Source organism: Cygnus atratus, chromosome 2, assembly GCF_013377495.2.
Source record: "Cygnus atratus isolate AKBS03 ecotype Queensland, Australia chromosome 2, CAtr_DNAZoo_HiC_assembly, whole genome shotgun sequence".
In the NCBI taxonomy this organism is placed as follows: Eukaryota; Metazoa; Chordata; class Aves; order Anseriformes; family Anatidae; genus Cygnus; species Cygnus atratus.
This window is the reverse complement of record NC_066363.1, coordinates 101,218,085-101,290,173: the sequence shown is the minus strand read 5'-3', so window position 1 is coordinate 101,290,173 and position 72,089 is coordinate 101,218,085. Positions and strand designations below refer to the sequence as shown.

The 72,089-nt window shown below is 35.2% G+C and overlaps 1 protein-coding gene across 1 annotated transcript; it reads right to left on the bottom strand.

Moving 5' to 3' along the window:
* Positions 1-19,844: 19,844 nt before the first annotated feature.
* Positions 19,845-70,111, bottom strand: CD226 (CD226 molecule). Its single transcript, XM_035550604.2, has 7 exons — positions 70,085-70,111; positions 54,122-54,253; positions 53,021-53,353; positions 37,047-37,382; positions 32,172-32,283; positions 31,303-31,363; positions 19,845-30,111 (listed from the first exon to the last, which is right to left on the bottom strand). Exons 2-7 carry the CDS (start codon positions 54,165-54,167, stop codon positions 29,983-29,985), a joined length of 1,017 nt encoding a protein of 338 aa, XP_035406497.2. The 5' UTR covers positions 54,168-54,253; positions 70,085-70,111; the 3' UTR covers positions 19,845-29,982.
* Between the last annotated feature and the right edge of the window lie 1,978 nt (positions 70,112-72,089).

Genomic DNA, 72,089 nt, shown 5'->3' with positions numbered 1-72,089 from the left:
AACCTTTATCATGCTGGAAAGTGCTGGATTGCCCTCTGGTAAATGTAACTTTTCTTTGATTGCACGTTTTATAAAAAATCACAGGGTGAAACCGTTCTTTTAGTTGCTGATTTTTTTTTTGGGGGGGGGAGGGGGGAGGCAGGCGGGGAGAGATGTGTGATATCTTCAAAGAGAATACTGCAGTAGGTCAGATACAAAGCTGATAATCTTTAACTGTTATTTATTCAGTTGCATCACATCGATTTTATATCTTGGCCGTAAAAATACTCGGTTCGAACAGTATTCCTAAACTTGCAAATTTAGTAATTTCTGTGGAGTCTGGAAGAAATCCCTCTGAAAGAGGTGGAATTGCATGGCTGCAGCATCGGTGTCTGATCAGCAAGGACTTCTCTGGAAGTATCAGGGGGAAATCTGAAGACACTGGTTGCTCTACCCAAATGGGGAAATGCATTGGGGGGAAAGTTCATATTAGTGTTACTGACTCAGCTGCCAAGGTGAACTTAGTTTTAAGCATCACAACAAGTTGTTAAGACCTGTTGGTTAATGAGATGTGGAAAAAAAAAAAAAAGCCACTCTGATAACTGGAACAGTGATGGAGATTAGAGCGACACCTGGATGTGCTAAAAGCTGTGTTCTGCTTCAGTGTTGTTTTGTTGATGAAAAAAATAATCCAGCTGATCAAAAGTGTTTGAATCAGAACAGGGATTCGGTCTAGTTGTTTCTCAGCAAAACTCAGCCAGCATAACAGTATTGTGAAATTTAATAAGGTATTGCTTTCTCAGGAAATTAAATATTTGCAGAAAAAAGTTTCCACTTTACAGGTGGGACTAGGTTGTTCTCATCCAGATGTTTTATATAAATGGTACGCTTTTGTGGTGCATGGGGGAAAATAATAATAATAATAAATAAATAAATAAATTTAAAAAACAGAAAAAAATCATTGTAATACAGTTAATTAATATTCACAGTTTTCAGCTGGTGTGCTAACTCCTCACGTGACAGTGGGACATTCTGCTAAGTGCTGTGACATGACAGCAGTTCTGATAAGTATAGCTTAGATATTAAAATATTTTAGGCAGCAATGGTATTCCAGCTGATAAAGCACCAGTTTAAAAAAATGTTTTTATTTAGAGTTTCTAAGGCAGGTAAACAGCCAAAGGAGTCCATCAAGACACACTACGGGTAATAAAATGGTTAACAGTGTGTCACAGCTTGCTATACTTCAATATATTTCTCTTCATTTCATTAAATAATATTTAGTATATAGTATAAAGCATCCTTTTTTATTGAGTCCCCTTTAAATGTATGGTCATTTGAGGACCACATAATAGTGCTCAGTTTTTTTTCACCTCAAACATGATCTGCTTATATGAAATAAAGCCAACTTAGAAAAAAATACTATGAGACAAAATCAGTAAAATAGTAAAACTTAAAATATTCAAAATCTTCTAGAATATTTTTAGGATTCTTAATATTGCATTATACATTTACCATAGATCACTCTTAGTGGAAAGTGTATATGTGTGAGATATTGCTGATAAAGTTAAAAAAACTAGTTGTGGAAGTATGGCAATATTGGATGCAGATGATAATACTAATGGGAGGAAAATAAGAAAAGGCTCTGTTTAAGAAGGTTCTTTCTGTCTCACTAAAAAGACTATACACCATTCCTGTGCCTTACCTCTGACCATCAAGAGTAAGGTAAGTAGCAGAGAGATTGCTATTACTACAGAATAATGAAAACAATGTTTTGCTCTCTGTATGATATTCTAGGAAAAAGATCAGAAACCTGGAAACTTCCTATTCTTGCATCCACTGCATCACAGTTGCATTAAGCAAGGGACAGAATTTTTTTAGTGGTTTGGTTTGGTAGTGCTCGTCATTTGAAAAGGTTTCTATTTGGTAAGTTAAAAAGCACATATATACTAGATTCCTGTTAGGCAAATATAGGGCACTGAAAAAAATAAAAAGGATGGATCTGGTGCAAAATTAGGTGCTTACAGTAGTTTGAAAGAACCTGGTCAAAAGGTGATACTCAGTGAACCAAAAATCACATCTTATTTGTGGAAAAAAAAAAAAAAAAAAAGCTTATGCTTATAGAAGTCCCTCCCCTCCACTCCCCTCCCCGAGGGTAGGAACTGCAAAGTATTGTGATGTGTCTGCTGTTTTTTTCAAGGCAATTTATTTAAAAAATGAAGAATAATATCTGGTAGAAACAGTAATGCTGCCTTGTCGATGTGCTCCTTGCTGCTACTGCTTCCTCATTTTTGCTGTTAAAGTAATAGTTGAGTAGTGGTAGGATGGTGCATCTGTTTTTAAACTTAGTGAAAACTTTTTTTTCTATCCTTTATTTGGTTCAGGTGATATGATGGTTTTGTAATGTAGTATGGTGGTCCAGTTGCCTGAATCATTGCTACTTAACTCTTCCACCAAAGACTTAAAAATTGGATCTCCCCTTGCTCGTTGCCTCTACTGAAATCCCTGAATATCTTCTGGAAAACACATTTATGGGAGCAAAGCATATGTTCTCAAAGCCTTCAACAGCAGGCCTGAATGTCTTCTGAAACTCTGATAGCTCCCCAGTTGTCTTTTAAATTCAGTTCCTGATTATCCTCCAAGGCAAATGGACAGAGAGGTCCTATGCCACATAACAGTTCCTTTTTTAACATATGACTGTTTTCATGAATTTCTTTAAAAAGCAGAAATGTTTGTTTATTTTTGTTTTTCCTTTCAAAGTGAATTAATGAAGCCAGGGATTTTTATACTGGGTATACACTGGCTGACATTTTGAGCTCCTACAACAGTTTCTGAGTTATTTTAGAGGCTTCTATACTCATGCCTTTATTTCATTAAATATTCATCCTAAAGAAACAAAAGTGGAAGTAACTAGCTGTTACCTGGGTCCTGTTCTCACACTTATGAAGAAAGATATGAAATCTTAAAAGAATGTGAAGATTTCATTTTGTGAGAGACAAGGCTCTCCAAAAAAGGATATAATACTCCTTCCTCTGTGAATTAGTTCTCATGTCTGCAGCTGCAAGACTATATAAAGAAAATTATTTTAACTGCAAGCTCTAGCTGTAGGATTTAAATATGGTGATTTTATGATGCAGAATCAATGTCCTGAGTAATCAGGATGGAGGGATGGAGCAGTCATCACCAGTGTAAAGTATAACTTAAAAGATTTTACTTCATGGTCTTCTAATCATATAAATCATTTATATTTTGTTGTTAATAGCATACCTGTTCCATGAGAGTTATCTCACACCTCAGCTGTTGCAGCGTGAGGACTCAGCTAAGAACTCCTCTGTATTGCTTTATTCTATTTAAACAAGTGATGAGTAAAAGTCCTCGCAATTACTGATTTTTGATTATTATTTCTCCAGGGAGGAGAAGGCTATAAAGTGATAAATGGAAAATAACTGGGAAAAAAACATTGGCTTTCCTCTTTATTTTATGAAATTGCTTTGTTAGGTATTTTTTACTACTTTTTTTTTTTTTTCCTTTAAAAATGTCCTCAATATGCTCGTAAAATAGAGGATATATATTTTTAATTTTAGTTTGGCTTTATGCTTGCAACCTAGAGCCAGTACCTTATACAGCACAGTTTTGCAAGCTGCCATTTTGCTTTAATACAAAAGTATGCCATCATGTTTCATCAGATACAGTGCCTTCAGAGTAGTTTCTGCTAAAGTTATGCTTTTTCTTTTTAAATCACAGTTGGTCTCCAGCTCTCTAAATTCCCATTTCTTGTCCTTCTGAAAAACTATTTATATGCTATTATTTTTTCCCCTCCATTTAGAGGTGCAATAATAAACTTAGAATGTTATATGCAAGTTAATATTTTTTGCGGTGTTCATGAAGAAGTAGTGCCGTAACTCAAGAATACCATCTTATATTGTATGCTTCTACATTATATGCTGCTCTGGTGTAATATTAACTGAGAATAGAAATAGCACAAAAAGCAACAAGACAAGGCAATGGAAGGACAGAAGGCAAAGCTGATTTTAGTCTCTTTTGCGTTTGAGTGTATTTGGAGCAGCAATACACAAAAGGCTGCTCTGAATTTCACTTGCCTCTGTTGATGCCAATAGCTGAAAATTACTGGAGTAGTACATGGTCTAGCCATATACAAAAAATTCTAGACATACACATAAATGAAATGGTAAAGTGAAACCCTGAAATCCAGATTTCATTCAGATACTATGAAATAGGTCCTTTATGTTACTTCTCTTCTGCTGCTGATGGCTCCGTGCTGTCTTGCCCTTAGCTAAGCTGCTACCAAATACCAACATCTTTAACACTGAACCGTCATTGTTCACTTTGTTATGCACTACTACAGACACTCACAGTGAACTTGACTTCTGCACTACAGCTCTTTTCTACCAAAGCCAATAGTAAAATTATAATCAGGAAAATGCCTTGGTTTAACATAAGGCATTCTTTTCTCCAAATATCTGTATGAAATATAATTACTTTGTACATGGCATGTTCTGAATATCATTGTTGGTTATTGCCTTGTGCTATGGGCAATTTTTAAAAATAAAATATTTTTTTATTTCCTAGCTTACTTTAATAACATTTAATAAGCACTGAGAGAGGGCATCACTTAAGAGATGATAGCTTTCTGCCCTTTCTATCTTACCTGTGCTTTCAGCAGGTCAATCAACTGATCTGCCAGAATGCACTGTTTTAGTCAGAACTCTCTTCCAGGCTTCTGGGACTAAGGAAAGCTGTTGAAAGCACTGCTGCTGCATGGCTTTTACAGTTTCTGTGACTTGAGTGGTCACAAAAGAAATGCTAGGGAAAAAAAAAAAAAAAAAGGACTAGATATTTGCAGGTTTAGTAATAAATTTCTAGAGAAAGGACAACTGAGTGATAATTCTAGTGTTTGTTATTATTATTGTTGGTTTTGATATTCTATCTATTTAATAGCTTATTGGAATGAAGTAAGTGCCTTGACTTATGTTGTTTCTTCTGTCATCTGAGAGAAAAAAGGAAAAGGGATGACTCCCATCTCTAGACAAAAACAGATCAAGTAGTTTGACATATCTTTTTAAGATTTACCTCAACTCATTTCCTCTAGCTTTACACAAGTTGGATGAAAATGACACAGCTTGTTCACACTGAATCACAGTGAATTCCCTTTCAGGGGGAATGCAAAAGAACATCAGTCGCATCCCTCAATGAATTACAACCATTGTTTTTGATTTCCTAGTGGGTAATTGAAGGCTTTTACAACTAGAAGAAATAATGTATAGAGCCATGAAAAAACGGATTAACTTTTCTGAGTGCTTCATTGATGTTTTAAGGCATCTACTTTGTTCCAATTAAATTTATATAATCTAAAGTGGAGTTTTTAATAGTCATAAATAATTTTAAAAAATATATAATACAATCTTTATTCATGAAAAAAAAATCTGTCTGGACACTGAACACAGCATGGAGATGGTAAGACCATCAATTAAATAACAGTGACTAGAACAGGTCCCTGTTACCATGCCAGCAATAAGCATCATGTCTCTTGAGCTAGCTCAGGATGGGATCCACTAAGACGAGAATTCCAAGCTTGTTCAAGATGCTTAGTTTATACCAATTTGATCTCAAATTATCCTATTCAAGATGAATTTTTATACCATAATAACATTGTGTCTGAGCCCTGAAACATTTTAGATAGGCAAGGTTTTTTTATTTCTATGTGGTGAATCACGCCTGGGTTCACTGTGAAATGTGAGAAAACTGAATTAAATCCTGTGAAACTAAAGGAAGCATTAAGTTGGCATTCTTCAGAAAATAATCAAAAGGTCTGTTTGGGACAGATGAAATACTGATTAAGAAATACCCAAAACTTAGGAGAATTAGAAACAGAAAAATTATCAATTTTTTTCTAGCCAATCTTTTATGTCTCAGCTTAAGTTTCCTCTCTAGAACATAAAATAAATTCATAATCCTAAACTGCAATAGAGAATTGGTAGCCTGCAAAATTCCTTACCAGAAAAGTATAAGTATTAAGTACTTTTTCTAGTAGAACTTTACAACTTCACCTTATAAGCAGGCATTGAACACATAATGATACTATCATATAAACTGAAAAATTCTCTCATAAGCTTAACTTTCTTACTGATCATTTTCAAAACTCTGCTGATTTTTGCCTTCCACAAGTGTATAAGAGGAACTTTTGCTGTAAAGATGACAGGAGAAAGACAGGGAGATTTTAACGCATTTTTTTCTGGTAATTCGGCCATGAGGGAAAAACATTCCCCTCATATGATAATCTTCTAAATTTACAACTAGCTATAATCATGCTTTCATGCAGTTAGCAACAGTGACCTATTTGGTCTAAGAAACATCTTTAACTTGGTGGACTTGGCAGTTCTAGGTTAAAGATTGGACCAGATGGTCTTAGAGGTCTTTTCCAACCTGAATGATTCTGTGATTCTGTAATTGCATGTCATTCAGCAGATTGTCTTTGTTATTTCAGGGGGAAAGTATCAAAGCATTCCTGAATTTGGAGTTACAGTTTTCCAGTAATTTAGTCTATCCTTTTCAGTTGTTCTGGGAAGGTATAGTGAAAGGTGAAGTTTTGTATTAAAGGAACTCAGGAGACCTTACATTTTAGATAAAATGTCTGCAGCCTTGTATCTTATTAGTTAGGTTTAAGGCAAGACTATAATTTCAAATTGCTTTCAAAATAAACCATTGTAATTTCTTCTTTACAACTGCTGGAGAGATTGCATCTTCCTGTCTTCAAGTGTTAGAGGAAACTTCTTAATCATTGCCAGAGATCTAATTAAGCTAATGTAACATTTTCACTTTTATATAGCATCTACTATCACTATCTAGTTCTAGCATGAAATAACTTCAAAGTCCTCTAAAGAATAATTCCAATGACTATTTCATAGAAAGCTTAAATCTGAATAACAAATGGTTCTAGAAATGCTTTCAACACATGAATAAAAAATAGAACATCGTTTAAAAGGTATAAGTTCTAAAAGCTGTGTTTCATCCCTGAATATATTAATGAGATCTATTATCTTTTCTGAAGTTTGTTCATTGGTGACAGCAAAGAAAAAAAATGGAAAATCTGTAGTCAGCTTAAATAACTCATTTTATTAAACTGAGGAGTACATTTTTGCCACCCACAACCCGCCCTCCTCCACTTCCCAGCAAAATACACGTATGCAAGACTAATTCCTATGTTACACATAAATGTAATGTTCCTTGAATGACAGAAGTTTTACCAAGTCCAATATTTTTTTTTCTTTGAAGGATATTATCTACAGCTTGAACAGAATTTGGTCCTCAAATATATATAAGGATGTGCAATAACAGGATGACTCTGAGGTCTGTATCAGAGATAGAAGTATAAACGAAACAGCTGATGACTTTTGCAGCTTTTGTGCAGTGAAGAGCACTAGCACAGCTCAAAGGAGACTGAGGCTGTAGTGCAAAATTTTGGTATAGTAATCTAAGACATATCTGACACCAAAATGCATGGTCCAATTATACTTCATAACCATTTTTAACAGCAAGACATTCCTACCTTTTCTCTGAACAGTCCAGAACTGGAGCATATCTGACTCCACAATGAAAGCCAAGCAGGCATAAAACATGGTTCAGGATTGGATTTTTGATATTTGGTTGGTTTTGTTTTGGTTTTTAAAAGGGTTAGTTTTGTTACCATTTATCTCCTCATTTCCCTAGCTCATCAGGTGTGCAAAGAAACTGGCTGGGAGAGTCGTAGGAAGGGCAGAGCTATACTACCACACTCATCCTGAATGTCATAGACTTCGTGTTTTATATGTGTTTAGCTCTTAAATGATACTCACGTGATAAAATTGTCTGTGAAAAAATAAGAATTTGTACACTAGCTATCTATTTGGAGTGCTGTAAATCCTTCTCTCCCCACCTTTTCCCATGTCAAGCAGTGTAAACTATACTGCTTTCTGTTTGTTTGTTTGTTTTTCTAATCAAAGGTGTATTTTACTTGCACTTAAACATGGTGAAAATCATATACACTTCATCCTGTCAGATCAAATTTGCTCCCTGGCTTCAGACCTCATGTACTGAGTTTCATTTTATGGCAACTTTTTATAGGGTAGTTATAAATCTTTGTGAATGGAGTGTTTATAATGAAAATACGACCCAGTGAGGAAATATTGGCAACATTAAATATCAACAGAACTATAACAGCAAAAAGATTGGACAGTACTAATCAATCAGCCTCCAGCAGCATTCCATTTTCAAAGGCAGTATCCTAACAACATTATATATTTTCGCCAATGAACATTTTTTCCTTCGTATAGCTTTAGATATATTCTAATATGAAATTAGAAATTTGTTATTTCACTTCACCTCTGTAGTATCAATAGATTGCATCAGTTTTTTGTAGTTGGTGGTTTTTTGTTGTTATTTTGTTTTGTTTTGTTTTGTTTTTGAATAGTGTATCCAAGGGGAAATACCAACATGGTTTGAAATGCAGTAAGTATATAACAGTGAGATATTCTACATCATCAAACTGATAAGCAGTATCTAAATTTGCATTTTTGCAAAATTTTTGGAATTTTTATCTTCATGCTAAATCAGTTCCAGATTTAGGGGCTGATTTTTTTTTTTAACATGTTAACTGATAAGACCCATGTTTTGACTGGACATTTAGTTTGGCTTCGATAAAAATGCAATAAAAATATTTTCAGGAAAGGAAAAATTAACAGTGAGCTAACAAATTGGTGAAGTGAGATGATAACACTGCATGTACATCTACCTATCTTAAATTACTCTGGTAGATGTAATTTTCAAGGATGCAAAAGAAAATTATACTTGAAATCTATTTATGTACAGATATCAACAATCAGTTGACTCATATAATGACTTGCTACCCTCTCTACACAGGAACCAAAAGCAAACAAAGACAGCCAAGTGACCAACCAGCTTTGCCTACTTAAATACAGCAGAAAATCATGACATGAGACAAAATAACTGAATCCACACAATTTTAGCTATCATTTGCATTTGTTTCTTATTTCACTACTTTTATATTCTTCCCACTTTTTTGTTATTCCTAGAAAGGTAATTTTTCCCATTGGTTCATTTTGCTGGTTTCTTATGTCCCCATAAGGCAAAGTATTGTAAAGACTAAAATTATTTGATTTTTTTTTTAATTGGAGTTTTCCTTAGCTATTTTTTTAATTTAGCCTTTCCTATATGCAATTAGGATCAGAGCATTTTCTTCTTATTTCTTGCTTTTTTTCCATCATCTTGTCATTTGTCAGCATTCTTAACCAATTCAAATGTTCTTTAAAGTAAAAGAAATAGTCACCTGGAATAAATTTCCCTCTGCCATTTTCTTATTTCCTTAGTATTGCTAACATGGAATGTCTCAGTACTGTGAAGATTCTGTTTAAAAAGCTCATTAGGTTTTGAGCTTGAATAGGCATATGAAATTAGCTGCATTTTGTGCAAATAAAAATGCTTAGTTTCTGTTTACTTCTGTGGTAAATGAAATAATTTTACTTGCGTTTGGACAGACACAGAGTTCAGGAACAAAGTTATTATTCTCTTATTTAATGGTTTATATTAGTTTCTGGTTGACTGAGTCTGTGGCTGAAAGGATGAATTAGGCTGGGATGCTAGCCACCTTGCACAAAGTGTTCAGCCTTTTCAGGAAACTTTGTTAGGACACTCAAAATCATATTTAAGATCAAGATCATATTCAAGATTTCACATTTCACTATTAAACTGCACAGATTTCCTCTTGGAAGCTTTTCTTCAAGGTCATGATACCTGATCTTTCATTATAAAACAAAAGCTCTGTCCATAGTCACTTCTCTACCACACAAAAATTGTATCATGTTTGATCTAGAGAAAATCACAGGTCTCCTAATATAGCATGCTACTTATGAAAAACAGCTGAATGTTTTCTTTGAGTGATTTAAAACAAAGTGGTTTATTTTATCTCAAAAAGCAAAATAGCTGAAAATGAAGTATTGCACCTTATCAAAGTATAATTTGAGTTGGAAGATAGCTCTGGAAGCGATTTCGTTCAATTTCATGACTATCTTAAATCAGGTTTCCCTGATAAATGTTTTATAATTCATAATCAAAGTATCACTGAAAAAAAAAAAAATCACTTTTGCATAGTCTGTGAAAATGCACTCAGAAAACTCTTCTATCTGAGAGTTTTCATCTGGTAAATTCTATTTGTTTTGAAGCAAAGTTGGACCCTAGCCTAATTCTGTGTTAAGTGAGAACATGATTATGCCTCCTTAACTCTGTTGGCATAGTTAAGGAGCTGGACTCAGAACCAAGGGAGGGAAGAGGATTTTCTCATATTGTAACACTAGCAAAGTGCAAAAAAGATGGAAAGATAACATCAATTAAACTCTGTAAAGACCACTGTAGTCTGTATATGGAAGACAACAAGAGAATGCTTAGTATGAGCTTTCTGTCCTTATCTGCATGTTGGCTTAGAGTGCAGGAATAAAAACATTATCACTCTGGTTGGATAACTTCTTTTATTTAATCTCTCTCTGGATCAGGCATGCAGGCATACAAATATATATTACAAACAGAATAGCACAGGAGTCAAATAGATGAAAAATAGATTACTTTCTCCCAAATGCGTGTCATATTTTGGCTACAGGAATAGGGGTAAAAAGGGAAAAGACTATTGGTAATGTGACACATGGTCAAGTAGATGGAGATGTTCAATAGTGGGCATATATATATGACTCCTCCCTTTTTAAACACATGGAGACATGGAAAGCTGGTACTATGAATAAAAAGATGTATTATTAGAAAAAATCCCCAGCGGACAAAGAATAATAGCTAAGTGGAGTTTAAAGGTAAAATACATTTTAAATGCAATAGGAGAGCAAGGTTTTTAAAAGCAATGTTTTGCAACACACAACTATGATTAAACTATGCAGTAACCAATCTGCCTTCTAGTCAATACATCAGTTTTAGTTACATGATTCAACATAGTGTTTTTTAATACTTACTCTTTTAGGTAGGAGTACAGATGAAAGAATGCTCACTTCTTCTGTACATAATGTTTACAGTCAATTAACTTTATTTGTAAGTATTAAAACAAGTACATGCATTTTCTTGGTTTCAAAATATTGGTGTGTAAATGTACTTACCATAAAACACTAGTATTCTTGTGCCAAAATTGCAATGCTGAAACCTTAGTCCTTAAGATGCAACAATTTTGTAAATTTACTGCCAATTCTGCAGTCTTTTCTGAATGCACAAGTAGAATTTCTTCTTTTCTAGAGTGTGACTTGATGACAATGCCAAAAACTTTTAAGATAAATAATGGACTTTTAGTTCTGGAAAGTGGTAGGATTCTGTAAAAGTATGATCTACTCAGATACTGACTGATCTCAATGATAGCCAAAAATAATTATTCATTTCACTTAAAATTCTAACTAAAATTAAAATGCTATTTGAGAATAAAAACAAAATATTTTAAAATATAAGGAAGGTTATTTATTGGATTTTTTTACATTCACTTTCTTAATATATTTCCTATATATTCTAGGATCAATTTAAAATATTTTGATTCAAAATTATTTTTAATTATAAAAAGTAATGTTTAAAAATCTGTTTTAAAAATTGTGTTTCCAAAAACTTATTTTCCCTTAAAATATATATATAATGAAATGAAATACAGAATTGTTTTATAAAGTATTAAAAATGGAGCCCAGCTGTGTTCCCTGGATTTTTAATTCCAATTGCAGTTAAATTCAAGGGAAAATCTGTATGTCTTTATTTGGAATTGAAATAGACCCACGTTTTCACTTTCAATGAGTATATGAAAATCAATATGCTGTAATGTAGTTTATGCTATTTTTCAGTTTCCATCTGCTCCCTTCCGTTGCATCTTTTTGTGAGTGACAGCATAATAATTGCTGTACCAATTAATGCCCTTCCAATCCAACGGCATCGTTACTGCAAAATAAATGTTTTGCTTTGTAGCAGTTTGTCCTGCTATGAAACTTTCCTTTAGTTATTCCAGTCATCTAACAGCAGAAAAGGAAAAGCTGCTTTGTCATCAATAGCTCAATAGAAGACACTGTATATTCAATACAGAGAGTTGGCAGATTTCTAACCAGTATCAATTTATAAATAGGATAACAGCAATCACTTATTTTCTGCCTTAAATGAAAGTATCCTTTTTGATGCAATAATAGCCACTTAACTATTTCAGATTGTAGTAGGGTGGGTTTTTTTTGAGAACCAGAATAAAATGTGGACTCTCTTTGCAACAAAAGCTCTTAGAAGGATAAAAGCTTCCATTGGAAATAAGCAGTCATAGTAATTTAGTTTCTTGCAGTAAGAGTTTCATTTTTCCTAGTGGACTTTCAGTGCATAGCTACAGTGCCTTTCCCATTTTGTCCTGTCTTAACAAAAATGCTACAAAGAATATTAAAGCCTGAACCATTTCAAGACACGCTTCCCCATCAAAACCATATCCTCAGTACAATCTGTGGGCTTCCTCTGGTAAAAATAGGAGCTGTCACTGCTATTGGAAACGTCCTTAGAGAACTTAAATCTAGATTAAAGGCTGGTATTAGTTTTGTGAACTTTTCTGGCTGAAGGACCACATTTACTGCCTGGTGAGATTTGTGTGAGAAAACAACATAGAACTAACTCCTTCTTACTATCATTTCATTCCTGAAACATAATAGCTGATTTGTTTCATTTGGTTTCATTCACCTCCTCACACTGTCCTTTGTAGGTAAAACATCATCTCAGTTTCACTGTTTTCCGGACTGTTTTCTTTATTGTGAGCACCAGAATTTTCCAATGAGTATTTCTAAAAAATAAAAGACTGCTTTACAGTACAGCAAGTGCTTCACCTTTCTTTGGTCAGCTTGCACTGACTGATTCATCAAAATTTCTTTTCAACAACCATGTTTTTCTATAACATTTACAATCGTAGAGCTTTTGTCCTCATGAAGTCTCAGAGGACTCCCAAAACACAATTTTCCAAAATATCTGAATATCCAATTGGCTTTAATTTAGTGACTTCAGTTTAGTGCTCATAATATTGGGAATAGAAATGTCAAGTTTTATTTTGAAAAATAAAGTTTATTATTATTACCTAGAAAAGTAATATGTAGAAAAGTAATGTAGAAGTAATGTAAAAAAAAAAAAAACTACATTGGAAAACATCATTTTGTTTGTAAAGTCATCTGCTCAGGGGTTAGGAAATCCCAGATGAACTCTTGATGTGCAGCTGCAAAATACTGCTTCTTTATTTTACCTAGTGACTGTCTAATGTGAGGTGGTTAAAAGGATCTGCAACAGAAGCTGATACACAGTAGTCTCTGGTCCAATTAACTTTTAATCATTGTAATGTAAGAATGTACGCATACATGAGATCTTATAGTAGAAAAGCTTAGCCACAGGGTTTCTAAAGTGATCCTGCATCAGAGAACTGAGTAGCCTGATGGGAATATAATTTGCTATCATATTTGCTTACATATTGCTCACAGGTCCTCATTCCCCAGACAAATAATCTGGCACTAAAGCCAGTCAGAAAAGTTCTGCCATCTCTTCCCCTTGGTGGCTTGTTTCTGCTCCTCAGCTGTGCCAGTACAACAATTTTTAGGGCTCTCTGGCAAGCCAAATGACCAAAGTGCTTAATTTTACAAAGCAGTCTTTCAGACAGTTGTAGTGGCACAACTGAGGGATGGTGAACAGTGGTGTGGGCAGAGAAGAGGAAGGGAACATTTTCAGCTTATTTTTCCACTACAGACAGTGTAATGACAAACCCTACCCAGAGAGAGCAGAATTTTAAGACAGGACTTGTAGATTATAAATGAGTGCTTTAACCAGAGAATACCAGATGAGATAGTCCCTTGACTTCTTCTATTTGAAAAGAAAGTTGACCTTGTTTGTTTGTTTTAGAAAAGAAAAAGTATTTTGGTTAAGAATTTGAATTCTGAATCCCAGAGAGAGAAACGTCTCCCAGTAAGCAAAGTAGCAGTAAGGGAGTTTTTAAAGCTTATCCCTGGATCTCTCTCTCTCTCTCTCTCTCATTTAGCTGAGTACTGCAAGTTTTCTCTTGGAAGTTGTGATTGATCTACTTATATGTACATCAGTCATTGCTGTTACTAGGAAACCATTGGGTTTTTCCTCTAAAGAATTGTTATAAATAAGCACCATGTCAAGAAATAAGATTCTTGTGTATAGTGCCTCTGCTTCCAATATAATTAAGATAAGGAAAAATCTAATTTTGCTGTAATTTGACAGGTTACATTAAATTATCTTTATGAATCATTCATACTTAATTGCTTGGGACTACAGCTTCATTGCATTCTGTGATCCTGAGAGTAAATTCAAATAAGGGATGAAGTAGACTGAATAATACTTAACAAGGTCCTGTCATAGAACACAAAAAAGACATTGCATAGGTATGCCACAGGAAAAGAACTCCCCCAATTCTGATGGTGTCTTCAGGTTACAAAGTGTGTGGTAATCAAATTCCTCTTATGCTGACTTCAGAACTATAGAGAAGAGTTAGACTTTTATTCTTGAAAATGGCTGTGGTACCAAAGAGATGCAAAATCCACAAAAAAAAAAAAAAAAAAAAAAGAGTTCTCCTTCTTCCCTCTTAATCTTTTAAGACCCCAAAATGATAGAGAAAATATTATTCAACCAAGAAGCTTAGAAAACTGTGGGATTTAAATTCTTTACCACAAAATTCTTACTGCTGACATAAAGCATGACTGTGGAGACTCTCCAGTGGCTAAGGCTCCATGACGTTGATCAGCTCTATCAGTATTAAAATAATCTTTAGTAGGAATGCAAATAAAAGAAATGATTGTGATTCAGAATTTCCAGTGCCAGATGATGATGATGATAATAATAATAATAAATAATAATAATAATAATAATAATAATAATATAAAAGCTGAACAAAATCCTAATTTTGGAAATTTATAGACTTGGAAGTCTTAAGCAAACTTGAAAGCCATTGGACTGTTTCTTTTTTTAACCACCATTATTTTTCATTGATTTTATTTAAATGTTAAAATATGGTTCTTTAAAAAAAAAAAAAAGATGAAAATAAACATTTTGCCATTCTTTCCAAAAGTCAAAAATTCTTTATTATCCATAGCTTTCTTGTTTCATTTGAACTGAGATCTATTCTTTTCATGATTATATCCATACAGTGATGTCTTACTGTTTGACTTGAGCCTAGACCCAGTGTCTTTAATCTTTTGGCTCTGCTGAGTGTGTCTTTTAATCTTTTGGATCTCTGATTGTCTCTATCTCTCACTACATATTGTAGCAGTCAGGGAAGAAGGCACCCTTATTAGCCCTTTTGCTTACAGAATGTCTAATATGAGACCTGTTATGAGATTTAGCAGCTTAAAAATTTCTTTTAAGGAACAGTAAGGAATGTGCAAGCAGCTGAGGCATATGTCTAGGAAATGGAAGAGCTGAATTCAATTTACTTTTTGACCTTAATAAATTCAAATTTATCTTCGTATTCTAAGAGACTGCCTTAATAACTTACCTATAAACTAGTGGGAGCACTCTTCATTACTGTACTAAAGCTGCAATATTCTATGGCAGGGAATTCAAAATTGGCTATATGACAGACAGTGCATGATATAAATAGACCTGAGCTAAGGGAACTCCTTTGGTTAGCAAGTGTCTTTACTCCTGCTCGTTGTCACAGGGCCTGTTTCTGCGTTCTACGCATTTTGGATAAGATAAATGATGAGAATGGAGGAAAATGTCACATTGACATATTTATCTTTACTAGTAAGAAAGGAAACAACAAAGATTACATAGCTAATCACATGGCTGGATTAAAAGTTCCCTATGGCCCTTAAAAATATATGATTCTAATTTCTGAATAAAAAGAAAACAAGACAATACATCCTTAGAAGGAAAAATAACAGATTTGGAACACAAAATTAAAACCTACTACTAAAATCATGCTACTTTATATGTTTAGGTTTGCATGAAACTAAAAAAATAAATAAATAAATAAAAACCAGCAATTTTGTCAAGAATCCCAAACAAAAACTAAAAAAAAAAAAGTATGAAGGTCCTACTTAATATAATGGTTAAAAATTACTTAGAGTACAGCTTTTAAGACTATTCTCAATGTATTATCGGCCTTTTCAGTGCTTTTACTTTGCAGGCCAGACTTCAAAACCACCACACATTTTAATTGTTCAATGCAAAAGCTTCTCAAAGCAGAAAACAGTTAAAAAAAAAAAGCAGAAAACAGTTAAAGTTGGCATCTTTAACTAAAGTTAAAGAAAGTTGTCAAACTAAAGTTGTCAAGTTTTGACAGCCTATGTCAACTTACCCCACTGAATGAACAGTAAAACACACAAAATTCATTCTGCTTGGTCATGCTCTGAAAAGGATTTTATGGCCATTAACATGCCCTTGGGAATTCAGTCTGTAGTTTTATTATTTCCAGTGTCACTGAGATGTACCTTTTATTCTGTTTTTAATTTAGTTTTTATTTCTCTCTTGGTCCTAGTATTGCTCTGATAGATTTGTCTTCAGAGGAACTGTGATTTTTTTTTCATGAAGTAGTCAGTAACATGTTTTAGGCAAACTTTTCATGTTACAACAATTATGACAAAGTTTTAGCAAGTCTGGTAAACAGCATTCTTACTTCCAGTAATACTAGGGCAATCTAGAAAATTGCTAATCATTTTGAAATCTTTCAACATGAGCTGAATTCTTCAGTGTATAAGTGTATATTCTGTTAAAGGTATTCTTTATTAGTACTGTGCTCAACAGAAAAATACTATTTTGTTTTCCTATGTATAATACATGTATTAAAGATTGCTTTAAAAAGCATTTTCCAAAACCATTTTAAAACTAAGCTTCAATATGCATTTCCAAAATCTGTAGAATATACCTTGCATGAAGATACACCCTGCAGTATTTGTTTAGCTACTAATTACGTCTCAATTTCAAGAGGGGATTTTGAGATGGGCAAATGATCAGGGTACAGAATCAAGTTGTGGGAGTCATATTCTAAGTTTTGCCATTGGGTTTTTAATAGCTTTTCACGAATGATTTCCCATCTCCCTGACTGTGAGTGAACAAGACATGATTACGTGAAATTTACAAGACCACCTGAGATCTTATATCCTCTTCCTATTAGTCTTCTGCCAGATTGCCCTATTCCATCTGCAGTTAACTTCTACCAATTAAGTAGGGCATCTGATAAATAAGAAGTGGGTTAGTTCTTCATCAACTCTAAGAAATATAACTGAGACTTACAGAGTATCAAATATATAGACGTAGATTTTGCAATTCAAAAATAAAAAAAATAAATAAATAAATAATAAAAAAAAATATCCAGGCCTAAATAACATACATGTTGGGTCTGGGAATTCTCTCCCTCAGCTGAACGTGTCACATGCTTGTGTCTCAGGTGTAGGCAAAACCCTCCTCTCTAACCACAGAAAGGCACAATGGGGTTGGTCTGGTCCCCGAGCACCCTGGCACTACCAGAAGCAGCAGAAGACCCAGAGAACACCATGACTTCGTGCTGGGGCAGCCCAGTCGTGGCTCACATGGTGCCTTGGACCAGTGTGTTGAACCTCGGTGAGCCTCTCTCACACGTCCCTTTTCTCCCCTGCAGGTCACAGCGTGGGCTCTGCGAAGGTGTCCCGGGCACAGACATTTCCCAGCTACCCCTCAGAGCAGGGCGAGGAGCACCAGCAGTCCCTTTCGCTGGCCAGCAGCTACACCTTCAGCTACAGCTCGGGCCTTGTGCAATGACAGCCGGGGGCAGCCGGCCGAGAGACACAGTCAAGACTGGAACCTGCCACCAGGGCCAGGGAGCAGCGTGCGCCCTCCGCACCCACAACTTGCCATGAAAACTGAAGCCTACCAGCTCCAGCCTGACCACCGTGTAGATGGGAACCTGGAGAGGCGGCTTCCCTGAAGCAGAGGCTAAGTCTTTATTTATTTTGCTGTTCCTTCTGTTAATATGTTTAGGAAGGAGGGGGAGGGGTGGGAGGGCGGGGGGGCAAGCGTTCGTGTTGTAAGACAGTGTTAAATGGAACTGTGTTGGTGTGAAGGTTTCTGCATGACCGGAGAAGGTCCTGTCACAGGGCTCTGTCACAATGACTCATTCAACATTGGGGTCTTCCTACCCATCTCCATCAGCAGGTTGGCCCATCCTCACTGGTGACATGTTTAGGTCCCTGCTGCAGCCCACTGACTCCAGCTGGATTCACTGAAATATTGCCAATGGAACAAGCAGCATAAGCACTGCAGGTGCCTTTAGAGCCAAGCAGGGTTACTAATTGCCATAGAGGGCCTGGTGGTTTTTTGAGTCAGACTCCAATAAAGAGTAGCAAGTTAATGCTGTTTGTTGAGAACAGAATTTGATGTGTTAAGATAAGGTTATTGCCTAGTACATCTCTTAAATTCTTTAAATTCCTGGGGCACAAATTCAGCAATTATTAATATGCACATACCTCTCATGAATGCCCATAGGAGCTGCGAATGTTCACGTGAGCAGCAAAGTCTCATCCTTAGAACTGCCAAGAAGCCTTCTAATTTGCAATTGATTTAAGTATCCATGCTTGCAAGAATAACTTTAAAAAGCAGGAAAACTGTTCTTCAAAATAATAAGCATGGGCTGCATCCCCGGCTGGCAATCTCCTGTTCCATGATTGGACCAGACATGGTCCAGAAGTTGAGCTCTGGTCTTTTTTTCTCTCTGGTCAGCTTTCCTTTGATTTTCTCTGTTTCCTTCTCAGCTTTCTGTTTTAGATGCACATCGTATCTTGTATGATCACGTATCAAGCATCAGTTTACTTTGGAAAGGATGATGAGTACATCTCAATGGAAATTTCTGTCTTTGGAAGACATCTTTCAAAATTGAATTGTTATAGGTGTGTTTGTGATCAGTAACAAGGGAGTAAGTTGGAAGGCATACCAGTAGGTAGGGAACAAGTTTTACCTATCCTGAATATTTGGATTTTTGTAAGTGATATCAAATATTTATGTACGTCTCATGATACCCTGAAATGTCTGAAAATGTGGAGAGAAAAATCTGCTCTTTTGCTATCATACAAGCAGGCCTTGCATTCTGTTCCCAGGATGAAACTGATTGCCATGATTACCAGAGGAATTCTTCTCATTAGTTGTTTCTCAGGACAGGTTGGAAGCATATCAAGGAGGAGACACAGACTCTTTTCCAATTAAACAATCAGTTTTATGTACTATAATTTAACTGAAAAAATGCTGTTGGATTGTTTTATATATACACATATCTATATATATATGTATTAAAAAGTACGGAAGAAACTTCTGCTTTTAATTAAACATTTACTGGTACAGTATGTCCAGCTTTTCTCCAACCATTTTACAGGCTGAGAGACTTTGCAGACTTACAGCTTTCTACACCTCAGTGAACAGCTGCTGAATAAAAAGGCTTTGTGATCCGCTTGAATGAAACACTTCCAGCCCACCACAATCAGCTTTATTTATTTTCCTCCTTTTTTCCTGTCCTATTCACTACCTCTTCTCCTTCTCACAGTGCTGCCATACTCTGGAATAGAATGACTCCCTGTGGAGAATATTTTGATGAGCTAAAATGAAAGCCTGCTCTCCCACGCTGTCAGGGAGCTATACCTGTGGTGCTCTCTGAGCTGAGTTGTACCCATCAAGGAAGTTTCATTCATGGTTTCATTTAAAAAGTAAAAAAATAATTAAAAAAAAAAAAGTTGATATTTTGCTTTGGGAAAAATTCCAGTTTGCAAATGTTATCTGCAAAATGTGATAAAATATATATATATATATATATATATATATATATAATGCTGGTGTAATTCTGTTAATCAAGGGACCTTTTCCAAAGAGCTTTTTTTGAAGAACTTACCCATTATTTTTGTTTCTATGCAACTGAGATTCTTTCACTTGCCTTAAAAATACTTTTTCTCCTTAAAATTCCTTAGATTAAGTTTCCATTATGTTCTGCAGTTTTCTATTGCATGTCCATTTAACTGTTTCCCTCTGTGACTTGAATACTAGTCATTTAATACTTTTATATTCTTCATAGCCCCAAAACAGGCAAAAGGCAAAATAGGAGAATTATCAGAACTGCTCTGAGGACACAGTGTCCATATAGTTTGAGAACCTTTTCAGAATCTAAATCCTAAAGTGAGTGCTTTGGCTGGGTTTAGATAGAAAACATAAGATCTATATAGTGCACTCTTTCCATTATCTGGGGAAAGGCCACTGTCTGTCAAAGAAGGTTTCGTCTTCTTCTGTAGTGCCTAAATATTGTCTAGTTAATGAAAATACAAATGCTATTAAAAAAAAAAAATTTAAACGGATTGGCCATTTAGAATTTTACTAAATATTTTGCTTTTATTATTTAATGCAACTATCTTCTCAATTCATACATTTATAAATACTTGTGAAATTCTATCTTGTAGCAACAGAAAATGAACTCCAGGGCAAAGCTCAAGAATGCTATCAGCAAAAGTGAGCTATTGGGAACTTATGTCTTGCAGACAGTAAATACAAGCACACTGGAAGTTGAAGATAAGGATACATCTTCACAGTGTACTGCAACACTGTCAAAGAAAACTGGGCACCAGAAGCACAAAGGTACTGCGTGTCCAGTGGAGTTTGCCATTTGTGCCACTCCAGAACAGAAGATAATATGGTTGTAAAATTTGTGCATTTGTGTAGCTTCCAAAAATGTTCTTCAGAAAAGCTCCATGAGAACCATGCAGGCACTAGGCAAACAGTTTGCCAGAAAATTGTTTTCATGGAGTTGCTTTGATTCCTGGTGTATGCCTCTCAATAACCTAAATAATTCCCCACTGAGACAACTTTGTACAGCTCCTAGTGGTTCTGCCAGACATAAAACTCTCTTTTGGCGAACGTGGTAGAGCTGCCTGCCTAGAGACTAGAAGGGGCTTTCAATAGGCCCAAGGGTCCCGCTGGTCCCTGTTCAAGTCTCGGCTACCTTCATGTGCAAGGCACACAGGTAATATGTTTACTCCTGACCCAAGAAGAGCTCTCTGATTTCAGCCAATGAGCTGGGAAGAGCAGGAGGGCAACAAAATGTCTTCAGTGGTAACCAGGTGCAACTGGTAAAAAGGGAACTTAGCATTAATACATCATAAAATTGTAAAATTGATGTAAGGCTATTGTTTTAATTTCAGTTCTGAGGAAGTGTGATGAATATATAGCTGTAATATGATCTAATTTTTTTTAAAAAAACAACCCTTGATAAAAATACATTCATTCCTATAAAAAAATAACACACACCATTGCTGATATGGTTACTAATAACTCTTAACTATTATAGATTGATGCATGATGGTACTTTCGATTCTGAAATCACTCGGTGCAGAAAAGGAGAAATTGAAGGAGACTAGTAATAAATCATAATATGGTGCTAAGGTACTTGAGTTATCCCATTTTTTAAATGGCTACATTTTATTATTACTAGTTTGAATCATCTGTGAGTATGCTCCTTTGGAACAAATTTTCTTGCTTATGTAAAGGAAAAAGTAAGAGGAATATCTTATAGCATGGAGTTTGCTGCCTTACTGAATAAATGTTCAGGCTCTACTTTCTGTGGTAGGCTTTGATTCCAGCTGCTCACATGTATTTGGTCCATGCAAAATTCTTTTTTTTGCCTTTTTTTTTTTCCCCTAAAGGTAGCAAGTAAAGCTTAGAAATGTATTGACAAACCAAAGAAGTTTGCTAGACAGCAGCAGTAGCTGCTCACTTTTGTTTTGTCTAAAGTCTGTTTTGGGAATGTCAAAAGTATTTTTGGAAAATACTTCATTTCACAAGTGAATAGAAATCCTGTTGGGGAGTAGCAAACACATTTCTAATCAAATCTTGTTCTAAACTAATAAGACTGTGCTGGAGGAGGAGTTAAAATTAAATATCTGAGGTCAAAAATCTTTTGAAATGCACTTTATAGCAATATTTTATAGCAGGCATACAGCCTGCAATAATGTATAGCTGGCATACAGCCTGCAGGTACACACTTATTTAGGTGTTGCTTAGTGCAGGCAGACTGTGAAAATCCTCACCTGTTCATGGCAAACAGAAAAAAAAAGAGCACTAATCAGACCTCTGTGTTGCATTTATCAGAAAAGGCATGAACTTCATGCTTGTTCAGCTCGATCTCTAGTGTAATAGGCAATACCATGAAGAGTAGTGATTTTTGATCTATTTGATTTCTAGGAACTGACAAAGATCAGCAGCCTGTAGCAAATAAACCTCTACTCAGACTTAGCTCACCAGCCACATTTACTAGTTTTCAGTTGTTAACCTAGAAGCTGCAGGATGGTTTTCCACGACAGAATGTAAGTCTCTTGAATGTCTGTGCTTTCTAGCATGAAATGCAATGTTATTTATTTCTAAAAAGAAAGGAGGAAAGTGTTCCAATTAATCTGTTGTTTGGGGTGGGTGTTGGTTTGTTTTTTGTTGCTTTTTGTTGGTGGTGGTGGTGGTTTTTAGTGTTCAGTATCAGTGCATCCTTTTTATACCTACTGCAAAGAAATAAATGTGGCTTTTATCCACATACAGAGTAGCATGGACGGTGGAGAAAGTGTGAAAAGGGACTTGATTATAGGAACAGATCCAACAGCACTGGAAATTTAATTTTTCCATACATCATCCAAATATTTCTGACTCTTTCCAAATCAACTTGTTACACAATCTGTGTATATTAGAATCTTTTATTTTTCAACGCTGACAGCTGGTCAGGTCTATGTATTGTTAGCAGAAGTTAATGACTGTGCACACCACTGTAGTGACAAAACTTTAAAATTAGAGGGTATAAGGTTTGATATATTAATTCTTGAATTAATTCAAGTCTTGAACTCCATAAAGGGTGTTGTGTTTGTTCTTGATATTCTAAATAAATGCTCTTCAATTTTGATTTTGGATAAAAAGGTGTGTTATACCGGAAACACGTATAGGCATATGGTAAAATAAAAGTCAAAGAATATTGACTAACCTGTTGTAACAAGAAGTCTGTCTCTATTTCCAGACCCTTACAGGACAGTAAAAGGTGACAGGTGAACCTGCTGTGTATTCAGCAACTACTTAAATGGCACTGTGCTTAGAAACCTAAATATTAGAATCCAGAGGTGAACGGGTTCTACTGAAGTAAATGGAAGTTCCACTTTACAAAGATGCATCTAGCATCTTTGCATGCATATGCAACTTAACAGATTTTTATGTAAAAGATTAAAAAAGATATGAAAGTGACTGAGGTTTAAGTATGATTAATTACAATTAAAGTGTTTGAAAATGTCAATATTGTTAAGAATGTTGCAAGTTATAATGGAGAGAAAAATTCTGTTTTAACTAAATAAAAGCTCAAAATCTAATACACATCTCTTTAAGATGGAGTTAATCCTTTTAAATCTCATACTCAGAGTCCCATAAGTCCCATAGAATGGTTAAGATTTTTTTTTCCCTTGAGTACAAAAATCCTAATGAGGTTAAATAGATTTACCTCATGCTCTTCTTACAGTCCTGGGATTGTCAAGAGAATGGATACATTTTACAGTAGACTTTTTTTTTTTTTCTGTAACAGTGTTTGGCATGAGTGAAGTTAAACCTCATTTTTAATGTAGGCTACACATGGTTTTCAATCTTTTTTTCACTGTATGATAGCAAGACACAGAAAATAGCAAAAAATTAGTCAGCTGTCTTGGTAATTTGATACCAATAACAAAACTAAAGGTTGCAGTTAAATATTTATTCTCATCATAGCTCCTACAGCTAAAACAGAATAAATGATATAAAATAAAGCTGTCCTTGTTGATGTTAATTATTGCATTTCCTGACTTTTCTTAGATGACAGGCTGTGATAGGAAATATTTATGTTCTAGAACTGCTGTAAGTTTTACTGATTTAAGATAGTTACAGGGAAGAACAGACAATTCAGAATAAATATATTATGACTTCCTAACAAAGTATGACATATGCTCACCTTTTTTTCACTGTTTTCAGGCCTTTTTTTTCCTTCTTTGAAAAACACCATTATAGAGAGGAAAGTTTTTGAAACCTAATGAAAAGAAAAAGAATAGCATAAGAAAACAACAAAAATAATTTAAAGAAAAAATCTGTAATCTTTAAAAATACTAGGAAAATTTAGAAGACATTTTAGTACATAGCAGTGGTTCATGTTGAGTGCAGAATAGCTTCCCAGAGCATTCAAATTCTGATTTTATCAGGAGCTGGCAACAATATTTTGTGTTTAATGCAACTCACAGCTCTAAGCTGAGGGTTCAGGAGTGCTGGGCCCATTCTCCCTAACATGTCTGGAAGAACCAAGTACCAGCCCAACCAAAGTGCATTATAATCCTCAAAATGCAATTATAATGCAATATAATCCTTGAAAAATAGTATCATATATAATGCATCATAATTGTTATCACACAATTTTGTGAAACTTTCTGCATCCAAATATTGCTAAATATATAATTTAGAGTATTTCAGAGCTGATCAAATTCTGGATAATAAGAGGAGCAGTTGCATTTAAGATGAATAAAAATACATACATGGGTGCTTACATTTACGCTTCCAATTATGAAGTGAGCTGACAAAGCTGCGTGAGAAAGATCCTCCCTTACTACAATTTTTGTGTAAATTATGGAAATTTAAAATTAGTTAATAAATGTCTGCTTCAGACAGTTTTATTTCTGATAAATATGTGATGTTAATCGAGAGTATTTGTAATAACATGTGTAATCAAAACATGTATTTTCCCTCTTCAAATACACAGATAGACATCAACACAAATGGAAAAAGATATTGCAAAAGAAAAAAGGAAAAGTTGCTGTGCATTTTTTGTCTATATCTTAGTGTGATAAGCTATTGATCATTTAAATCATGTTATAAAACATACTGCTTAATACTACAAATGATTTATTTACTTTAACAGTCTAATTGAATAAACTGTTAAGAAAGGTGTTAAATTTCCTTCAGAATCACTGAGACACTTTTTTTCTAAAACTAGAAAGTTATCTTTTTGAGAAAGCATAAGGTAAGAAGAAATATGTCAGCTAATACTAGTAATTTATATTAGTTATTTTATCTAATTCTACTTGCTAACAATGTGGGTAACATGGAGGTAGTAAATAACATTCTCTAGAAAGTTGCCTTGAATAACTTTTGTTATTTCCTTTGTATTTTCTAGCTTGACCATTAAGTTATTAGAAACTTATTATATATTTGTCCTATGGTCACCCAGATGCTCTCCTGGTTCTCATCACTCTTTATGCGTTTGACTGTAAACAGGGATTAGAAAAGAGTAAAACAAGGTGTTACAGGACAAAGCAGAAAGGAGGATACTCTTGCTTGGAGGAGTGCCCTACTAAGCCCTGCAGACCCACTGCTAGCTCTTCTTAGCCCTCAAAACTTGAGCTGTTTCTGTACAGGAAGGAGCCCAGCTGCAAGGGGAAAGGTGGAAAGGGCATGGGGAAAATTGGGTGTGTCTGAAGTTGTCTGCAGGAAGTGAGCCGGGGTCTTCCATTTCCTGGCTGATTTGGTAGGTAGGAAACAGTATGAAACAACTGTGGTAGAAGAAACAGAATTTCATATGCCAATGAAAAGCCTAGTCCAGCTTAATGTTTTGAACACCACTGTGACTCTCTAGCCTCAGGCTGGGATCCTTCATATTGCATGTCAAAGGGAGAGTGGCCACCCTGACCCCACATGCACTAGGATGTCACATCCCAACATGGCATACCAATGGAGATGCATCTAGCCCAAGACAGTTCCACAGGAATGTGTGAATATTTGAAATGTCTTTTGAGTTGTCTTACTTCCACCTTAAATAATGCAGTCTGAGAACTTGATGTATAGTTTCTACTCCTGAGGTCTACAGTTTAAAAGAATTTTTTTAGAATTTTTTTGGAACTAACCCCTAATGTCAGACTTACAGATCTGTTTAGGGGATTAACTTCTACGGAACATTTAGGCTTTAAAGGAAATAAGTCTTCTGCTTATGCTGGGGAATATTCTCTGAGTCAGTGTCAGCAGGTGTAAATAAATACCATGGATTTGAACTTTTACATTGCTCAATATCACAGAAGGTTTAGAGGAACATCCTTGAGTCCCAGATGGTTACAACACCCAGGGGAAAAAAAAAAAAAATCTGATACTGAGATCAGTCCTCTGTTTCTTTGTTTGTTTGTTTTGTTTTGTTTGTTTGTTTTTGTCAGGTTTCTTATTTGAATTTTTCAAGAGTAAGCTACCATCTACTTATGATCAAAATAAGACCTGAATAGCAGGTGGATGGTTTGGTTGTGCATCATAATTAAAACTAGTTATTTCTGAGGGTGATTATAAAACTTTAGGTGCCTGATAGAAAATAGAAAATGTAAAATTCCCTGGGAAAATACCTGGGAATTTTGGACAGGTTGCATCAGAAAGAGTTAAGTGTTGGACCACCCTGCCTAAAGTGGGAGTTTGGAAAAGTCCAGGTTCTTCTATTCCTTGGTGGGTCCAGTCCTTGAAGCAGACTGTTTCCTCCCAGGAACACTGTTTTACCCTAAGATGCACATTCAAGGAAGATGAAAAGATAAGCAGACTAGGCAGTATCATGAACATATTACAGAGTCAGAGACACTCTTTAAGTTATAGGGACATATTTGAGACAAAAGAAAGGTATAGTAACAGGAGGCAGTTTGCAGTATGTTGCTGTTCTAACTTTGACCTTCTTTCATAGACAGTGGGTTTGGTGTTCTCCCTTGTGATCCAGATTCTGGTGACTATGTCTCCCACATTCGGAAGTCCCAGCAAAGACAGATTTCAAATTTTTTTTCTCTGATACAAGTTTAAGCTCTTTTAAGACTTACTATTACTATTAATCAAAACGGTACTAAAAGTACTGAAAATGAAATTTTAACATGGGGCTTAAATAGCTACTTTTTTCACACAGCATAAAACATGAACACAAAACATACATTTTTATTATTAGGGAGGAGAAGACTTGTTTTCCTTTTCTTAAAATTTCATAGGTTCATTTCCCTGTTACACAGAAAGTAGTTATCCAGTGATTCAAGACTCAGTTGTTTAATGAAAACATACTTTATTATGTTTGTTGCCTTTGAGGAAAGTTTCTAAGGCTTTAAAACAACAAAAAAGACAAAACTATCTTACAGTTCAAATAGTATTCTGACCTTGTTGCTGTCCATATTTGTGTCATGTTATTTCCTTGATTTTTTTTCCCTTTTAACTTATTGAGCAGGCAATACAGAATGAAATACCACAGTAACCGTTTAAAATAATATTTCCAAATTATAGTTGATTAAGTTTACACAAAAAGAACTAAAATTTTCCCAAAGAAAATGGGAAATCTATGGAAAATCCTGAAAAGAAACACAAATAAACAATAGTTTTTATTATTTTACACTGGAAAGCCAATTTACATAATCTAAACTGTGTCACAGCAAACATTCTTTTTCTAGGTCCCATTCTGTCAGACTCATAAAACATATAAAGAGTTTTAATATCACATTTCAAATGACACTTTTGGATATTTTCTTTTGTGTGTGTGTGTGCATACTTTACTAAACTGATGAGGTTTAGTTGATTTCTTTCTTTTTGGTTTTCGTTTTTATCAGTCTCATGTTCAGCTGCTGTTCACTGATATTACAATGGTACAAAAATGAAGCTGTTGTTTTGGGTTTGTTTTTTGAAAGAAAAATAATATATTGTTATTATGCTATGTGTGATGTGATTTTCCCTGTGGACTATCTTGGTACAAGTAATATGTCTATGGAATTTGAATTAAACCAGATTAAATACCTGCAAAGATGTGAAGTAGATATTTTTTTTTCTTTCTCAAATCTCAAAAATAATTATTTTTTAAAAAATGCATGCAGACAAGCTAAAAGCAACAGGGGAGGCAAGAAATAAGGACAGTAACAGAAATAATCAAAGCAATCTGGTATTATAGATACTTAACCTCCACCTCTCCCCTCTTTTTACCCTCAGTAAAGTAGGGATGTATTTTGAATGTCTCTACAAGCAGTGAAACAATGCCAACTTCTTGGCTTATGTATATTTCTGTATTAGGATTCCAACTGAGATCTTCAATGTAATCAAATTCATTACATCATCATTTTGGCATTTTAATATAAATGGAATCATCAAATAAACAACCCAATGTTACAGGGTTTTTCTTGTAATGCTGTGCACAACTTAGAATTATCTGATATGACATATGATAACTCAGGAAATAAATCAGCTTATTAATAGTACAGTTCTATGTGTCCTCATCAACTTCACATGCAAGCATTTATATATCTGAAAACCTTCAATAAGTGAAAGCAAAAATATATACCTTGTAATGTGTATGTGTTCTTGTTCAGGAGTACACAAAACCAAAATGACATGTTTTCTAATGATATTGTAATGACATTGTAAAAGAATTTAAATCTTCAATGCCAGGTCGAAGGACTCTTTGGTTTAATTTTTTAGAGTTTTAGCTGAAGCATAGGATAACTGTACAACACTATTGTCACTCAAATAGTTCAGACAAGCCTTGTGTCCTCATTATTGTCCAAAGAACCTAGACTTGTATTTTCCTTTGTGCGTGAGGAAAGCTTTCAATTTGCAGAGAGCTACACAAATGTGCTTTTCACTGTCAGGCTGTTGATGCTCCTTCTTAGCCAACCAAGTAGAACTGGTTTGTAGCAGACTAATAATGCCTTCCCCCAACCCCTTTCTAAATAATAATAATAATAATAATAATAAAATAACAAATAAGTCACTTTTACTAATGCTACAAGAGAAAAGGGGGATCAGACATAGGTGGGCCAGGAGGCATACAGTTTGTAGAACACAGACACATCTGATTATCAGCCGTCATGGTAGCACTTTCATCTACTGGGATTCCATCCTCAGTAATGCAGCAGATTTGTAAAAGGCCATAAGATGCATAGATCTTAATTCTCAGGTCTGCCTTCTAGTGCTGTTTGTTTGAGGATTTTTTGTTTCTTTGTTTGTCTGTTCAGTTTCTGTGTGGTTTATTCTGTAGGTTTCAGCAGAATATATACATATGCACATATAAAACCACACATGTATTGTTTTGTAAATGTTCCCAATCACGCCTTTTCTGCTTTGCATCATTTATTCATGTATCTTACATAATATCATTTATTTTTTGTGCAACTAAAGCTTATAATAAATTATTATTAAATATAACTTGACAGTGACAGAGTCTTCATGTTTTGCTTTCTTCTGGGCATTAGAGAGAGAAAAGAAAAAAAAAAGGTGTGTGTGTGCGTGTGGACTAGGGGCTATATTTCTATTCCATCCCCAAACAGTGAGTGCTGAAATAATTGTGCTACGTGCAAGAAGCCTGTAAAACCACACAGCTGTCAGATAGAAAGCTTCTGTTCGTACTTTTAAATCTAGGTTCAAGGATCCCTGATATATTTGCTTTTGCCAGCTGAATAGTACTGTTTGCCCAGCAGCATGATAACACATCCTTTGCAGAAAATAATGGATATTTATTATTCCATAAAGCTCTCAATTTGATATTTGAAAGTCATGGATACAGAGAAGATAGAGTATATTTTCATTTTCACCTTTTCACATAGATTTTTCAGACATTTATTTCTCAGACCAAATTAATGTTATGGAAACATATTCACCTCTGTTCTGTATGTTAGAGTTGTTCTAAAATTATTATAAGTACACTTACTGGGTAAAAAATAAATAAATAAATTTTAGAAATACAAAAAATCTTCACTTGAACTTATGAATCAAAAGATACATTGATGCTGCAGACTGTCATGTAATACAGATGCATCCAGGCTGGCTCAGGGACCAATGCTGTCCAGCCAGGGCAGCCTGGGCAGTGCTTACTATGGTGACTTGAATTTTCTGCAGCCCACCAGTGCAAAGCAAAGCAAATCCAACATGCAAATTTGTTGCCTGAATTTGGTTATTTCAGCTGTAAGAAGTAAGCTAATGGTCTTTCCTCAGGTTTATGCAGTTGATGTAAATCTCCTCTGTCTGCTTGGGTGATGATTCTTCGCCTCTTCTTCCTATGTTCCATGGGGTATGAAAATTATATTTTTCATAACCATTAACGCTCTAGAAGAACAAAAAAAAAATAAGTTGAAGAACTTTTCTGAAAAAGATGTGACAAAAAAAAAAAAAGAAAAAAGAAATTTATTTTACACTGATTTATTATTGGGAAATATTCAGCCATCAACCTTTTTTTTTTTTTTTTTGGTGGGGGGGTCTCTTGTTTTCTAGGGATAAATTTTAGATTCAAGTCATATAAAAAAAAGAAGTTGTACTTTGAAATTTCACAGCTATTCCACATCAGATGCCTGGTAAAGTATCAGTATCAATGGAATGCCTCCTTCTCTTCATGTGCACACTTCACATACTGAAATAGTTATCTATGTCAGTCTTAAAACATGAATTCTCTATAGATATGGACCATGCTAAGAATTTGTCATGTAATTAATGTGATGGTGCCTTGGTTAATCGTCATTGTTTCGGAAGATGCTTTCTGAAGAAAATGGGTAGTCCCTAAGCTAAGGTTACCCTAGAAAGAGCTTCATTCTGATGTGAACAGTAACCAAAGGGGCAGAATGAGAGAAATTGAAATGTTAGGAGGTCAAAGGGCTTTATGAGTCCATATCTACAGTGGACCTGTATGCAGAGTCATACAGCAGTGCTGTCTGAGGGAAATAGATGGAAAGCTAGAGTCACACCACTGTGAGGAAAGGTCCATTTCCCTAAGGATATTACTACTTCATACCATGACTGAGGGTATGAAGATACAAGGCAGAAGCAGAAGAGTTGGATCCTGCCTTACCACTTGTAAATTTCAGGCCTTGAATAAGATCATTGAGGGAAAAAGAGTCACAGAGCTTCAAGAAATTGATTGTTAAAGTAGAAAAAGAAAGGAGAAACACTCAAACAGTTGTCCCAACAAATTACAATGAAGTTGAATAGGTAAAGACAAAGGGTATGACAGGATTCAATTTTTTGCTTCCATTTTACAAGTAATTACTTGAGAAGAAAAAAAAAAAAAAAAGATACTGCCAATACACAAATAGTATAAAAGATAGCAAAACCAAAAGAGCTACATGGAACACATCTCTTAATATAATTAGATGCGTTTTAAAAAAATGCATTAAGCGTTTAAAAAAATGATAATTAAGGGATATATCCCTTATTTAAAAGTTATATCAAGCATCAGATACTGAAGAGAAAGATGTTAAGAAATATACAAAATACAGAATGTGAGTAAACTCCAGATGATCTTACCTTGGTCTGAGTAGAGTACAAAGGGTTTAATAAGGCCTCTGTTATTCTCTTTCTCTTCTTTCTGGTGGCACACATTTTGTTTATTAGAAACATAATGGAGGGAACTGCACCATGAATGATAGTATAGACCAAACTATCTAATTCCAGCATACAAGAGATAACGGTGGTATAGCTTACTTGTCCACTGAAACCAATAAAATCCAAGTAGCCTTTCCTCTGAACTGCAGACCATAACATGCATGAGACTAGCACTGTTTTGTAAAGGCCTGGACACAGATAAAAAGACCTTCTTATTCAGTGATAACTTGCCAACAAATTCCAGAAACTTGATATATTGTAATGGGGGAAGAAATATATATATATTTTTTTCTACTCGGTATTTCTTTCCATTGGAAGCAGAGATTCTGGATCAGACAACTACTATATATTTGGTATACAGTAGATATAAAATGCTAGAAGATGTAGAAACATCAAGATGTCATATGTTGTTTATGCATAAAACACAAACAGCCTATGCATAAGCCTATGTGATTCTTGACAAATCACCCTTGGCATGATGTTTCAGTTAATACCAATGTAGGCATTTAGCTGACTAAGGAACTTCGGTAAGCTGTAGGGTTTTTTTGATGTTGTTGTTTTATTATTATTTTTTAGTGTGGAAAAAAAAAAAAAAGTCACCTCTTTCATAGGCTGAAGAATTGATTAGTTTTTTTTTTTATTTAAAATTTTAAAAGGAAAATTAAATTTTCAAAACTAGCTTTTTCTTTTATTTTTTTCCCAATAGCCTCTGAAGAAGATAGTAGAGAATGAGCTGTTAACACCTTCATACATTCATGCCTCTGTATCAAGCAAATTGATTTTTTACTCACTTTTTGTCATAAGCAGTGGTGATGCAGAAAATCAGTAGGAAAACTAACAGTAAAACAGCAGCAGATATTCCTCCAGCTATGTAGATAATAAACCATTTGTGATCCCAAGTTGCTAAAATAGAATTGTAATAAATATTATTAGTATTTTGTATAAATCATTATGAAGTTGCCATGACAGAAAAGTTGAAAATCAACAATTATGTAGACACATGGGAGCTCAAGATCAATATTCAGAATTCACAACCATTTTGTCATTTTTAAAATGCCATTGTTATGCTGAGCTAACACAGAAGTTGTGACTGGAACCAAAAGTGAGTGAACACAGCACAGCAGTATGAAAAAAATAAATAAAAAAAAAAATGTTTAACCACAGAACTTCAACAGCTTTTTGCAGCCCACCACAGTGTACAACTTCCTGCTTTTCTGTAGCATCTCTGCACTAGATGTCTTCAGACTTGAGAGTAATAGCACAGAAAGCAAATAATCACAAATAGCATGTAATAGGCACTACTGTATATAGTGTATTTGTGGCTAGCAGTAGCAGCTTCTACAGTACAAATCTTAGCCAGATGGTCTTACCAACTTCTGGCAATCTCAAATGACCCTATGTGATAGCAATGTCTTGATGAGGTAAGCATCAAATGTGACTCTGTTCAGTTACCTACTGAAAAAGAAATATTTCCTGTATATTCTTCAGTTTCTCAACATGTAAGAATAAAACAAAACAAGAGATATAAAAAGATGAGGATGCTCTGGGGTGGAAAAAGAATTAAAAAAAATGGGAACTTCAGTAAAAAGAAGTCATAGAGGTGCCTCTTCTATTACTTACTACAAGTGACAGTGATCTTATCTTACAGCCACAAAGTTGTTTTGTGTGTTTCAGATAAAAAATAGCAATTTATTGGTAGAGCAGGAACTAGAAAATAACCTTAAGCTCATTCCTCTTTAATGTTCTAGACACTTTAGAGAGGAAGATAGTTGCTGAAGATGAAACCACAGCTGCCCCAAAGAGCATTCAGTCTGGATAAACAAGAAAATTATGTGCTCTGTTTATAGGCACATAAAAATAGATAGATAGATAGATAGATAGATAGATAGATAGATAGATAGATAGAAACCAGTATCACTAATAACAATAATCTCAGCTAACCAGCTGATGAGCAATCACAAATTGGCTGTTCTCCTGGATCAAAAAGGTTCACTGCTTCTTATCTGTCTGTCCTGAACACCAGTTAAAACTAGTTCAGGTATGCTTGTTTAATAATTAGTTGCTCATTGGAAAAGATAACAAAAAATACTGATTACAGAAAAGTCTTATCCTTGAATTCTAACATTTTTTTTTGCTGAAAAGTTAAAAGAAAGAAAATTCTCTCAGAAGTTTACAAACTGAAGATACGTGACACAATAGAGAAGGCTGACTGATAACAAACTGATCTTTTGTATTGTAACCACACATAAAGTCACTTTATTCCCAACATGTTTTCAGTTGCTACACCCTTGAAATGACAGGCTAGTGCATGTGGATGTGTCCAACTTTGAAAAAAATATATTATGTATCTTTTCTAAATGTTTGGCTACCCACCACAGATAAGCTTTACCTGTGCCAGTGAGTACTTATAGAAATAGGGAGAAAACACTAAGTAACAACACAGAAATTTTAAAATTTTAGCTACTTTGTTAAAAATTCTGTGTTTAATTATCATCTAGGGTGGGTGAATTTGGATAGTTCTGGACGTCAGCAGCATCCCATCCAGCTGCCTAAGCATTCCAGACCTTATTTTTCTTTTCGTGACATTTCACCTTCAGTTTTATCAGGTCAAGATAATGATCTCTGAGTGAATGAGCTTGAGAGCTGGGATTATCAGCTGTCAGTTAAATTTGGATGAGAAAAATCATTAGTTTTTTTAGAAGCAATAACAACTCAAAGTCCTTTTGCCTTTTCTCATCTGAAGTGAGTAAAGCTTTCCTGAGGCTTTTGTTTTGTTTTGTTTTGTTTTTGTTTGTTTGTTTGTTTTAACTGTACAAAACCTATTGTAATTACTTTCTTTAACATAACATTCAAGATTTTGCAGAAACATGTCAGAGGCTTTTTATGTGTCTCTTCAGTTCTCATGTTCTCATCAAAGGTGATATGCTGAAAGGAGTACAATTTCTATTAAGTATTAGACAATATCCCACCCCCAGCTGCCACACCTAGCTTTGTAGCCTGGCATTTGCTCTGCAAGATTGTGAAACTTTTCTGAGTGAAGGTTTTCAACCTCCAGTGCCCTGACTTTGGTTTTGAGGAGGAAGCATTGATGGGGCAGAGTTACTTGTTCCAACAAGAGATATGAACTGCATTGAAGATCTTCATGTAGCCTGTCACATGCCTTGCTGGTCTGGCATGTAAGCTATGCTAACTAAACATCACTGAAATAATTTTGCCCACAAGTGAAAGGCATTCATGCTTGGAGAAAAGTGCTTCATTGAGAGACCCACAGACACAGATTTATATCTTGCGTTAATACAGGAAGAATTCAGGAAGGAAGAAAGAAGCTAATTTCACTCCTACCTTGATTCTCCTCACACCTTACTTTAGCCTTATTTTGTGTCTGTTTTCTATGGCACAGAAGTATCTCTGACACACTGTGATTGGTCAAGGAGTCCCCTGCTTTTCATCTCATCTGCCACTTTTGTCTGAATGTTGGATTAGTCTTATTCTGTTCTGTTATCTTTGTGATTACTTGGTTCCTGTTCTCTAAAACTGAAAGTATCAGGAGATGGAAAGGTTCCATTACAGCCAAAATAATACTGGAGGCAATTTATCAGTGCTCTGAGACCCAAACAGCTCACTATCACCCATTTTAGATATAAGTTGCATGTTTTGCTTGCTGTTGCGTGTGATTTAGGAAGAAAAATGACAATTTCAAAGGACAGATTTACTATTAGTCAGTTTCCATGTCGTTAAGGAATAACTGGCTCTTATAGGCAGTTACCTAAATTCTGGATGGAGCTCAGCCATGTAATTCCTTTGTGTTTTACAGCTGTTTTCTTGCAGAATAGGTGAATCCAAAAAGATGGTTAATTGTATGAATTTGTATTAACTGAGTATGAAGCTACTGTGAGGCTTAACTGTAATGCTAAGCCAAAGAAAATGAAGTGGCTGGACTGGTAGAACATACACAAAAATATACACATACACATCAAATATAAACGTACACATCAAGTTTCTGCTACCATTCTTTCATTCAAGCCACATCAAGGCAGAGTAAGTAACTCTGAGTTTGTGAGAGACTTCACAGGGTCTGTGGGTGCTGACACCTGGCCTGTCTCTCCTTTATCCTTAATGTTTCTCCATAACCGTCATGGAACTATTAGTCATGTTATGAAACAGCTCCAAACATTAAAGACCAGAAAAATAATTGGGAATCTTTGACACTTCATTTCTTTTGGAATAAGAAGCAAACAAATAAATAAACAAAAATGTGTGATAATGCAGAGGATTTAAAAGGTAGAATTTTTTTTTTTTTTTAATTGTGTTATACTTCATATACTTCAGCTTCTTCAATGGTTTCACACCTTTTTTTTCTCCAACAAACATGCATAACTATGTTCTTATTGTTAAAATCAACAGTGATAAATAGGGTTTCCTTCAAGATCAAAAGAAGCATGTAAACTAAAGTTTTTTGTTTTGTTTTGTTTTTTTAGTAGAAAGAATTTGCATACGTAGGACATTTTTTATTATTATTACCTGGCAACTCATTGTTTGGTTTAGTTTTGGTATGAGAAGCACTGTGTTCAGAGTAAACATTTTCATTGCTCTACAATTTGTATGTGCTTAATTATATGAATGCAGTCAATATTTTGAAATTTGAATGTTTAAAATTTTTGGAAGTGAGAGGAATTATTCACCTGATAATTCTTCTCATCACATTTTGTCGAATTTCATGGACTTTTGTGGTCAAGTATTCAGAGTAAAACAGATCAACATTTTCTTTCTGAGTGCGTTCTCAGTAATGCTATCATAGATCAGGCATATTCTGAAGCTTTATATCTCAAGCCACAGCTCTTAGTGCTGCCAAAGGGATGTCTGCTAACACTCATTTATTACCACTAACAAAGGCAGTATCGAAGACACCAGAGAGCTGGCTTGAATGCTACAACAGAAGAGGAACTGTGGTGGTACAAGAACCATGTTTTCAGAATGCATTCTACAAAGAAGAACTAAAACTGAGCTTTTTCTTTTTGTTGTTGTTGTTGCTGTTGTTGTCATTTTCTCCAGCCATAATAAATAAATAAATAAATAAATAAATGTAGAACTAAAAGGGATTCAGCTCGCATTTTGAGCAATCCTATTTTATGTGTTTACATATGGAGACCTAAGCTTCCATTATAATCAAACTATGACAATATTCACAGCAAAACCTGGAGACATATTCTGCTCCCCCAGAAGAAATTCCTCACATGAATAAGGCAGAGGCCATTTTATATTTTTTTCCATTTTTGGACAAGAGTGTGCTCTTAGCTCTTGTAGAAAGATTGGTCTTTCCCCTGGGACACAGGTATGTACCCCGCAGTGCCCTGTGCTAATGGGGACTGCTCCACATCTTCTTCAGGAGAGCACCCCTTGCAAACTCTGTCAGTCTCTTCTTCTGAAGAGTCTGCTTCCTAGCATCAAACCAGTTTCTCACAAGCTGGTCTGAAGTCCTGTAATGAGATCAGACAACCTTAAAACCAGCTTTCTTCTGTGGAAACAAGATTGGTTGTTAACTTTGCCATCTTTTACACACTGCTCATTTGAATGTGTTATTGAAGTGTTATTTCATATGGGTAAATGCGTTAATACCTCAGAAGGTCGTGTCTGTGGAAACATTTACTACTACCTTCTTTACTTACCAAGCATGGTGAAATTCATCACATAGGTTTTGTTTCTTCCAGTAGCCATGCAGCGGTATGTTGCAAAGTCAGAGGCTGAAACATTTTTAATGACAATCATGGAGCTTGCTTGATCAGAGCAATCCACCAGTGCACGCTTTTTAAAATCTGCACCAAAGCGTTGCCCTCCTAATGAATTACACTGGACAATGGTATCTATGCAATCTGCTTTAATCCTTTCCCACATCACTTGCTGAACTGAATCTCTTCTGTTATAAGGGCAAATAAAAGTGACATTTCCTCCTGGCTTGGTAAACACGGGATTATTTTGTTTCTCAGATATTTCAAAAGAATCAGCTGAAAAACATTTAAAAAAAAAAAGAGAGAGAGAAAGAAAAACTGCAATTAATTAATAAATGGAATTTCTGTATCAACATTTCCTGCATGGCAAAAATATTAATGAAATTGACTTACAGCAGAAAGATAATCATTTGAAATACTGAAAAATAACATTTATACCTCTTTATGAGTTTATTTTTGTGCTTACCTAAACCTAACAGTGTGTGTAGAATTGTGAGGCTTTACTGACATTGCAAGAAGCCTATTTTTACAATTTCTACAAATTTTGAATATATTAATGTTTTATTAACAGTTTCAGCAAATATTCTACAGCATAAATTATGAGGCCAGTCTAATAAAATTTCTGATAGTCTTGTTCTGCTTTCACATTGATTATGAAATGAAAATAGTTTGATGTGACCCTCAGAACATGTATCAGTAATGTTACAGGACATTCCAGCCTATGAACTCTAATTCTCAAATTTTACCACTTTAATAAAAATATTCTTAACAACTCATAGACTATGGAAAAACATGTGTAATAAAAAGGCTATAGTAATAAAGGAGACTTACAGATAAATTCAAGACTTCACTCACAGATATATTGATATCTCAAATAATTTTGATTGAAATTTCTCTGCTTTGAGTTACTGCTTTAAGTAATAGCATTCACCATTTTAAAATCAAGTAAATAACAAAAAATATCTTCAATAGAAAGCTTGTCAGTGTTTCTAATACTCAAAGCATTAAATAGCCGATTGGTTTCTAAAGGCATCCTCGTAATACATATATTTCATAAGTTAGGACTAGCACCGTCATCTTTTTGAAGACTTCGCTGGTGAAAAAGATTAATAATCTGACTGCTATTCCTACGCTGTAAAAGCAGTCTTTCAAGCTGTTCAATAAGGTTCTATTTTCATTATCTGTCGTTATAGCAAAAAATATCACTAGTAGGTACTTCTCATGTGTTTTCCTCTATGTAAGGTAACAAATGCAAGCAGCAAAGGAAAATTTAGGAAATTGCATTTAAAAAAAAAAAGAATGACATTCACTAAATGCACCAAAAACGTTTTTTTTTTTTTTTTTTAAAAAAAGTGTTAAAGTGAAGCTATAGCCAGATGTGGATAGGATGGTTGCAGTAGCAGTCTGGATAGAACATAATAGTGTAGGACTGAGCTAGATTTAGATCCTGCTTGTTATGTTTATTGAAAATCTAAAAGAAAAAAAATGCATGTAAAACATATTGCTTTGAATGCTGGTAGTGCTAGAGCTGTCAAAATCATAGGTACCAGAGAAATCATTGATACAGGGTGACCTAGCTCACACCCTAAGTTAGGTGCAAATAGTAACAGGATTTCATGTGAGCAAGTATACTGTCTTTAATACCCTCACTTAAGAATAAGTGATTCTGTTCATATTGACAGGATGGAAGCTTCACTGTGGCAGTCTGTGACTTCTGACAATTGTCCAGCCTGCATTTTCCACTACAATCATAAAAATTTCTTCTGTCTTTTAATTTATTAGTCAACTCTTTGTGTTATATTTGCCTAAAAATATATCCCAGTTTCCTAATAATATGTAATACTGCAATATATTTTTTTCTGCAACCTATAAATTACAAATCTAAGGTTGCCTTGCAACTTCAGTGAAGAATTTCCAGGATACAAATCTTAATATTTTTTATAATTTGCTGGGTTTACATATAATAAGTAATATGTTAATAGGGACAACTATGTAGGAACAGTAAAATTAAATTAGAAATATTTTTGAGATTCTCAGCCACTATTCGTTCTGTCATTATTTTCACAGACATTCTGACAGATTTTTTTTATTTTTATTTTTTGCTTTACATGTGTAATTTACTTGACAGTATGAAGCAAAATTCAGGCATTTGCACTCCTGATGAAAGATGTAAATCACTTTCATCCTTACAGTATCATACTGTGCACAACTTAAATTGTTATGCAACACACAAGCAGTGGGGAATAAGGCCTGCATATTTCTAATTAAATTTTCCAAGTACACTGAAGTGTTTCAGGCTTTTGTTTTAAGCAATTGTCCCATTTTTATTTTGACACCTACATAAGAACTGTTCTTTCATCCTCCTTCTCCTCTGTTTAACCACTTGCTTTATTTAGCATCTTTCTGAACACAGTTTCTTTGCTTTCAGCCTGGTATGCGTAGGATGAGCACCTCCAGCTCTGAGAAATACTTCTATGGAAGAAAGAAAAAGGCACACCCACATAGCTTCACCCCCGCACACACACATCTCAAGGTGACACACCATGTCAACATTTCAGAAATGCTAAAAAAAATATAACATTGCTTCCGATAAAAATAGACTTCCCCGGCTCTCTGCTCATTCTGGCCACAGCTGCTGCTGCCCGCTCTGCCCCCTGCCATGGCCACATCATCTCTCCTCCTGGAGAGAAAGGAGTAGGAGGTGACAGTACTTAAGGCAGGCACATTTGCCTCTGCTTAGTAAAGAAATGCTCTGCGTTTGGTACCATCCTCACATCTCTTGGCATACTGTTATCACATCATATTTTGCAACTACACATATTTCCATCTGGTTCAGGGCCATTAGACATACAAAGAGAAAAAAAAATAAGCTTTTATATTTTTAAAAGCATAATATTTCAATATATTTCTTGGAAAGTAAATCTCAGATATATAGAGGTATAAATGAGTGCAAACCAGCTTCCTAGGATTTAAAGGATCAAGAAACTGAAAAGAAATTCTGCAACAGAGAAATTGATTTAAGTTCAGGATTCCATTTTGAAGGGAAAATAAAATAATTCTGTTTTTTTTTTTTCCTTATGGCAGGGAACTAAAAATCAAAATAAATGTTACGTAAAAGCCTGGTCTTTGTTCTTTTGGCTAGAATTTTTTTTAATTTTATTTATTTAATTTTTATTTAATTTTATTTAAAATATAATAAATAAATAAATAAATAAATTATATAATTAATAAATAAATAAATATAATAAATAAATAAATAAATTTAAATATAATAAATAAATATTTTATTTAATTTTTATTTAATTTTTATTTTTTAATTTATTTATTTAATTTTTAATTTTAATTACTTAAATATTTAGACTTATTTTCAGCTAGATTATTCATTTTTAAAGTCAGTATATGTGACATTTTAATTACCATTCATTGTGAGTTTCACCAGTTCCAGATTTTAAATCTGACGCAAGGTTCCAGAGTTTCACTCTGGACTACAGAAATATTTTGTAAATTTTTTCTGATTTAAACCCATATTTTAAAAAATAAAAATAAATAAAAAATAAAAAAATCTCACTTCAGCATTTGTACTGCAACATCAGAAAGTCAAAATCCAGCTGAGTAAAATAAAATGTACTGCAGGACTTAGGCATTTTTCTGGCTTTGCATGTTTTTGCCTTTCTGTGGTTAAGCACCACCAGTGGAGGTGCTATACGGAGTTACACTAGCTGCTGCAGGCCAGTGGGCCAGTGTACACAGTGACGAGAAATCAACATGGTGATTTACAGCACACCTTCAACCATCCCAGCACATGGATATTTTCTATGTGCTCCGAGGTACCTCAAAGTCAGGACAAGCTCATACCACTCAGACTGATGATAACAGAACTATCTTCAGAGTAAGCTACCCTTAGGAAGGAATATTATCCATCAGAAATAACAAATGACCTTAACAGATTTTTCAAAACAGCAAAGCTAACTTAGCTCTATGGCAGAGAGAGATTCCCAGGTTTGCTGAAGGTTGGTTTATGTACTAGAACAGTTGTCTTCCTCTGCTAAGAGGAAGTGACAAAATAAATTGCAGATGAAAAAGAGTCTCAAAATTTTCTGAAGATGAACTTTCTCCAGGGCTTTCTAGCACCAAGAAAATCAACTTTCAGATTAGAATATATCTCAAGAGTGACCCTTTCACCCTTTCAGAATAGGCTAGATTTGGAATTGCATTTAGCTCCCAAACCAACATCTTGCGTGCACATACCATGCAATTTTGTTGAGTCTTTAAAAAATGCTTTTGTCTGTTTTTGGATGAAGCAGGGAAATGTGGATACATAGCTATTATATAAGTTGGGCCAATAAATATCTTAATTTCTTATGAGCTACTGGCACCAGTTCTACAATCAGACTCAAAAAACAGCACTAGTAACATGTTTGAAAAGAATTTTTCCAACAGCGAGTTATTCAGGTTGCAGAAGTTAAGAGGAAGGTATTTATAGCCCTATACTTTTAAGACATACTGTTGTGGTTTAGCCCGGCTGGCAGCCAAACACCACACAGCCGTTCGCTCACCCTCCCCCCTCCCTCTCCGGGATGGGGGAGAGAAACGGGAAAGTGAAGCCTGTGAGTTGAGATAAAGACAGTTTATTAAGACAGGGAAAAGAATAACAACAATAATAATAATAATAATAATAATAGTAATAATGTGTACGAAATAAGTGATGCACAATGCAATTGCTCACCACCCGCTGACCGATGCCCAGCCTATCCCCGAGCAGCCGGCCCCCCCTCCACCCCGGCTAGCCACCCCTATATATTGTTCAGCATGACGTCAGATGGTATGGAATACCCCTTTGGCCAGTTTGGTCCTGGGTCTGTCCCCTCCCAGCTCCTGCTGCATCCCTAGCCTGCTCGCTAGCAGGACAGAGCGAGAAGCTGAAAAGTCCTTGGCTTGGTGTAAGCACTGCTCTACAACAATTAAAACATCAGCCTGTTATCAGCGCTCTTCTCATTCTAATCCAAAACATAGCACCCTGCCAGCTACTAGGAGGAAAATTAACTCTGTCCTACCTGAAACCAGGACACATACCTTTAAGTTGTTATATTGTGACAATTTGGTGAATCTGTCTGTACCAATTATTAATTCTGCATGAAGTTATAAACAGCGCATGATTTTAATTCATCTGCCAATTCCAGTTTGTTTGCATATATTGCACCACCATTTGTTGTTATTTTACTCTTTTAAACTGAACTTTAGCTACCTGCAATGCAAAGAAAGGAAGAAGCCAAAGAGAAGGAGAGAGAGAGAGTACAGTAGGTACAAACATTTCTGAGCAAGAAAAAATTTGATTGTTGGGAAATAAATCATATGAAAAGAATATAAAATGCATTATTGTAGGACTTGACTGCAGGAGGTCTTGAAGCTATAAGAGGTCAGAATTTCAGATTTTTGTCTTCTCCAGGAATTTCATCAGTTCAGAATTAAGGGAATTTGCCCACAATAGCAGTTCAATGACTGTCTAGAAATGGCATAGGATACTGTGCTCAGCCTTCACTTATTGTTAATGATCCATATTTTCTCACTGTGGATGAATAGAATTGGGGATTAGTAGCTGGGAAGATGAAGTATTCTTAGCTTATAGAGGCAGGGGAATACTTGAAAAAAAAAAACTTCTAGATTCAATTTCAGGTTGGTTTTCCTTTCCTAATTGCATCCCTGTGTGCTTGGACAATTTTCTAAGGTTCCTGCCATGTTACCTGCCACTGCTTCCGTTTCTTCTATGCTCTTTTCTTATGCTTCAGTTTAGTTGGGATCTTCTTGTTAACCCATGCAGGCCATCTGGCATTTTTGCTCAATTCCTGCTTGTCTGGATGGAATGTTAGAAGAAGCTATACTTAAAAATCAGCAAGATCTCCCCCAGCCCTCTTTTCTCCATCACCCATTGGATTCTTCTAAGCAGATCTCTGAATAGACCAAAGTCTGGTCTTCTGAAGCCCAGAGTTGTGATCCTGCGTTTTTACTTTAACACTTTTAAATGGGATCATGAACTCCACCACCACATGGTCACTGCAGAAAATGTTGCCCTTGATCATCATGACCACAAGTTCATCTTTTTCTGTAAGTCTGAGGTTCAGCAGACTGCCTCCTCTCACCAGCTACTTAATCACCTGTGGGAGGAATTTATCATTAATGTATTCCAGGAACCTCCAGAAATGTTTGTGCTCTTCTGTGTTGCCCCTCCATAGATACCAGGCAGTTTAATACTCCCATGAGGACCAGAAAATGGCAGGATGCAGTTTGAAGGAGGCCTCATCTACTTATTCCTCATAAGGATGTTGGTAGCAGACACCCATTACAGCATCACCCATGCTGGTCTGCCTACTAATCTTGGCCCATTATCTCTCAGATGGCTTGTCATCCACCCTAGACAGAACTTCCTGCATTCCCCATGCTTTCTCACATAAAGGGCAACACCCTCAAACAGAGTGTTAGACTAACCTGGCCTGTACTTCCTAAAGGGCCCATATCCATCCATCGCAGCACTTGAGTCATGTGAGCCATCCCACCACTTCTCTGTGATCCCAATGAAATCTTAGTCCTACAACTGCACACATAGTTCAGATTCCTTGTTTGTTCCCCCTGCTATGTGCACTGGTATACGAACATTTCATACAGTCATTCTGATTTACAGAAAAGTGTGAGTTTCCCCCCAGTGCTGCCCCTCAGCATTTCCTTATTTGTGTGCACACATTTAGGGTAGTCATCCTTCTGCCTTGTCAACCCAGTCCAACGCCTTGCTCATTTGTGGGTTGTCATCTCTCTTTTCTGTCATTCCTGTTAAAGATCCCCTCATCAGTTTGGGGCTGAACAGCCTGTTGGCAAAGATGTTTTTTCCCCACTTGCTCAGTTGGATCCTGTCTCTTCCTAACAGCCCTTGATCCTCAAAAAGGGTCCATGGTGATAAAAGCCAACACCCTGTTGTCAACATCAGGTCCACAGAAAACCTATGCATCAGGTCCTATGCATCAGGTCCACAGAAAACCCTCCCTCCCTCTCAGGGCTTTTCCCTTCATCTGCAGGATCAAGACACCACCTAAGCCATGCATGTCCTTGACCACCACATCCAGCACCATGTAGTCATGCCTGGTCTCTTCTTGCCATGTTGTTGGTGCCTGTGTGGAAGAGCAGCTGGAGGTAGGAGTCTGATGACAGAGAAAGCCTTGGCAATTTCTCTGCAACAACTGAGTCAAGATCTAGCAAACAGTAAACCTCCCCAGACAGCAAGTTTTGTCAGCAGGTGAACAGATAAGAAGTGAGACTCATCCCCGAAGTATCATACAGCAGCAGGTCAGTTAATAACTATAGTATCCAGCCAACATGCAATATATGTTCATTAAAACAATGCTCACAGGAAATGGATAAAACAACTCTTCAAAAGTATCTTATTTTGTTAACAGCACACCACTCCTCATAGGTAATGGATGTTATCATTTTTCTTAAGATTGTACATTCCGATAAAAACATAGTAAGTAAGAGTACTACTACTAGTTTTAAAAAACAACCAGACATTCAAAATGGTAAGGAGAAAGAGGGGAGAGGAGAGGAGAGGAGAGGAGAGGAGAGGAGAGGAGAGGAGAGGAGAGGAGAGGAGAGGAGAGGAGAGGAGAGGAGAGGATATTATAATAATAATAATAATAATAATAATAATAATAATAATAATAATAAACAGTCCTGAGTAAAAGGGTCTGGATGTTATAATTGATTGCTAGCTTGATAGAATCAAAATCAGTTTCCAAAAGCTTATTTTTATCATCTATATAAACCATGCACATATGTAAGACAGAGAAGAAATTATTCTGCTTCATTTAGCAATGTTAAGGCCTTAGATGGAACATTCTAGCTATCTTATTTTAATAAGGTAATATACAAATTGGAGACAATTCTATTCAGCACCAGAGTGGTGAAATTAAGAATCATGATCTAAGTATAACACTTAACTGTTTGTTTAGTACAAAGAGATGACTGAATTCTGACAATAAGAGAGCCTTCCTTTTAGTTTTCAAAGGGAAGGACTACAATGAATGAGCTCAATATTAAACAAGAGATATCTAGGTTAGATGTAATGGGGAAAAAAAAAATCTCACTGCAAGACTGGTTAAGCACTAGAATGACTATGCAAGAATATTATGCATAAATTTCCAGTATGGGAATTGGTTAGAGATTATTCAGATATTCTTCCTCAGAATACAGAGATGGATGAGATGAATGTGCAATGTCTCTTCCAGCCTGAATTTTCCACTGTTCTGTAATTCCTTTCGATCAAAGCTTTTCCTTTGGAAGGGAAGCTTTTCCTTCTACTCTACTCCAAAGAAGTGTTTTTGTGTGTGTGTGTGTGTTTGTTGTTGTTGTTGTTGTTTTGGTTTGTTTTTGTTTGTTTGTTTGTTTGTTTGTTTTTCCTAGCCTTTTTTACTGAAGGGGCATCCAGCCCTTAGTTCTTCACAGAAGATAAAAACAAAGAAAAGCAGTATTTAACAGGTCAATAACCACAGCAGAGGTGTGGAAAACGCAGCTTCCCTTGGCTCTATCCTCTTTCTTTTTAATTAAGTGCTGACAATGTGGTTGACACTGTGTAAAATACAGACAGTTCTTGGTCTGGGGATCTCAGAGTCTAAGAGCTGAGGAATGAAGATCCCTCAGGATTAGTTCTTGTTTCCATGTGCTTTAAAGGGATGATCATTTTTCACTGTAGACCTATGAATCACAATCTAAATTGAGACAGAGATAAATAGAAAGCAAGCTATTTCAGGTGAATAGGGACTTGAAAAAAAAAAATCTGTATAACGTACTGCTTTTGGCAGGCAGAAGAACATTAATATAGAAGTAAGTGCTGAGTGGCATGGATATCACCACGCTAGCTAAGAATAGAAAAGCTGTCTCTGCTGTCACAGAAGAGGTTGATCACTATATTTAAAGTATGGGAGTACTTCATGGTACATCTGGCATTTAAATACTCTATTAATGAACTTCCATTCTTATTCAAAGTTACTAGCAAAACACATCCCCTGAGCAAATGGTCCATTGTCAGTAACTAACTGAAACAAAAATTTACTCATAAATTTAAGAAAAAAAATAATTTCAAACAGTTTAACAATTATGCAACTATGCATAATTAACATTACAAGATGTAAAAGTTACTGTGAATATCAAAAGAATATTTCCCATTAAAGAATAGCATGACTTTTTAAGTCAAACTAGTAATATTTTATCAACTAACTGAAATAAAGCTAATGAGAAAACAAACTTAAGATTCAAAATATTCAGAAATTCTTGTTCAGATTCAACAGATTTGAAAGGAAAATAAACACAGAACAAAAACATTCCAGGTAATTTTAAGTATATCCACTCTTTTTGTAAATTAACATACAACATTGGTCTGACAGTTGTATGGTAGCTTTCATTTTATATATCAATTTTCATTTTATATATCACTTTTTTTCTCATGAAGACTTTTGACTTTCTGTCTAGATGTGTAGCATAGACGTAGTGCATACGAGTGGAAAAATATCAGATTGTCATAGATAGATCAGGGTAGAGGCCCTACAGAGAGCTATTGATAGATTTAGATCTGGGCATTCACCAACCATATGAAATGTAATAAGTGCTGTATCCTGCACCTGGGGTGATGTAGTCCTGGGTGTTCATATAGGTTGGGGAAAAAGTGGCCGGAGTGCAGCCCTGTAGAGGAGGATATAGGGATTTTGGTTGACTCAGTATGATTCAACAATGTCTTCTGGCAGCCAAAGGGCCAACTGTATCCTGGGGTACATTAACTACAGTATAGCTAACCAGTTGAAAGAAGTGATTGTCCTGCCCTACTGTGCGCTGGTACAGCCTCACCTTGAATACTATGTGCAGTTTTGGGCACCAAAATAGAAGTATGTAAAACTATTAAAATTTGTCCAAAGGAAGGCAACAGAGATGGTGAAGGGTCTAGAGAGCATGGCTTATGAGAAGCAGCTGAGGTCACTTGGTTTGTTCAGCTTGGAAAAGAGTGACAAGCTGACATGACAAGCTCTGGTGACAAGAGATAGGACACTAGGGAGTAGTACGAAGCTGCGTCAGGTGAAGTTTAGATTGGGTGTTAGGAAAAGGTTCTTCACTGAGAGTGTGGCTGGGCAATAAAACAGGTTCTTCAGGAAAATGGTCATGATATCAAGCCTGTCAGTGTTCAAGAAACATTTCAACAATGCTCTCAGACACATGGTTTAATTTTCGGGTGCTCCTGTGTGGAGCCAGGAGTTTAACTCAAAGAACCTTTTGGGTCTCTTCCAACTCAGTATATTCTATGATCTCTGATTCTGTTAACTTTAAAATGCACAATATAAATAATAAATAATGGTTATACAATAAATGGAAACTTAAATACCCTCAGTCCAGGGATTGTTACATTTTGATGCAATGGTACCTAGAGGACGAAGTACTAACAAGGCCATGTGGCTTTGAAGGATGTATAAATCACACAAAGCTAGGTGTACTTATTAATATTTCTCAAGGCAGAATGAATCAGAGGATAGTTTGTAGTTGTGTAAGTGTAATCAGTACAGGGTTTTGGTAATGTGGAAAGTATTGCACTGAGCTGCATCCAAAAAAAAATAAAAATAATAATAAAAAAAAAACTCATACTTTCATAATTGTAATACAGAAAAGGGCAAGATTAACATCATTGGCAATGATGGTCCAAAACTATAACCAAGTAGTAATGGCATATTATGGGTCTTCAACAAACATCACAGATTTTGGAGTGCAGTAGGAAAAAAGTTTTAAGTAGCAAGCCTATATTTAACCCAACAGGTTCAACGAAGTATTGTACCTGGACGATGTTTAAATGTAAATTATTGCTAATTTATTTGTCTAGGTTGGGAACAAGACACGAATACACTTCAGCTTTTTAGAATTCTTAAGATCTTGATGTGGAGATACTAAGGAAATAACGTGTTTGAACCAAACAATTATCTATTGATCTTGTCTTAACATTTCCTGTTTATATATCTTCATGATAATGCTCCATGGGGACAATAGCTGAAAAAGAACAGACATAACGAAGAACTTAAAGGCGGATATGCAAGACAGGATGATAGGAGTAGACCTTCATTTCTGTTGAATAAATAACATAAGAGGCCAGAATAATTCCTCAAAATCATTTTCTGTGAATTGATACTTTCATAAAACTTTAAAAAATCCCTTCATAGATGGGTAACTGTTGTACTGATGAATTGAAGAGAGAAGAACCAAAGGACTGAAGACGGGTCTGCCAAAGGATCACCTAAACAAATAGATCAATGTCCCAGGTGTCTGTAGACGAGGAAATATTTGGACAAACCAGGAAAAGACAAAAGATATAGTACAAAGATGGAATTTTGACAACATCTCCTTCAATTCTTTTGTAAATTAAAACTATCCAATTATTAATTCCAAAGTGGCAGAGACTGGAATTGGAAATGTCTCCTTTCTCTGAAAACACCAAAGTTTTATCATTAAAAGAACAAGAAAGAGGGAAGGGGGAAGGAGGAAGGGGGAAGGGGGAAGGGGGAAGAGAGGGGAAGGGAAGGGAAGGGAAGGGAAGGGAAGGGAAGGGAAGGGAAGGGAAGGGAAGGGAAGGGAAGGGAAGGGAAGGGAAGGGAAGGGAAGGGAAGGGAAGGGAAGGGAAGGGAAGGGAAGGGAAGGGAAGGGAAGGGAAGGGAAGGGAAATGGGAAAAAAGGGGGAAAAGGAAAGAAGGAAAGGAAAGAAGGAAATGGAAATGGAAACGGAAACGGAAACGGAAACGGAAACGGGAAAGGGAAAGGGAAAGGGAAAGGGAAAGGGAAAGGGAAAGGAAAAGGAAAAGGAAAAGGAAAAGGAAAAGGAAAAGGAAAAGGAAAAGGAAAAGGAAAAGGAAAAGGAAAAGGAAAAGGAAAAGGAAAAGGAAAAGGAAAAGGAAAAGGAAAAAAGAAAAGAAAGATTTCAGAATTCCTGCTGCCTCTTTCCTACAGTTAGGCACAAGACTGGCAATATTTTATTTTATTTTATTTTATTTTATTTTATTTTATTTATTTTAATTTTGGTCAGCTTGCCAGCTGAGCATTGTGGTATTTAATATGGCCTTCGGAGATCACAGTCAAACATGTAACTCTTTACACACCTGACCAATGGATTAGTAGTGCACACCACTCCCTCAACTTTCTTTTATCTACAAGTAAAATTACAAAAATCATCAGCCTAAATACTTTCTCTTCTGGGCAGTAAACATATGAAGTAACATCATTTTGGTACTCAGCAATCCCTGTATGTCTTCAACTCTAATGTTTCTTCCATTAGTAGTGACTTCACTGCCTATTCCTCACATTATACATGGTACTTAAAATCAGTCTTCAGCCATATATGTCTAAGAGCTATATATAAGGAACTGCGGATTGCCCTTAAACTGTTCATTAAGGTGAAATATTGTGTTTAATGACCATTCCTACACAATCTTTACACCTTTTTAAAAATTGTAGATGGAGTTATCTCTGAAAGTATGGGTTACATTTGTTTATCTTAGGAGTGGCGTGACTCATAAAAATATAGGAATATTAAGAGAAAAAAGCTCTTGAATTCTGTTCTGAAAACCATTGGATGTATGCTTACACTACAGGATAAAAGAAGCACTAGATTCACACAGCTGGCAAATATCTTCCTGTGGGATAACTAGACTATTTTTAGCCAATATATTCATGTGTAGTAGTGGCTGAATGTACTCTCAAGTTCTGTGCAATTATGTTACAGAATTTCAGCATTGCATTTATTTGTAAAAATATCCTGTACCTATATAACATGGGAAGTTGTTATGCCCTAACTAGTATTGCTTTTCTGTCTGTATCTGTGAGTAACTACCAACAAAGAAAGCAAAGACAACATTGTGCAGCCATTTTCCTAATATGTTTGCCAGATTTCTGTATACCAGAGAATATAAAATTCCTTAAAAAAACACCTCATTTTCCAGGACCTTAACTATTTAATAGTGTACATTCATCCAACAAAACATTTATGTCCAGTGCATGTATGAGACAAACACTTAGATTTCTCAACACTCTCTTAAATTCCCTGGTGCAGAATACAAAAACTTTAAAGATGAACAGCAATGCCCTAATTTTACCAACTGGAAGACAGAGAAGAAAAATTATACCTCTAGTGTCAGCAGCAAGCTAAAATACTGGCTGTATGGAAGTGAAATTGAAGTTTACTGTTGATTAAGCCAAAACAAAATCTCATCCAAGGAATTTAAGATATTTATTACTGATGAATAAGTAAGTAAAATGTAGATAAAGTCTGAGTAATAACACTTCACTATAACCACTACATTAAAAAAAAAAAAATAAATCTCCAAGCTCTGTTTTTAATAACATATTTAATTTGCAGTATAGTTGTAATATTTCATCTTCTCTGGTGATACTCTTCATTCTCTTTTGATCAGTGAATGTAAAGATCTTGTTTATGCACATCCGTCGGGAGCTGAACAGGATTGATTGTTCCTGTTCTTAGAAACCTTGATCCTTTAAATGGAAAAGGATTAATTTCTATTCAATGTTATTTTCTTTCTCTGTAGCAGGATTAAATAGACATACTTGAGAAAGGGGAGGTCAGCTTTGTATTTTAAAGTGCTTAACCCAAGAGAGAAATCTTATATACCAAATACTGTATCCTGCATTATCATTTAAAAAAAAAAATGTAACTGATAACAGATCCACTTTTTGTTTCATTTACAGTGTGCTAAAATCCGTAAGTGGATTACCAAATTGAAGTGCTAGACTGAAGGGTAATATCCCACAGGAAACTCACTGCCTTGTTTCTTGAATCCTTTCAGATTAATGCTAGCCTATACATTCAGAAAAAAACAGCTGAGGTCAGTACTGCTTTGACAAGAAAAAAAAAAAAAAGAAAAAAAAGAGCTTTCAGACTTCTACTGCATTTAACTTTTAGGATTCGGTAGTAAATCAATCCAGCACAAAGAAAGGCTCAGCGCTGCCAGAACTCAGGTTGAACAGAGCCTCATAAGGGATCTAGTTTGCCTATTCCTTTTAGTAAATAACAATCTGGATCTCCAGATCTTGGCTTTTTAAAGCAACTAAAAAGTATATGTATCTAATACCCAGAGTTGCACTAATATTGTGCACTAAATGAACTGCCACAGGCACAGAAACTTGGAGATATTACTTCAGTAATGTTATTCCTTTATGTAACAAAAAGTCACCAGAGTGAAGCAAACTTTCAGAGATGTTACCAAAGGAAACACAGTTAAGGAGCTCTGACCTGGATCGCAAGCCTGTACTGAGGGACCCTGCTTAAAACTTTCACAAGATGGACATTTCCTCTATATGTGAATGATTGAATTATATGGGTATGCTAAGTGGGCTATAACAGGGAAAATCATTTCAGTTACCTTATGTAACTATGTAATTCAGAAGAGGTAGAATTTTTTTTTTTTTTTTGAAGTGAGGCCAATAATTTGTGTGTGGCTTAGTTTCTGCTTTGATACATGGCCATTTTTACAGATAGAAAGCTATCATATATAGGAAGACAGATCTGGATTCCCATTCCATCACCAAAATTATTGGCTAAAATCAAGTTTCAGAAGTCCTCAATGTTGAAGGCAGGAACAATCTAGCTTCAAAATTTTTAAAATTAGATTTCTACTACAAGAGTCAAGTCCACCACTTCATTATAACAATGAAATAATACAAGTGCAGGGAAAATAAAGTTGAAAGAAAGACACAGAGGGATCAGGCAAGGAGAATTCTTATTTTTAATCTTCTCGTCTTTCAAATGGTAGGAACTAAATTTCTCTTTCAACTCATTCTTTCCCAGCTGTGAAACACAATAAAATATTGAATGAAGTCTATTTTTATTCTGGAGGATGGGAAAGAGATACAGACTCTTTCTACTTTCACTGTACCAAATCAATAAACCAATAACCAAAATCAGTTGCTTTCTGAAGAGTGTTCTATCATTTGTGTGTAATGATTTTCTAAGGACTTAATGATTACAGTTCAGCTCCTATCATCAGGGAATCTTTGTACCTTACATCAGAGTTGTAAAGTGACTAATACTGAACAGGCATGCATGGAAAAATACTTGAAAAGGGGTTCTTTCTCCCGTTACTCATAGAATTAGAAAGGAAATCAAATAGGATGAGTGGTCAGGTAATTAGAGAGCCTTTGGAAAGTACATGGGCAGCTGCACAGAAAGTACATGGGCATAAGCGGATCTTTTCTTTCCTTCTTCCCTTTTCCACCTTTGAACACTCTCCTTTTGAAGAAAAGGTCATTTTTCTTCATTTAATCTTCCCTACTTCCCTTTCTTTTGTTGCCACACCATTCCTAAATGTTTATTATTATTATTATTATTATTATTATTATATTTTTTATTTTTTCCCTGAAAAAACAACCAGAGAGCAGCTACTAGAAAAAAACAACCCTAGTTTTGAGACAAGGGGTACCCTCACTGTGGAACATGATAAAAATGCATTACCCTCCATGAGCCATAATAAGGTGTAATTTCATCCTCTGAAGAGATCCTATAGCTGACTGAAATGCCAAGAGAACCCTGTTACAATGGAAATATTACTGTTGCAATGACCATTAGTACCTGAAGTCTGGCATGTAACACATGGCTGCTGTAACATCTGTCTGGCTCCTCAAGTTCCACTCCCTACTTCCTACTTCTCCTAAAATGACCTTTTGTCAAAGTAATTTAATTCTTTTCTGACATGTCATTTTCCCCTAAGTTACTCCATTTCTATGTGAAGAATAATTGAAAAGAAAAATACAACACCAGATATGCCCTAAATTGGCATAGATTTCTGTTTTGCATATAACAGAAATTAAAATAAGGAGAGAGAGAGAGAGATTCTTACCTGGCTGAATAATTTCTATTACCTTTTCCCAAGTTCCATCTGGGTAAGATGCAATGGAGCAAAAATAAAGACCAACATCTTCCAAAGTGCTCTTGATGAAAGATAAGGACTTGTCTTCCCTGGAAGCATTTTCAAAATATATTCTTCCTTTGTATTTGTCTTCAATATGTATGCCATAGTTTGCATGCAAGACAGCTATATTTTCTTTATAAGTTACATTATGTTTCATCCAGGATGTCTGGATTATCACAGCTTTTTTTGGATATATGCATTCCAGTTTCATCTTCTCAGAAAGTTTTACAGTTGAATCCACAAACCTTCTTTCTGCATGGGCTAAAACATGCACAGAAGTTCAGTTTCACTATTAACATTGTGGAAAATTGATATTATAATAAAACTCAGAAATTACTTTGACAATGCCAAAAGCAAAACTCTGAAAAAAAAATGCTCACTAAAAATAAAGTCTAACCCCAGAAAGTATAATTTTGTGAAAATTATTGAACGGTTAACATTTGCCCAAACCACACAATAACACATTTGTTAATTATGATCGTATCTGTCATGATGTTGAAAGAAAAAGAAAAAATGAAAAATGAAAAATGAAAAAGGAAAAGGAAAAGGAAAAGGAAAAGGAAAAGGAAAAGGAAAAGGAAAAGGAAAAGGAAAAGGAAAAGGAAAAGGAAAAGAAAAAGAGGAAAAGGGAAAGGGAAAGGGAAAGGGAAAGGGAAAGGGAAAGGGAAAGGGAAAGGGAAAGGGAAAGGGAAAGGGAAAGGGAAAGGGAAAGGGAAAGGGAAAGGGAAAGGGAAAGGGAAAGGGAAAGGGAAAGGGAAAGGGAAAGGGAAAGGGAAAGGAAAGGGAAAAGGAAAGGGAAAAGGAAAGGGAAAAGGGAAAAAGAAAAAGAAAAAGAGAAAGAGAGAAAAAGAAAAAGAAAAAGAAAAAGAAAAAGAAAAAGAAAAAGAAAAAGAAAAAGAAAAAGAAAAAGAAAAAGAAAAAGAAAAAGAAAAAGAAAAAGAAAAAGAAAAAGAAAAAGAAAAAGAAAAAGAAAAAGAAAAAGGAAAAAGTATAAAACTATAAAAGATAAGAATAGGAGAAGGATCTTACTTCCACAGAGCTGAAGAACAACAATAAGGAAAGCTGTGTGGTCCATCTCAAAGAATACTGGAATCAATGACTTCGGCACACATGGTTTTATGCAGTCTCTGCACACCACATTCTCACAGGAAGTTTTTACTTCTGAAACATGAAAAACATCATGAGCTTTTTGCTTTCACATTCTAACACCAACTTTGAGATGTTGATGCAATTGCATCAGAGACTGAATTCATATCAAAATCCACCTCAAATAAAATTTCCCATTACTATTGAATCTCCAGAAATACGCATGAATACTGTAATAAATGATGAAGCAGGGATCTTTAGGCTTGAAAAGAACAAGCAAAACACTTCTGTGTTATTTACTAAAAATCAACATAATTTCTCCATGTTCTGACACTGCAGTTCAACATCTACCTATTATTTGAGGAGCAAGAACTCTGGGAGAAGATAAGACAGTTCCTATAAATTAGAGTTTATAATTCTGTGATTAGTTACAAAAAGTAATGTCTTAAGATCTGAAAATTTACTTGTGACAACACGTCATAAGTTAGTATTTGGGAATCATGATTATGCAGCTTGAAAACCTTTGTTAAAGGTGTAAGAATCCTCAGTATTTGTGACTCATATTGGAAAGTATCAAAACAAGCTACACTCTTACATTTTTACAGATTTTTCTCCAGACAATTGTAAGCATTTTTGCACCTCAGCAGGCCGCACTTTTGCAGAGCTGCTTAAAATTGGAACAATATAATGATTGATTTGAAGTTTGAATCAACAGGCTAAAATTCTCAAATGAATAAACAAATGTAGTTTGAACTAAAGCTGACAATAAAAATAAATATTTTAGGTAATAGCCTGCATGAGATTGAGTAGAAATTAGCATTAGATCTGTTTAAGACTCCTACCACAATGCAACAACCTGTCTGTAAACCAAAACGTGTACGTTTATCTGTATGTATGAAAATAGACGTTTTAGAATAATACAACATTTTGTGTTTTGCATTGTGCCAGTTCCTTGCTAGATCTGTAATTATCCATTGTTGTGGTTGTATTTTTTCTACTCTACCTTGTCAATAAGCAGAATATATTGATTTAACAATGAAGTGATAGAAAAAATGTACTCTATGACAATTTTTAATTCAAAAACATGTACTACCTGAATTAAAGCTTATATTTACTCTTAGGAAACAATAAAAGGTAATATATTTATATTACTATGTTAATAATAATGTGCCTTTGTTAAGCAATTAAAAAAATTATAAAGATTACTTTCCACAATTTCCTAAGCTCATGTAATTTTTGTGTTCTCATTATCTAGAAAAAGTTTCACATACTCCTAGATTGTCAGTAGTCCATCTGATCCTGAGTCTGAAATATAAATAGAAAAAAAAAAAAAGTTGAAGACTGAGTCTTATTGTATTTGTATTACAAATTTATCTCTTCAAACTGATAAAAAATATTAATGGACATTTAGATTGTCTCAGGAAATAGATGCATTGCTGGAAACAACAACAGGAAATTGGAAGCTTCAGAAACCAAACTGCATATTTTGCAGAGGAGAAGAAAGGATTCTGTGAGCTGAAGAGGTCTGGTTCCTGGATGCTGTGGGGCACTGTGGCCTTTAAACCAGCTACACAGGATGTGTTTCTTATATTTAAATCTTTAATAACATCAGTGGCTAGCTGTTCTCAAATTGTAGTTGCAAATGAAGGGGCAAAAAGACAAAGTATCTCTCTACCTTGAAATATTATTTTTTTGTCATACTACAACATATGCATATACAAGTTTACAGATGAGTGATGTTTCGCAAAATCTGCAGTGGAAAGAAAAATATAACCATGTTAATTTTTTTTTTAATTATTATTACAAATGAAACTTCTTACACATCTGTTTTCTTTAATTAAAGGTAAGATAAAGTACTCAGAATATCTCCAAAATAAAGACAAATTCTCTTAAATTAAAATTATTCTTAATTTATCTGTACATATATAAATTACTACTTTATTGCTCTGGATTTCATACTCATTTCTCTGCACATGGAATTAAAAGAAAAACAGAAGTTAAGAAATTAACATCGAACTTCACATGATGATTAAGTATCAATGATATAAAATGTTGTCTAAAGACATTTATTTGTTGTACAATAGACACAGTCACTACAAAAGTCAGTCAGAGATTCTTGGTCAGTTAGTTGGTCCTAAAAACAGGGTCCTTTGTCACACCCGTTAAGAGCAGTAGCCTGTAAACACAGCATCATTGGGTCTCCCCCTACAGACTGAATTTTAAGTCCCCTCTAAACACCTGGGCAACATGCCTGCATTCACAAATTAGAAAACTGTAGGCACTGTGTGTACCACTTACCCTCTGGTATAATTTGGGAGCAAGCAAACAATTTGTGTCATTTTTTCACATAAGATATAACCTATAAAAAGAGAAATAAACACTGCCTCCACCCTGCCCTCCTGGGCTGTGGACAAAACAGAGCAGGTTGCGTAAGGGAAGGTTGATCTTCAGCCTTCCCTCCTACCTACCTTACTTCTAACCTGTGATTCTCCCTATTCTCCCCAGCACCAAAAGGCTGGGAAATCTACATTTCTCTGATCATCTGTGGAGATTTGAGAAGAGACTCACAGGAGCAGCAGCAGCACATCTCATGGTCACCCCATCACCTGAGTGGTTCCTTGGGCTCTTCCCCACTGGTTCTCTGCCATTCCCCATAGCCTCGCTCTTCTTTCCCAATAATCCCACTTTCTCTCTGTCCTGTGAATCCCAAAGCAAAGGAAGCAGAAATTCGCAGAGGCAATCAAGCCATTTTTCACTAATTGTTGGCTAAATGCCAATTACTGTTTGACAGCAAAAACAGCATAGTGGAATTTTCCAGCTGAATGTGTAACTAGGGTGTGGTTTAAAAGAAAAACTAGAAAGAGAAGAGAAAGAAACAATTGTGCAGTAAACATAGTGCAGATCTATGGCTTGGATTTTAATCTTGACTTGAACACACATCTTCTGTGACCCTGGGTGAGTCATTTCATTTCCTGGTGCATTAATTTCCCCAAATCCAATACATAGATAATATACAATGAAGGCCGCTGTTTCAAAGCATGTCACAACAATTTCTGTAATGAGGTTCTCTAATGGAAATTGCTATAAAAGTGTAAAGAATAAGACATACATATAGAGCCAGCACAATGTTAATACCCATTTTAATGATTCATTAGTATTTAAGATGTAACAGATAGGCCTGCAGCAGTAGTGCAGAAAGAGAGGCAAATATACTACTGCTATCTTCAGAATAAGGGCCTTGACTGTGGCAGTGAATTGAAGCAGGAGATAAACAAAAAGGAGATCAGTCCAGGTACCATTTATTTACCTATAAACATGACCAATGGGAAAATGGACAGGACACATGGTCTGTTTAGTTTCAGTGAATCTGCAGTGAAAATAATTAAGAAAATAGGCTGGGAAGAGTGAGTACTTTGCATATTTTGGGCTTGGTCTTATCATCTCTTAAGATTAGCTCTTCCCTCTAGGCACCAGGTTAACCAACCCAGAATGGTAGTTCAGCAACAAATGATATAATTCCCTCTTTCTCCAAAGATAAGGGTTCACTTCTTTACTACCATCAAGGAAATTAGATTTTCTTTCCATTTTTTTAAACAGGAGGGCTGAGTGGTACAGTTGGCAAACAATTCAATTTGCTTTTTCCTATTCTGCATCTAATCTAATTGAACTAATAAAGACCCCCAAACTGGATTAATCTACAAGCATGCCTGAAGCAGTAACATAATGGATAAGATTCTTTAGTATGTACTCATTCACCTCAGAGCAGAAGTTAACACCCAGTATTTCTCCAAAGAAACAGAAAACAAAATAAAAAAAAAATAAAAAAAAATAAAGTTGTGAATTAAATACAATCACATTTTAGGGATAGATATCCAAATGTGATCCAGACAGGGGAAAAAAAAAAAATATATATATATATATATTGAATATAAAGGCCTTCTGCAATGTAGAAAGGTAAAGAAAATATAATTTATAAATTATACTCAAGTTCTTGATAATTTTTTTTTTAAACACACTGGTCACCAGGAGGCTATGCAATATAAGTTATAATTCTATGATGAAATGTTTCAGCCCGAAAAACTGCAAGAGGGAGGTCTTTAGATAAAGATTATGTTCTTACATTTCTGGAACTGGAAAATTATTTGCATTTTTGGAACCAGACCACTAACTGGATATTTATTCTAACATAACACTGAGCACCTAAACAGGTCAGGAAGCTGAAGACTGTTGGTGATAAAACCACAGCTGCAGTATGAAGGCTAGATATCACTAAATGTTGAGATCCAGGAAGTGTAGTTTCACATTTATTTTCGGGGAGATTAATCACAAGTAATCTATGGCATCTGAACATAGAAAAGCTATGCAGAATGACAGAATAAGCTCATGGTAAGATATACTAATAGTAATAGTATAAAGGTCTGGTTAAGGAAGTGGGAGAAATATCACTGAAGAACAAATTTTGAACTAGACACTGTAAAGCAATACAGCTGCTGACTCTTAAGTGAGAGGTGTGTTAGTAAGAGGTAAGAAGCTTTGTGGCATTTCTTAAGTTCACTGTGTAAGTAGTGTTCCTTTGATGTGTTTGTGGCTAGGCTGTCCGCCTGTGACGACTTAACAAACTTCAGAGAAGTTTGCGTGTCTGTTTGTGTGAGGGGAAAATTCTTAAAACAGACACTCAAAGCACTCTTCTGTCCATTTTAATAAAAGTGAAAAATATGACAAAAAAGTGACTTTAAAACAATTATTAAGACAGTTAGAAAAAATGATCTACTTAAAAAATAGAGAGAAAACCTCAACAAATAATCCCAAGAAAATAACCACATAATTCATTTTAGTATTTAATATTTTCTTTATATTTTAATTATATAACTGCTTAATGATAGAGGTTATCACCAAGCCATTTTCATCCACCTAAACATTTTCTTTTATGTGGTAGAATCTGTAAATATTTGTCATTGGTTCAATAAAGAAGTTGAAAATGTCAACAAAAATATTTTTTAAATTCCTCTTTTTGTTTTAAAATAGGAAGATACTATTGGATTTCTATCCACTTTTTTTTTTTTTTTTTTGATAATTGGTCTATGCTACGACCTTGCATTTTTATCTTGTATTAACATGGAAGACAGTATTTGAAAGGCATGAAAGAAACTAACTCACAAAGGAAAGTATTAACTTACATTTGAGGCTCTATGAATTTAATGTACTAACACTTAACTATGTGTGTGGGCTTTTTTAATTCTTGTCTTCTTGTTGAAGTCTCTTAGTTTATTAATTTCCAGAAAATGATATTATTTACAGAAACCTGAAAGTTTCATTTTAATGAAAGAAAAATGGAAGCAGAAGGATTTCAAGGTCCTCAAGCAAATCCATTATTGGGAAGGGACCTTTCCCTTTCAGAACACAGCCATTCTCTCTTATGCACCTGTTATCTTTCCTGAACTATTCTTTTCCTGATTCAACTCTACTTTTTATGTCAATCATGCTGCTAAAAAAACCAAACAAACAAACAAAAAAACTTTACTTTAAAATTGTTAAAAGCCAGTTCAAGGAAATGAATATTGCTGCTTTTCCCTTTTGCTGGCAAAGGTTTACTGAACTGTTTCCTAAACAATATCCTCAAATATAGCCACGATGTGAAACCTTCCTGCAGAGGCAGTTCAGTTAAGGTTGAGGTTACCCTGAATTATATGGTGTTGTCAGCTCAGCCATGTCTCCACTCCAAGGAACATCTGGAACTGATAGAAGGCAAAGAAGCTTACAGCTTTAAAAACGGCCTTCAAAATCCAGGGAGAAAGCTAAAGAGAGAAAAGACTGCATCTTTTTTTATACAGCATCTTTAACCTTTTTTTGTTGATGCATTCAGGACCTGATACAGCCTACCTTTCTAGAAAAATAAATAAATAAATAACTCTCAAGTATCTTCTTTTCTTAAGCCCTTTTTGTGCCCATTTTTGAGAAAAAAATTGATAAAGAGCAAAGTGGCAGATTATTTTTTTATATTGCTCATCTCTTTCCAACAAGATCAAATCAATCTCCCAATACTATCTAAAAGCTTCTTCCCCTACACAAACAAAACCAAAGGATCCCCCTCCCCACCAAACCCCAATATTCTCAAGTTAGCAGTGGTGATGTGTAAAAACAGAAAAACAGATAACTTTGTTAGCTATTTCTAGTTTGAAGACTTTTGCATATTGTTTTTTCTGATTAAAAATAAAAAGGAGGTGGTAGGGTGTCACTGGGCAACAGAGATGGAAGTTGCTTTTGGCCCATGGCTGAGAAAGGACAGGTACAGCCAGGCATTGAGGTGGGGCAGGAAGCCATGTGCCTGCAGCATGGGCCCAGGCTGGAGGAGTCAGGAGCAGATGAGAGGACACTGTGAAGCAGGAGGCAGACAAGACCCGATGCCACCAAGGCAGTGGCCTTGTGAAGCCCTTCACCCAAGTGGCATGGAGAGCCTTTGCAGCAGAACTGAAGGAGAGACCAGCTCCCAGGAGGACACTGAGTTTGGGGGAAAAATTATTTTCAGACTCTTTTATTTAATCTGTCACACCCAGCAGGTTTGAGATCTTAGAGTTACCTTGTTCTGGTTCATTACCTGTGTTCTGATGAAAAGAAACCAAGGGCACCTAAGTTGTACCTTGGTACAGTGGTTTCATGGAAGGCAGTGGTAGTGCCTAACACAAGGTCTTGCTAACTTAGTGATCCCTTAATGGTCACAGAGAAGGTTGTATTCAGATTTCCAGATAGCTAACTTGGCACAAATCCATGGTAGCTTTTCTTTTCCTCTTTTTGTTCTTTGACTGGTTTTAAATGCTGCAGGAGATACCAACCCAAGTATTCAGAGTGCCGCTTGAAAGCAGCATACTTCAGAACAAACAAGCAACCTCTTCCCCTACAAGTATACTGCTAAATGTATTCAGAATAGAAAACTAAAAATATTTGCTAGGATACTTTTGAACAAACAAGGGTCTATATTTCCCCACTCTATAGGGGACAATTATCTTGGGGAGAAAGAATAATAAATAAATAAATAAATAAATGGAAGACCAACAACTACTTCCTAACAAAATTTTAAATATGCAATGAAATGGAAGAAACAACAAACAAAAACAACAACAAAAAAAAGATAAATCTGAAGACAAATTAAAATTTCTGTTCTATTGTAATTAATTACACTGTTGGTTTTGGATTTTGTTTTTACGTCTACACCCTCATATACTGATATGTTGCAATTCTTCAAGCAAAAATCCCATCCTTACTAAAATCAAGAATAGATGTTCAGATGTTTCTTGATAACTATGCTGTTTTACAGTTCATTTGCTCAGGGAAGGCCCAACACAACAGTAAAGCGTTTTCAAGAAAGGTCTCACAGTAAACTGTAAATTAGTGGAACTAAAGAATATCTGCTGCAATCATTTGTTTTAGTAGAAATAGCATAATTGTACCATAACCTCCTGCCTGATTCACTACAACATATTACATCTGTTTTATGCTAATGGAGGTGCAAAGAAATCAATGATATTTATACAGACATAAAGCAGTGGTGAGTCATATTCTCAATCTCTTCAGTTTGATAAGGAATATAATAGGTTGTCTTTATTTTCCAAAATTTCGCTTGCAAGTGTGATCGTTGATTTCTAAGATCCTGAAAGTTTAATTACATCAATATGGTTTCAGAGCAACCATTACAGAATCATCACAAATTATTTAATGAGGATTTATTTTTTGAATTTAATTATGGTGACTGCATAGGTTTTTTATTTCATTAATTTACTCATAACAAAGGGCACTGGACCTTTTTTTAATTATGTATGTGAACTGTAACATAAAATGTCTGTAAAATAGCATACCTGCTCAAAGATGGCTTATCAAACATCATAACATAATTATGATATATATATTGATACATTGGCATATAGATATTGCTATTAATTAAAAATATTATGCTTTTGTTTGTACAGTTTGGTTCAATTCCCCTTAGTTGAAATTTTGTGTGAAACCTCTGCCAGTTTGAAACCTAACCCATTTTGAACCATCCGAAGTTAAAAGTTACAGATATTTATTTTGTCTTTCTATTTTAATTGAAATTTTATTTCTCTTTTGTAACTGTGAAAGAGATTTTTAAAAAATGTAAAGATCTGTGTTTATGATGTGCAAATGCTCAAAGGCTTAGCAGAATAATCTGATGCATTAGACAGGAAGGAATACAAATACATAATCTGAGGCAAACCTTGCTAGGATAATTTTAAAGAGTTTGTTGACTGAATTTAGGTTGATCAGAAATGATCAGAGAGCTTGTTTTTGCAGGCAGTTTATTCTTATAGTTTTAACTGAAGAGTGGTCTTCATGCACACACTGGACTGTCCTACATACAGCTGTAGTTTTCAGGTTATTCAGGCTAGTACCATGGATCAAGATCAAAATCAAGGACAGAAATGGATTCATCAACTTCCTTGCAGTACTGTTTGTATTCATTATGAGTATATATGTATTTTGCAATGAGAAACCTGGCTATATAGCATTAGTATTTTTTGTTGATAATTTTTCAAAATGTAAAATAAAGGATACAGTATATTGTTATAGCTGACTTTTGTCTCAAAATTCCTGGCTTGACTGAGAGCAGTGTGTGCTGTTTTTTATTGTTGTTTCTGTTGTAGATGACGGTAAATGGTATTTCCTGCATGTTATGTTTTAGTCTCAATGGGCTTTTTTTTGTTGTTTTTTAAGAGCCAAATCAATGGCATTTTCTATTAAAACCTGAGATGAATATATGTGTGCACCCCTTCCATTTGAGCAGAAAATCTATTACTTCAAAAAACACATATATAATAATATACAGAATGCGGCAGCTCAATTAATTCATCCAATTGTGAATAAAATCTTCTGAGAACAAAGATACAGATTTCATGTCATTCTGATATTAGACATTCTTTGTATAAGACAGGTAGTATCTAAAGCATCTTAAACAGTACTCATTTTGCTTTTCTTGAAAGATTTTGACAATGTTAATTACTTCTACAAAGAGAAATTTCTGATGCTCTTAATTCATTTTTTTCCCTATATGACCTTCTACTGCATCTGAAAAAGGCTGTCATTTGTTTTACTGATACATCCAATGGAGTTGGTGGGAGGTGAGGGGTGGTGGTAAAGAAAAAAAAAAAAACGTACGCAAAACAAAACAAAACAAAACTTTTAGTTATCAATCTTGGGTACCAAGGAAGACATTTCCAATGACTCCCACAAAACATTGATATTACTTCTGTGAGGGGACTTCTGAGAGAGACTATGCAGAGATTAACTCCTTTTGAATGTAGCAGCAATAAAATGCACTGACTGCAAGACAGAACAGAAGCTTGACTCTTTGCATTTTATCCAGGAAAAAGGACACTGCAAACATGAGTGGAGTTCCCTAGTGTCCTGTGTTGCTGCTAGCCTGATGTTATGGATCGGTGAGCTGCTTGTAGTCTGTTGGGGACAGAAGCTTGTGGTGGGTTTGTGCCTCATTTCACTCTCTGCTGGTCAGCAGCAGATTATCAGTAATTCTCAAATAGACTGTGCTAGTTTCTGTGAAATCAGATGAAAAGATTCTAACTAAAGCTAAGAAACGACAACTATAGGAGTTTGGGAGAATGGCAGAATGAGGACATTTTAAGCAGAAGAAATATAGAACTGCCGAAGTAGATCATTTTATATTCTCTTTATTTTCCTTGGAAAAGATGAAGGCTTTGCTGTTCATGAAACTTGTACCTTTTTGCCACTATGGTTAGAGTAATACCATTGCTCTTGGACAGACACAGTTATACCATTACAAAATTTTGTTTATTCATCAATTGTTTGTTTCATTCACAGATGAGAAGGGAAATATAACACAAGAAACTCATGTTTATGTAATATGCTTGTAAGAGAGGCACCAATAATATTGTTACACTGGTATAAAAAACAACAACAGCAAAACTTACTGTACCTATGATGGTATAAAAGGATCCAACATTTAAGTGGTTGGCACAAAAATCTGCTAACTGATGTTAAGAGCACTGACTGCAATTCAGAACGGAAGGTTCAACAAATGTTTCTAGAACTGAAGAAATGGAAGGCACTTTAAGGAGGACATTGATATGCACTGCAAAATAAGAAGAAAATAAAGCTCAAACAAATGAAATCCTTACAAAGTACGGTGGCGCAGGTAGTTAGTGTTTTCACAGGTGTTTATAGTTGTGGTCCTTTGAACTTACTTCATCAGGCTATTTTACCTTTTACGGTCTCTCTCTCTCTATGCATAGACTGTTAGATTTCAGACCCTTGGTTTAGCACTTGTCACCTACCACTGTTTCCAGCTAGGCATTTTACCTCTAACTGAAAATAAATTATTCCAGCACGCTGGGGAGAAAACACAGAGTATTTTAAAAAGTCATATGAAAAAGTGTGTAGGCTGTTAAAGAACTTTCTTCTGACACATCATTGTGAATACACTCCCAGCGCAGGATAAGATTTATTACCATTAATAGATGTTTCAGTTCAGTGGGAGAATAAAACATTCTGCCCTGAAGAGCTACGTTCTGGATGATTACATTTTGACCTCAATTCCTGCTACACCCCATAGTGAATTTGTCTATAGAATAATATTTCCTCTGCTTGGATCTAGTTCAACATCATGTGAAGTTAAATCTTTCTTTTAATTTTTACATTCTTTGGCTTCTTAAAGTCAGTTATTATTACATGCATGATGATTTTTCATCCATGTTAGATGTTAATTGTTTTGCCATGAAAAGTTTTTTAAAGCATATAGAATACTTTCATTAAGAAATTCAGCTTTAAAAAATAATATTCAAATACATTTTTCTGACTCTGGCCTCAGTCCCTTTGTCACTTAAAATAGCAGCTTCATTTAATTTCTTTCCCTCTGTTGGTGTAATGATAAACCCAATAAATGGAAACAAAGCAGAAGCAGATTACTATCAACAAACACCCAAAGTGAGCAGAAGTCATTTTCCTCTAACAAATGTAAAAATAGAAAGGCATTCAGAAGCCACCATTAGCGTTATGCTAGACACCAGCACTGCCTTCCAAGCTGTTCTCTGGCTGCTTACTGTGGATACCCCACCACCGGGCGCAAATAGGGAGAACCCCACGCTGCAGAGGCAGCTGCAGGCAGCATGGTGCCCCGAACCCCAGAGTCCTCCCCACTGGTGGCTCCACGCCTACTCACATAATAGCAGGCCCATCCATAGAGATTTTTCATACACAGTTTGTTATGCTCAGTAACTTCTCACAACAGAAGGGTTCTTACTCAAGTGTAGCTTTTATATTAGGTCAGTAACTGGTAGGCAGGGGAATCTGATGTTCCTTTTTTTTGAAACTAATTTTTAATGCTGGAAATATTACATTTTGCAAGTGCAAAGCAACCACCCCAAAGGGTTTAAGAAAATGTTTTCCAGAAATAATTTCTGGATTAATGAGCAGCAGATGTCTTAAATTACACAAATGGATTCAAAATTACACCAAAAGTTTCAGAAAAGTTGTGAATTCCAATGACACTGCTTCTACCTGCAGAAGTTTTACATTAGCTCTTGAAAAGCATTTATGAAAAGCTTTCAAACCGCAGAGAATCCAATCTTCAAGGCACTGAAGCATGTGCATAGTCTCAGGATTCAGGAAATTCCAGGTTGGGGAAGGCTCTGAAATTCAGATAAAGTGGATTTACTTGGATGTAACTTAAAGTTTTTATTTGGGCACTATTATTCAACTCTGGAAGACACCTTTCCGGAAAAATCTCCCAATGGGCAAGAAACCTGGGTGAAGGAGAATGAGTCATAACCTAGTTGCCATGGCAATGGTAAATGGCTCCCTGTGCAAATCGTCAATTACGAGAGCACTAGAATCACAGAATGAAGACTGATAGGAAAAAATTTTCTCCTTCTTGATTTTATAAAATTCACTTCTGAAGTGGAAGCACTTTGAGCTTTTCTAAACTACCCTACATTTGGATTTATGTGATGAGTACTGCTATTCTGATATTAACATAGTCGTTGCTGCCTCAGTCAAGAACACATTTTTCCCAATCCATCTAAATTTTGAGCACTGTGTTTTCGTTTGTGAGAAGAGCTTTTGAGGAGTTTTTGTTTGTTTGTTTGCTTGTTTGGAATTCTTCGGTATTGTTCAGGTTTTGGCTCATCATTTGGTTCAACGATTGGCATCAAGACACTCTAGCTGGTCTCTGAAGTAGGTAGCGACCTGTGATGCAGACCTCACATGGGAAATTAAACCGAGGAGATACGACCTTCATGTTAAAAGTTTAACATCATCTAATGATGGTTTGGATGAAGTTTAGACCTCAACTAAATTGGCTGGCAAGTTTTTCATAACACGCATTTATCATTCATGGATCAGAAACAAGGACGGAGGTTATCTTTCAGTTCCCTGTACCTGTAAAACACCAAGTCCCAGACAGCGAGGACATCTTCTCTCTCTCCATGAAGCTTTGCATTTCTATCTAATGTTATGGAGGGAGTGAGAACTGAGAATACTTGGCTTTAAGAGACATGCCTTGCTGCTGATGATCTCATGTATTTCAATATCAGGTGAGGCTTCTGAAAATATTCATTAATTATGAAACATTTCTAGAGCTGCCTTTTTATATAAACAACACCTGTGAAAGACTGCAAGGTATGCAAGTTACTCATTTTAATGAACACATCTTGTATTATCTACATGAAGCACGGAGAATTGCCAAACTGCATTCTGATGGCTTCAAACATCTCAAACATTCAACTTGCTAGCTGTGTTATTTGTTGCAAGCTACTTTTTGTTGTTTTTAGAAACACTTCTCATACAGAACAAGAAAGAAAAGGAAACATACAGTTTTACCTGCCAGTAAGAAGCAGAAATTAGCTCTTCCAGAAAGTACACATGGATATGTATTGCTTGAAAGGTCAGATCTACTTTTCATTAGCCGTAAGAACAAGCTGTAAATTAGCCAAGCTTGCCTAGCTGATTGAGACATTTCTCACACACAGAGAAAAGACTTTTTTTTCCACAAAGTTTACTTTGAGCCTTTTCTATTTTAGAAAATATTTTTTGTTTCTATGTCCTTTTGTGCCGCTTTTGGCAAATTTTATGTCAAAGACAATGCTAAATTTCTATTTTTAAACAGTAAGTGCTATAAATTATTTTATAGGAAGCAATCATATAATATGCATGATTCTTGGGCTCTTGACCTCAGGCTTAACAAAACAGATTCTCAGCTTTGATACAAATGGTCAGAAATCCCATTATTAAGTGATTCTTCTGAAAGCAGATGTGACCTGGCCAGCATTAATTGTGAAAGGGTATACAGCAGATTTGCTTGGTCCTCTTTCTTCGTTTCCAAAAATATTGTGCAACTGAACCAGCATTCCACTACAATGATTCACAAATGAATGAGAAAAATAATTAGCTTCTGTATACCCAGACAAAGAATATCTAAGGCACACCTAAAACAGTTTTTCCTTCATTTTCAGAAAGAAGCAAATTGGAACTTGGTTACATTTTTTCCTTATTGCTACTAAAGTTAGAAAGTGCATTCAGCCAGAACTTTCCTGCTCTAATCAAAAAAGGATCAGTAGTCTTTGACCACTGTGTCCTTTTAAGAAATGTGGGTGAGTGCAGTCTGTTCTCTCACCACTTAGGTGAGACACCCCATCCTCATGGATTTTGAAGACAGCTCTCAGCCAGGCAAGCTTTGGGCTAATTCTCTTCTAGCATAGTTTTACTGTGAAATAGCTGCTGAGTTCTGAAGATATTGTTTATTTCAATTCTGAAAGATTATTTTTTGTGTCTTCCCACTGTATGCCTTAAAATCTCACATCTCAGTAAACAAAACACTACACTTATGATTAAAGATTATTTCAAATCAGCTATATCCAATTCTACATTTGGAAATGTTTGCTTGCTACAAAATACTTATTGAACAACTGTTCCAATATAGACAAAGAATGGTTGCAGATTAAAGCACTGTATGCAATGATACAAGGTTATGTTTGGGTAAAATACTTAGCTCATTGCACTCTGTGAATAGGCACAATTTAGGGTGAATAAAGGATTTTTGCTTGTGATAATTATCTGTCACGGCTATTTACTGTGATAAGTTCTTGCACCGCATTTGAAAGGGAAGGGAGCAAGTTTAGCAAAGTTTTCAGTCTTTTGCAGGTAAAAGCATGTTCTGCAAGTTGTAGGGCACATCTCTGACAGGTTTAAAAATACCAGAAGTGGCTTTGTATGCATCACCCATGCTTTGTAAAACCACAGATCAACAGACACCTGTCAGCTTTCTGAAAATCATCAGTTTCATTTGGCAGCAAGAATTACTGTTAACCACTGATATTTTGATGAAATCATGTGAATGCTGGCCTTAAGAAGGAGGAAAAATGAATTTTGCTTAGAAAAAATAAAGAGCAACACAAAATTGTATATTTTTCAACAGAACAATAAGCAATATTAAAACATGGTTCTATGGTTGAGTTTAAAAATTCAACATTATATTTCAGACTAGCTTGATAATAATGGCTGACAATTTAAATGGCATAATTTTGCATACTAAGAATTAGAAATGCCAAATTAAATTTAAGATTCATGTATTGGATAGAATCACTGACTAGAAGAATGTATATTTTTAGGCTCTTGATAATGCATTGTTATATCTAAAAGGTAGATAAAGGTACATCAAAGGTGTGTCAAAAACAACAAAAGACAGAATAAAAGCAGAAAAATACTAACGCCAAAGTTACTCAAAATTCAATAGCATTCTCTGAAAAAAAAGATAAAAATCTGACCATAAAATGTAATATGAAACAATAAAATTTCTTTTACTAGCCTCTTGAAATTTCTTTATAGAATAGATTATTCTTACTTTCAGCTGAAGCGGAAATGTAAAAATTTCATGGAACAAAACAGAACCTGTTTCCAAACTCCAACTGCCTTACAACTTGTCCATTTTGAATAAAATTACAGAATCATATGCACAAATCATACGCAGCATTGATCTCTTAAAATTACATTCCTGCTCTACAACAATCTGTGCACATATGCCAAATATCTAAGGACCAGAATCTCAAAAATGTAAGCTTTCATATACCTGTGTGTAAATAATGAAGAAGCTCAAATGATAACAAAACACTCAAATTGATTATTCAAAATTGATTCATGAGTTTACAAAGAATTAATACATTTGTGAACCTGAGCCCATTCGTTTGATGTAAACCCAGTGCAGACTGTCACTCCCCACTTGGAATGGAAGAGAGTGGTATTGTAAGAATCTCCTCTTCCAGTGAAAATGGGACCAGTTTTCACACTTTTTTTTTTTTTTTTTTTTTTTCCTTAGAAAGGTCATGGTAGCTGAGTTAGGGCTGGAAGGTACAACACAGAATACCAAACTGACTTGTAAAGTCACTATTGTTAATCTTCAGCATCTAAAACACCAAGGATAAAAATAAATAAGACGTGCCTAAGAGCAGCTAGCACTGAGATCAGAGAGCACAGAATGACCCTCATCCACGGGGCCAAACCCTTCCACGTTACCAAAGGGGAGACTAAGCAGCTATCGGGAATATTGTCAAATATTCATTAGACTGGGGACAATACCAGTTTGCACACCCCAGAACTCTGCCAGACTTGTTTAAAACTATTCAACATTCCAGGCAATCATCTTTCCTGTGCTGAGCACTGGTTCCTGTTACTATTTAAGCTGCATTAATACTGATGAGTTAAGTATCTTCAATTAATTTATTGCAAAGTTACCGAATGAGGTCAGGTAATTTAAAAAAAAAAAAAAAAAAAAGAGATGATAAATGTAGAATGCACATCTTCTATAGTGTGGCCCAGGAGCAAAAAGATGAGCTAAAAAGGATTAAGGTATTGTGAAATTATACTTACCACAACTCTTTCCTTCTAAAGCAAGGGTAGTATGACTGCTATGACAGCGATGCAGCTGTAAAATAACTCTAGGAGGCCATCTGTGGGAAAGATTTGAAGGGATTTTTTTTTTTTTAACAATCAGAGGAAGAGTGAACTGTAGTTCCCCTAGGCAGCATTCTTCAGATCTTTGCTAAACATTTTTAATTTTTTCCCCAAAAAGACAGTAAAAAGCTTCCTTGAAGGACAATCAAATTTGAAAAGCTGTCTCACTTAACTGTGAAGGGAAATCCTTACATAAAGCTGGGCCAAAGTCTCAGTATAGAATTTTCCCCTCTACGGTCTGGCATGGACAGCTCGATCAACCCCCTGAAGCCAAAATCCTTTATACATCCTTAGTAAAAGAAGTTCTGCAATTTGCAAGTTTGATATTGAGATGGAGTGATGAAAAACTCTACCAGGGGTTGTGTAGTTGCTATGACTGAGTGATGCTGTCTGATTTATCAGGAAACCAATAGTTCCAAATCTCTTGGGCGGGGCGGGGGGGGGGCAGGAATAATGCCTTTCTCATAATTGAAATCTGAGAATTTTCACATGGGCTTGAAAATCTATTACTCAAAAGTTTGAACACTGGTAAATCGTGACAATGTATGCATTAGCATGAACATTCCCCATACCAAAGCCAAATATGATTTGTTTAATCTGGAATTTCTTACCACTCAAGTGGAATTGAGTTCTTTGAAAGCAATGGATGACACAGTCTTTGACAAATCTGAAAGCCTCATTTGGAGTGGATTTTATGTATATATTTCTTTCAAATTTAAAATAACTTCCTACTTGATTACAGACTTATAAAAAGAGAAAGCAACTAAGTAAGAGTTAATGCAAATGGTAATTGTGTTCTCTTGGATAAGGATTTAAAAAAAAAATCTTAGCTTGCATGGCCATGCCATTCACTAGAGAAATTAGATGCATTATGAAAATTACCTTTTAGTTTAAAGTCTTCTCTGAAGACTTTGTACTCAAAGTGAGTATAGAGATTTGATGCACAAACTCTCAAGAGGCTTTTTTTTTTTTTTTTGATTTTCCTGAGAGGAGCAATACCAACCACAAGTATATTTACTGATGCCATTGATAGTTGCTTCCCATAACTGTAAAACATTGCAAAATACAGAGCAAATAGAGGTTATGTCTCTGCTCAATTTTCAGATAAACACAACACTCACACTAAAGCTTACTGTAACACCAAATGTACTAGCAATTTGTCTAGATTTTTTAACATGATAATTTCTTCAAGAATTTCTACATCTCAGTAAAACAGAAGTGTTTAAAAGTAGTCAGGCATCCTATTTATGTTCTTATTATATTGTGTGTGTATTTAATGAAATCATTCAACTATGGCTAGCTTATGGAAAAAAAAAAAAAACAGAAACCAATATCCGCCATCGTGTGAAGAAACATTATCTTAACTAAATAAATTATTGTCTGTGCAGACTTAAATAGTTCAGAGGTGAGAATCAGTTTGCTACCAAAACTACAAGACTTCAGACATCTCTTGGTTTGTAATCTTCAAACATCTCAACTTTGCAGTTCCATTTCTTGAGAACATACTGCTTTCTTTACAAGGCTGGTGACTTCCAGCATTGCAAATCTCTAAAGACATTTTAATACAAATCAGACTGGAAAAAAACAATTAAGGTTGAATAAGCTTTAAAAATGCAGTTCTATTTCATCTCACCAGATCCCCGTGTATTTCTGCACTTTGAAAGAGCTCTCACGATCCTTGCTAAATGATAGGTTACTTAAACTGAACATAATTTGGCATTGAGTGCTATTTTTTCTTTTGTCTCTGAAAAAGCAAAGTGCATTGTGTCACAAAGCAGTCACAATCTGCATTGTGACTTACATCTTGACTTGAGAGACATCATCAGGGTTGAGTATGCTGAAATATAAGCCTTTGAAATAATCTTGCTAATTTGAAGGGGACATCCTGCAATACTATGAGATGAGAATGACAGCTTTTAAT

What these genes read in the sequence shown, in the direction of transcription:
- CD226 (XM_035550604.2), bottom strand. Translation starts at nt 54,167, where the DNA reads ATGGACCACACAGCTTTCCTTATTGTTGTTCTTCAGCTCTGTGGAA. An exon ending in TGTTCTTCAGCTCTGTGGAA is followed by an intron (nt 53,354 to 54,121) that starts GTAAGATCCTTC and finishes TGCATGTTTTAG; the next exon opens with CCCATGCAGAAAGAAGGTTT. An exon ending in TGTACTCTACTCAGACCAAG is followed by an intron (nt 30,112 to 31,302) that starts GTAAGATCATCT and finishes TTGTTCTTCTAG; the next exon opens with AGCGTTAATGGTTATGAAAA.